At 43.9% G+C, this 72,089-nt stretch overlaps 2 long non-coding RNA genes across 3 annotated transcripts; one reads left to right on the forward strand and one right to left on the reverse strand.

The window, feature by feature from the left end:
- Positions 1 to 13,354: 13,354 nt before the first annotated feature.
- LOC138830208 (uncharacterized) lies at positions 13,355 to 23,705 on the reverse strand. The gene is made up of 3 exons (XR_011372923.1): positions 23,575 to 23,705; positions 13,980 to 14,098; positions 13,355 to 13,456 (listed from the first exon to the last, which is right to left on the reverse strand). It is a non-coding gene; the product is annotated as an uncharacterized lncRNA (long non-coding RNA).
- A 356-nt stretch (positions 23,706 to 24,061) lies between these two features.
- Positions 24,062 to 30,371, forward strand: LOC138830209 (uncharacterized). 2 transcript variants are annotated; one of them, XR_011372924.1, is made up of 3 exons: positions 24,062 to 24,276; positions 28,306 to 28,541; positions 30,086 to 30,371. It is a non-coding gene; the product is annotated as an uncharacterized lncRNA (long non-coding RNA). The 2 variants fall into 2 exon arrangements; XR_011372925.1 differs by having other exon boundaries at positions 28,306 to 28,507.
- Positions 30,372 to 72,089: the final 41,718 nt, after the last annotated feature.

Genomic DNA, 72,089 nt, shown 5'->3' on the forward strand with positions numbered 1-72,089 from the left:
ACGTAGCAGGCGCAGGTCCTGGGGCAGCGTGTGGCAGGGGCTGGGTGGGGGCCACACAGGAGCAGCAGCAGCAGCGAGGCCCAGGGGCGGGGGCCCCCCATCCTGGGGCTGGGATGGAGGGGGGGAGGCTGGGGATGGAGGCCCAGGGGTGGAGGCCCAGGGAAATGGAGGCTGGAAGTTGGAGGCCCAGGGAAGGAGGCCTAGGGATTAGAGGCCAGGGTGGAGACTGGGGATGGAGGTCCAACAGGGTGGAGGATGGGGTGGAGGCTGAGGAAGGAGACTGGAAGTTGGAGGCCCAGGGGCTGGAGGCCCAGGGATGGAGGCCTAAGGAAAGTGGAGGTCCAGGGATGGGGGCCTCAGGGTTAGAGGCCAGGTATGGAGACTGGGGATGGAGGTCCAGGAAGGTGGAGGCCAGAGGTAGATGCTGAGGATGGAGACTGGAAGTTGGAGGCCAGAGAAGGAGGCCCAGAGGTATTGGAGGCTGGGGATGGAGGCCCAGGGATGGAGGCCTAATGGGGTGGAGGCTGGGGATGGAGACTGGAAGTTGGAGGCCCAGGGAAGGAGGCCCAGGAGGGTGGAGGCTAGGGATGGAGGCCCTGTGGATAGAGGAAAGTAGGCCAAATGGGGTGGAGGCTGGGGATGGAGGCCAGGAGTGGAGGCTGGAGATGGAGGTCCAAGGGGGTGGAGGCCCAAGGATGGAGGCCAGGGATGGAGGCTGGAAGTTGGAGGCCCGGGGATGGAGGTTCAAGGATGTGAGGCGACCTGTGGGGGTCAGGGAGACAACGGGGAGGAAGAGGAAGGAGAATGGGAAGAGGAAGGAGATGTATCAGAAGAACAGGAAGAGGAAGAAGGACATGGACACGAGGAAGAGGAAGGGGAAGAGGAAGAGGAGATGGAAGAGGAAGAGGAGATGAAAGAGGAGATGGAAGAGGAAGAGGAGACGGAAAAGGAGACAGAAGAGGAGATGGAAGAGGAAAAGGAGATGGAAGAGGAGACGGAAGAGGAGATGGAAAAGGAAGAGGAGACGGAAGAGGAAGAGGAGACGGGAGAGGAAGAGGAGACGGAAGAGGAGACGGAAGAGGAGACGCAAGAGGAGATGGAAGAGGAGATGGAAGAGGAGACGGAAGAGGAGATGGAAGAGGAGACAGGAGACGAAGAGGAGATGGAAGAGGAGACGGAAGAGATGGAAGAGGAGATGGAAGAGGAGATGGGAGAGGAAGAGGAGATGGAAGAGGAGAAGGAAGAGGAGATGGAAAAGGAGATGGAAGAGGAGAAGGAAGAGGAGATGGAAGAGTAAAAGGAGATGGAAGAGGAAGAGGAGATGGAAGAAGAAGAGGAGATGGAAGAGGAAAAGGAGATGGAAGAGGAGGCCGGAGAGGAGATAGAAGAGGAGATGGAAGAGGAAGAGAACATGGAAGAGGACACAGAAGAGGAGATGGAAGAGGAAAAGGAGATGGAAGAGGAGATGGAAGAGGAGACGGAAGAGGAGATGGAAGAGAAGATGGAAGAGGAGATGGAAGAGGAGACAGAAGAGGAAGAGGAGACAGAAGAGGAGATGGAAGAGGAAGAGGAGACGGAAGGGCAGATGGAAGAGGAGACGGAAGAGGAGATGGAAGAGGAAGAGGAGACAGAAGGGGAGACAGAAGAGGAAGAGGAGACGGAAGAGGAAGAGGAGATGGAAGAGGAGACGGAAGAGGAAGAGGAGAGGAAGAGGAGATGGAAGAGGAAGAGGAGATCGAAGAGGAGATGGAAGAGGAAGAGGAGAGGAAGAGGAGATGGAAGAGGAAGAGGAGAGGAAGAGGAGATGGAAGAGGAAGAGGAGAGGAAGAGGAGATGGAAGAGGAAGAGGAGATGGAAGAGGAGATGGAAGAGGAGACGGAAGAGGAGACGGAAGAGGAGACGGAAGAGGACATGGAAGAGGAGACAGAAGAGGAGACAGAAGAGGAGACGGAAGAGGAAGAGGAGATGGAAGAGAAAGAGGAGACAGAAGAGAAGATGGAAGAGGAGACGGAAGAGGAAGAGAAGAGGGAAGAGGAGACGGAAGAGGAGATGGAAGAGGAGATGGAAGAGGAGACGGAAGAGGAGATGGAAGAGGAAGAGGAAATGGAAGAAGAAGAGGAGATGGAAGAGAAGATGGAATAGGAAGAGGAGACAGAAGAGGAAGAAGGAAAACACCAACCAACAGGAATATGATCAGGAAGTCGAGAGACACAAGGAAAAAGAGACCGGGAAGACCTGCTCTGTCTGTCTGTCTCTGTCCATCTGTCTCTCCATGTCTATCTCTCTGTCTTTGTCTGTGTCTGTCTGTCTCTGTGTTGACATCTGTCTGTCTGTCTCTTATCTGTCTGTCTGTCTGCCTTTCTGTCTCTGTCTGTTATCTGTCCATTGGTCTCATGTCTGTCTGTCTGGTCTGTCACTCCCTGTCTGCCTCTGTGTCTGTCTGTCTGTGTCTGTCTCTTATGTCTGTCTCCCTCTGTCTGTCTCTTATCTCTGTCTGTCTGTATCTGTCTGTCTGTGTCCCTGTCTGTCTGTCTGTCTGTGTCTGTCTGTCTGTGTCTCTGTCTGTCTCTGTGTCTGTCTCTGTCTCTTATCTCTGTCTGTCTGTTCTGTCTGTGTTGACATCTGCCTGTCTCTGTCCATCTACCTCTGTCAGTCTCTCCCTGTCTCTGTGTCTCTGTCTGTCTGTCTGTCTCTGTCTGTGTCTCTCTGTCTCTGTCTGTTATCTGTCCATTGGTCTCATGTCTCTCTGTCTGTCTGTTCTGTCTTTCCCTGTCTATCTCTGTGTCTCCATCTGTCTGTACATCTCCGTCTGTCTGTCTGGGTTTCTCTATCTCTGTCTCTTGTCTGTCCATCGATCTTGTCTGTCTGTCTGTTCCATCACTGTCTGTGTTGACATCTGTCTGTCTCCACATCTCTGTTTGTCTCTGTCTTTTGTCTCTGTCTGTCTGTGTTGACGTCTGTCTGTCTGTTATCTCTGTCTCTCCCTGTGTCTGTCTACCAGTCTCATGTCTGTCTGTCTCTGTCCATCTGTCTCTTGTCTCTGTCTCTGTCCGACTCTCTTCCTGTCCGTCTGTGTTTGTACATCTGTCTGTCTGGATCTCTTCTGTCTCAGTCTGTCTCTGTGTGTCTTTTGTTTCTGTCTGTCCGTCTGTCTCTGTCTATCTGTCTTGGTGTCTCTTCTGTCTCAGTCTGTCTGTCCCAGTCTGTCTCTTGTCTCTGTCTGTCTGTCTCTCTGTGCCTGTGTCTATCTCTGTTGGTCTGTTCTGTCTGTCTGTCTGTCTTCCTGTCTCTGTCTATCTGTCTGTGTCTCTTCCTGTCTGTCTCTGTCTCTGTCTGTCTGTCTCTCCGTGTCTGTCCATCTCCCTTCCTGCCTGTCTCTGTGTCTGTCTGTCTGTCCATCTGTCTCCTCTGTCTGCCCATCTGTCTGTCTGTGCCTGCGTCTGTCTGTCTGAGTCTGTTTCTTCTCTGTCTCTGTGTCTACATGTCTGTCTCTTCTATCTGTCTGTCTGTCCCTGTCTCTGTCTGTCTGTCCCTGTGTCCGTCTGTCTCTTCCTGTCACTGTCTCTACATCTGTCTGTGTCCTCTGTCTGTCTGTCTTTGTCTTCCTGGCTCCATCTGTCTGTCTCGTCTGTCTCTCTCCATCTGTCACTTGTCTTTGTCTGTGTCTGTCTGTCTGTCTCTTGTCTTTGTCTATCTGTCTCTGTGCATCTGTCTCTCCCTGTCTGTCTCTGTGTGTACATCTGTCTGTCTGTCCCTGTCTGTCTCTTCTGTCTCTTCTCTTTGTCTGTCTGTCTCTCTGTGTCTGTGCCAGTTTCTCTCACATCCATCTCTGTCTGTCTGTCTGTCTGTCTGTCTGTTCTGTCTCTGTCTGTCTGTGCCTGTGTCCGTCCGTCTCTTCCTGTCTCTGTGTCTATGTCTGTCTATCTGTCCTGGCTGAGTTTGTCTGTCTGTGACTGTGCCTGTCTGTCTCTTTGTCTCTTCTGTCTCTGTCCATCTGTCTCTTGTCTCTATGTCTGTCTGTCTATGCCTGTGTCTGTCTCTATCCGTTTCTCTTCCTGTGTGTCTCTGTGTGTACATCTGTCTGTCTGTCTGTCTGGGTCTCTTCTGTCTCAATCTGTGTCTGTCTGTCTGTCTCTGTGTCTACATCTGTGTCCTCTGTCTGTCTGTCTGTCTGTCTGTCTGTCTGTCTGTCTGTCTGTCTGTCTGTCTGTCTGTTTCTGTCTTCCTGGCTCGTCTGTCTGTCTCTTCTGCCTCTCTCCATCTGTCACTTGTGTCTGTCTGTCTCTGTCTCATGTCTGTCTCTGTGTTGACGTCTGTCTGTCTGTCTGTCTGTATCTGACTCTTCTCTCTGTCGGTCTGTCTGCCCCTGCGTCTATCTGTTCTGTGTCTGTCCATCTGTCTCTCTGTCTCTGTGTCTGCCTGTGTCTGTCTGTCTCCCTGTCTGTCTGTCTCTTATCTCTGTCTGTTTCTGTTCTGTCTCTGTCTGTCTCTTGTGTCTGTCTGTCTATTCTATCTCTGTCTCTTCCTGTCTGTCTCAGTCTGTCTGTCTGTCCGTCTACCTCTGTCGGTCTCTCCCTGTCTACATCTGTCTGTCTGTCTGTTCTGTCTGTCCATCTATCTCTCCCTGTCTGTGTCTGTGTCTCCGTCTGGCTCTGTCTCTCATCTCTGTGTCTGTCTCTTGTCTGTCCATCAGTCTCATGTCTGTCAGTCTGTGTCTGTTCCCTCTGTCCGTCTGTCTCTGTGTCTCCATCTGTCTGCCTGTCTCATGTCTTTGTCTCTGTGTATATGTCTGTCTGTCTGTGTCTCTTCTGTCTCTTGTCTGTCCATTGGCTCTCATGCCTCTGTCTCTCTGTGTCTGTCTGTCTCTTCTCAGTCTGTCTTTCTGTACCTGTGTCGGTTTCTTCTGTCTCAATCTGTCTGTCTGTCCCCGTCTGTCTTCCTGTCTGTGTCTGTTTGTCTCTTTTCTCTTCTGTCTGTACTTGTCTGTCTTTTGTCTCTGTCTGTCTGTGTGACTCTTGTCTCTGTCCATCTGTCACTTGTCTCTATCTGTGTCTGTTTGTCCATCTGTCTCCTCTGTGTCTGCCCATCTGTCTGTCTGTGCCTGCGTCTGTCTGTTTCTTCTCTATCTCTGTGTCTACATGTCTGTCTCTGACTGTCTGTCTTTTCTTGTCTGTCTCTGTGTCTACATCTGTGTCCTCTGTCTGTCTGTCTGTCTGTCTGAGTCTGTTTCTTCTCTCTGTGTCTACATGTCTGTCTCTCTCTGTCTGTCTCTTCCTGTCTGTCTCTGTGTCTACATCTGTCTGTGTTCTCTGTCTGTCTGTCTGTCTCATCTGTCTCTCTCCATCTGTCACTTGTCTCTCTCTGTCTGTCCGTCTCTCTGTGCCTGTGTCTGTCTGTTCTCTTTGTCTGTCTGTCTCGGTGCATCTGTCTCTCCCTGTATGTCTCTTTGTGTACATCTGTTTGTCTGTCTGTCTGTCTTTTGTCTCTTCTCTTTGTCTGTCTCTCTGTCTGTCTGTACCTGTGTCTGTCTGTCTCTTCCTGTCTCTGTGTCTATGTCTGTCTATCTGTCCTGGCTCAGTTTGTCTGTCTGTGCCTGTCTGTCTCTTCTGATTCTGTCTAACTGTCTCCGTCTGTCTGTCAGTCATGTCTGTGTCTCTGGCTCATGTCTGTCTGTGTCTCTCTGTCTGTGTCTCTTCTGTCTCTGTCCATCTGTCTGTCTCTGTGTCTCTGTGTGTGTGTGTTCTGTGTGTCTCTGTCTGTCTGTACATCTTCGTCTGTCTGTGTGTCTCTCTCTGTCTCATGTCTGTGTCTGTCTTTCCGTCTCTGTAACTACATCTGTCTGCTCTTCTGTTGTCTGTCTGTCTGTTCTATCTCTATCTCTTCCTGTATGTCTCTGTATTCATATGTCTGTCTCTTGTGTCTTTCTGTCCGTCTGTGCCTGTTTCTGTCACATCCGCCTCTGTCTGTCTGTCTGTTCTGTCTGTGTCTGTCTTCCTGTCTCTGTCCATCTGTCTTTTCTCTGTCTCTGTCTCTCTGTCTCTGTCTGTGTCTGTCTGTCTCTATCCATCTGTCTCTCCCTATCTGTCTGTCTGTCCGTCTATCTCTGTTGGTCTCCCCCTGTCTCCATGTCTCTCTCTGTCTGTCTCTGTCTGTCTGCCTCTCTGTCTCTGTCTGTTATCTGTCCATTGGTCTCTCTGTCTGTCTGTCTCTGTCTTCTTGGTTCTGTCTCTTCTGTCTCTCTCCATCTGTCACTTGTCTCTGTCTCTGTCTGTCTGTCTGTCTCTGTCTCATGTCTGTCTGTATGTTGATGTCTGTCTGTCTCAGTCTGTGTCTGACTCTTCTGTCAGTCAGTCTGCCCCTGTGTCTATCTGTTCTGTCTGTCCATCTGTCTCTCTCTGTCTGTCTCTGAGTCTGTCTGTCTCTTATCTCTGTCTGTCTGTCTGTCTGTCTGTGTCTGTTCTGTCTCTTGTGTCTGTCCTGTCTCTGTCTCTTCCTGTCAGTCTCTGTGTTCACATCTGTGTCTCAGTCTGTCTGTCTGTCTACCTCTGTCGGTCTCTCCCTGTCTCCATCTGTCTGTCTGTCAGTCTGTTCTGTCTCTGTCTGTTTGTCTCTGTCTGTGTCCGTCTCTGTGTCTGTCTCTTGTCTCTGTCTGTCTCTCTGTGCTTGTGTCTATCTCTGTCTGTTGCTGTCTCTCCATGTCTGTTCATCTCCCTTCCTGTCTCTGTGTCTACAGCTGTCTGTCTGTTTCTTGTCTCTGTCTGTCTGTCTCTTCTACCTCTCTCCATCTGTCACTTCTCTCTGTCTTTTCTGTCTGTCTGTCTCTCTGTGTCTGTCTGTGCCGGTTTCTCTCATGTCCATCTCTGTCTGTCTGTTCTGTCTCTGTCTGTGCCTGTGTCTGTCTGTCTCTTCCTGTCTCTGTGTCTCTGTCTATCTGTCCTGGCTCAGTTTGTCTGTCTGTGCCTGTCTGTCTCTTCTGTTTCTGCCATCTGTCTTTCCCTGTCTGTCTGTCTGTGTCTCTGTCTGTCTGTGTCTCTGTCTGTGTGTCTCTGTCTGTCTGTCCTGTCTCTGTCTGTCTCTCCCTGTCTGTCTGCACATCTTCGTCTGTCTGTGTGTGTCTCTCTCTGTCTGTCCGTCTCTGTGTCTACATCTGTCTGTGTGTCTCTTCTGTCTGTCTGTTCTGTCTCTGTGTCTTCCTGTCTGTCTCTGTTAACATCTGTCTGTCTCTTGTGTCTGTCCATTTACCTCTGTCGGTCTCTCCCTGTCTCCATGTCTACATCTGTCTGTCTCATATTAGTCTGTCTGTGTCTGTCTGTCTGTCTGTCTCTATCTTCCTGTCTCTGTCTGTCTCTTTTGCCTCTCTCCATCTGTCACTTGTCTGTCTGTCTGTGTCTGTCTGCCCGTCTCTCTGTGCCTCTGTATGTCTGTCTCTATGTCTATCTGTCTCGGTGCATCTGTCTCTCCCTGTCTGTCTCTCTTCTGTCTCTTTGTCTGTCTGTCTGTCTGTCTCTCTGTGTCTGTCTGTGCCAGTTTCTCTCACGTCCATCTCTGTCTCTCTGTCTCTGTCTCTGTCTGTGCCTGTGTCCATCTGTCACTTCCTGTCTCTGTGTCTCTGTCTATCTGTCCTGGCTCAGTTTGACTGTCTGTGCCTGTCTGTCTCTTCTGTCTCTGTCTCTCTCTCAGTCTCTGTGTCTCTGTATGTCTGTATGGTTGTCTGTGTGTCTGTCTGTCCTGTCTCTGTCTCTCCCTGTCTGTCTGCACATCTTGGTCTGTCTGTTTGTCTGTGTCTCTCTCTCTCTCTGTGTCATGTCTGTGTCTGTCTGTCTGTCTGTGTGTCTACATCTGTCTGTGTGTCTCTTCTGTCTGTCTGTCTGTTTCTGTCATTGTCCATCCCCCCTCCCCCCTCCCCAGGACTAAGTACTAAGTACTCAGCACCCCATTTCCCCCTGGCTTCCTATCACCCATCACCCTCCTCCTCCTCCTCCTCCTCTTCCTCCCACCTCCATCAGCCCCCCCTCCCCGGGACGCGAACGCGGGGCCGGAGCTCCTCACCTACCTTTCCAGGTTGGGGGGTTCACTGGAGATCCGGGTCTCTCGGTTGGTCCTGGGGGGGGTGGGGAGAGGGGGTGGAGGTGGCTTTGAACCACGATCCTCCAGATCTCAGCCTCCTGAGCAACAAGGAAGGCTTGGCGAAGAATATGCCAACGACCGTCACCACCACAGTAACAAGAACAACAATAACAATAACCATTGTGACAATAATAATAACTATAATAACAATAGCAATGACAATAATAACCATGACAACAATAACAACTATAATAACAATAACAATGACAATAATAACAACGATAACAATAATAACCATAATACCCATAATAGTAATAACCATGGCAACAATAATAACTATAATAATAACAATGACAACAACAATAACAATAATAACCATCATGACAACAATAGCAGTAACCATAATAATAACCATCACCATAGTAACAATAACAACAATAACAATCATAACAATAACCCAAACATCATGACAACAATAACAATAATAACCACAACACCCATAATAGTAATAACCATGACAATAATGATGATCATAACCATCATATTAACAATAACAGTAACAACAATGATAGTAAAAACAACAATGTCAATAACAGTAATAATAATAACTATGATGAGAATAATAGTAATAACAATGAGGAGGAAGAAAAGGAGGAGGAGGAGGAAGAAGAGGAGGAAAAGGAGGAGGAAGAGAATGGGTTGGACCAGCCACAGGGGGCGTGGCTTCATGGATGGATGAATGGGTGGATGGATGGGTGGGTGGGTGGATGGATGGATGGGTGGATGGATGGGTGGATGGATGGATGGGTGGATGGATGGGTGGAGGGGCAGATGGATGGATGGATGGATGGGGGGTGGATGGATGGATGGGTGGATGGATGGGTGGATGGGTGGATGGGTGGGTGGATGGATGGATGGATGGGTGGATGGGTGGGTGGATGGATGGATGGGTGGATGGATGGATGGATGGATGGGAGGATGGGTGGATGGATGGGTAGATGGATGGATGGGTGGATGGATGGATGGATGGGGAGGAAGAGGAGGAGGAAGAGGAGGAGGAAGAGAGGAAGAGGAGAAGGAAGAAGAGAAAGAGGAGGAGGACAGGAGAAAGAGGAGGAGGAGGAAGAGGAGGACCATGACACCCTGCACCCCTAAGGTGGGTTTTCCATTACCTCTGGGACCTGGGACCCTGGTACCCCAGATTCCTGTGACCTGTGACCCCTGCACCCCCTGAACTCTGCACCCCAGGACCTTTGCTCCCTGGGCTTTTCCCCTCTGAACTTGGGGGAACCTAGGACCCAGGACCCCCGTGACAGATGCCCTCCCTCACCCCCCAGATTGGTGACCTCTGATCCCTGCACCCCTGAACTTCCCATTCCCCCTCTTCCTGACTCCCTCACCCCTGAACTTTGCACCCCAGGACCTTGGCTCCCTGATCTTGCCCATGTCCCAGGTGTCCGCCCTCCCCTGACCTGTCTCCCCCCTCCTTGACCTTTGAACTCCTTTGCTGGCTGCACCCCAGGACCTTTGCTCTCTGGGCCTTTGACCCCCTCTTCCCAGGAATCCTTGTGCTTTCCCCCCAATGAACTTTGGGGTCCTGGGAACCCCAGGATTGACCATGTTTCCCCCTGCATCTCCCTGACCCCTAACCTCTCCTCCTTGACCCCCAGAACCCCCAAATCCCTACACCTCTCCCTTTCCCCCCTCCCAGGATCCCCTGTACCCCAAGATCCCCTCACCCCCCTCCACCCCTCGTCCAGGCCCCCTCACCTGGTCTGTCTGTCTGTCTGTCTCTCTGTCCTGTATCTCCAGACAGCACAGCACAGCTTGCGGGCTCCTCTTTTATCCGCCCAGGCCCAGATGTCCCCACCCCGCCATGCTGCGGCCTGAGCCTCAGCTCCGCCCCACACAGCCTGGGCTGAGGGGGGGGTGTCAGTGGGAAAAGGAGGGAGGGGAATCAGGGAAGAAAAAGAGGGGGTGGGGGTCGATGAGAGGGGGATGGGGAGACCATGAATCCCCCCACCAGGCCAGGCGGGGAAGGGGGGGATGCTGGGGAGGGGGAGGGAGAAATGGCCGAAGAGAAAGTTCTGGAAGGAAAGAGAGAGGAGGAGGAGGAAGAGGAGAAGGAGGAGGAAGAGGAGGAGGAGGAGGAGGAGGAGGAGGAGGAGGAGGGGAGAGGAAGGGGAAAAGGCCGGACCTGTGGGCTGGGGGGCACAGAGCTGAGAAAGAGGGGGTGTGGGGGGGTGGGGGAGGAGGGGGGATAGACAGACAGACAGACAGAGAGGAAACGCAGCCAGAAAGACAGAGGAATGGAGTCAGAGACAGACACACAGACAGACACACAGATAGACAGAGAGAGACAGAGAGACAGAGACAGACAGACACACAGACAGGCAGATAAACAGGGACAGACACACAGACAGACAGAGAGGGAAAAATAGACAGACACAGAAAGACAGACAGAGAGATACAGACATACAAATATAGACAGACAGACAGAGACAGAGACAGACAGACAGACACAGAGAGAGATGAACAGACAGACAGACTCAGAGAGACAGAGACAGACAGAGAGAATGACAGATGGACAGACAGAGACAGAGAGACAAAACACAGACAGAAACAGATAAACAGAGAGAGACAGAGACACAGAGAGACACACAGACAGAGATGGAGAGACAGACACAAATACAGAGAAACACAAGAGACAGACAGACACACAGGGAGGCAGATGAACAGGGACAGACACAGACAGAGAGAGAAAAATAGACAGACAGACACAGACAGACAGACAGAGAGATACAGACAAATATAGAGACAGACAGACAGAGACACACAGAGATACAGACAGATAAATATAGAGACAGACAGACAGAGACAGAGAGAGAGACAGACAGACACAGAGACAGAGAGAGAGAGATGAACAGAGACAGACATGGACAGAGAGACAGACACAGAGACAGACAGACACAGATAGAGACAAACAGATACAGAGACAGACGGACACAGAGAATGACAGATGGACAGACAGAGACAGAGACAAACAGACAGAGAGACAGATGAACACAGACAGACAGACTCACAGACATAGACAGACAGATGGACACAGAGAGACAGAGACAAATACAGAGAAACACAAGAGACAGACAGACACACAGAGAGGTAGATGAACACGGACAGACACACAGACAGAAACAGAAAAATAGACACAGAGCGATAGGCAGAGAGATACAGACAGACAGACACAGAGAGACAGATGAACAGAGACAGACATACAGAGACAGACATGGACATAGAGATAGACAAAGAGACAAATAGAGACCGAGAGACACACAGACAGGGACAGACAGATAGACAAAGAGACAGAGACAAATATATAGAGAGAAACACAGAGAGACAGATGAACAGAGACAGTCAGACACAGAGAGAGAATGACACACAGATAGAGAAAGACAGAGACAGACAGACAAACACACAGATACAGGGACAAACAGACAGAGACACAGACACAAACACAGAAAAATGGAGTCAGAGACAGACAGACAGACCCAGAAAGAGACAGAGAGACAGACAGACAGACACAGACAGAGACAGACAAATGGACAGAGAGACAGACAGACACAGACAGATAACCAGAGACAGACAGACACAGACAAAGACACAAATGGACATAGAGACAGACAGACAGACACAGAGATAAACAGACCGACGGAGAAACAGACAGACAGAAAGTCACAAAGAGAAATAGAGACAGACAGAAATAGAGATAGACAGACAGACAGACACAGAGAGACAGATGAACAGAGACAGACAGACAGACAGACAGACAGAGAAATAGACAGAGAAACAGACAGAGACAGATGGACAGACAAATTGACAGACAGAGGCAGACAGAGAGACAGACAAATGGACAGACACAGAGAGACACAGAGTCAGACAGGGACAGACAGACGTACAGACAGAACCATAGAGACAGAGAAACGGTAAAAGAGAAAAAAGGAGTCAGAGACAGACAGACGGATGGACAGACAGACAGAGACAAATACAGAGTGAGACATAGACAGAGAGACAAACGGACAGAGACAGATAGAGATTGAGACACACAGAGACAGACAGATGAAGACAGACAGACACACAGAGAGACCGACAGACGAACAGACAGAGACAGACACAGAAAAATACAGAGAAACACAGAGACAGACAGACAGACACACAGAGACAGATGAACAGACACAAACAGAAACAGACAGAAAAATGGAATCAGAGACAGACAGACAGACAGACAGAGACAGAAAGAGACAGAGACAGACATAGCTAGCCAGACAGACAGATGAACAGAGGCAGAGACAGACAGACAGAGACAGACAGACAGATACAGAGACAGACACACAGAGACATAGAGACAAATGGACAGAGACAGAGTGACAGACAAACAGACTGCAAAACAGAAAGAGACACAGAGACAGACAGAGACAGAAATACAGAGACTCACAGAGACAGACAGAAAGACATAAGAAGGAAGGAGAGAAGGAGGGAAGGAAGGAAGGAAGGAGGGAAGAAGTGGAGGGAATAAAGGAAGGAGGGAAGGAAGGAAGGAAGGAGTGGAGGGAACGAAGGAAGGAAGGAAGGAAGGAGGGAAGGAATGAAGAAAGGAAGGAGGGAAGGAGGGAAGGAAGGAAGGAAGGAAGGAGGGAAGGAAGGAAGGAAGAAGGGAAGGAAGGAGGAAGGAAGGAGGAAGGAAGGAAGGAAGGAAGGAAGGAAGGGGGGAAGGAAGGAAGGAAGGAAGGAAGGAAGGAAGGAAGGAAGGAAGGAAGGAGGGAAGGAAGGAAGAAAGGATGGAGGGAAGGAAGAATTGGAAGGAGGGAAGGAAGGAGGGAATTCATTCATTCATTATTCATTTCCTCCATTCCCCCTCCCCCTCCCCCCTTCCAGGAAGTGTTGGGCAGATTTCCAGGCGTTGAGAAGAGGAAGCCATTGGCTGGGTTCTGGTTGAGTCTGACACACACACAGGAAATCCATCAGCAATTTGTTCCAGAAGCTTCTAGAAGCTTGGTTGGGGCGGGGGGAAGGGAAAGACAAGACCATGCACATGAGCTAATCATCATAATAAATCAACAACAACAACAACAACAACAAGAATAGTCAAGGGACCCTGGACCAGTCACCGCAAAGGATCATGGGAAGGGGTGATGTCATCATCCATCCTCAACTTCTCCCATGGAGGAGAATCCCAAGGGATGAACGCAACTGGGTCCCAGATGTTGGGGAGAATGGGGGGGGTGGGGAGGAAATAGAAACCAGCCCCAGCCCTGGCTTCTTTCTAGAACCTTCCATGGGTTGTCCTGGAAGCGTCTCAAGTCCTTAGATCAAACAGATCCCCTGGGAAAACCTATCATCAATAGACCATGAGAGGATCAGTATCAATACCAACACCAATACCAATATCATCAATACCCTCCTTCCCTCCCCCCCTCCCCCCCAAAATCATTCCTGGGCCAAGGAAGGGGGGTGGGAGGGTTGGGGTGTGTCTGGGTGGAGGGATCACCTGCCTGGGGAATGTGCTGAGTTATTCTGAAACCTGGAGCTTTCTGGGACCTTCTGGAACCTTGGGAGAACTTTCTGGAACTTTCTGGATGGATGGATGGTGGATGGATGGGTGGATGGATGGGTGGGTGGATGGATGGATGGATGGATGGGTGGATGGATGGATGGGTGGATGAGTGGATGGATGGGTGGATGGATGGATAGGTGGATGGGTGGCTGGATGAGTGGATGGGTGGATGGGTGGATGGATGGATGAGTGGATGGATGGATGGGTGGGTGGATGGATGAAGGATCGATGGGTGGATGGATGGGTGGATGGATGGATGGATGGATGGATGGGCGGCCCCCATCATTGCTGGTCCGCTCACCTGCAGGTAGGCCAGTGCGCACAGGATCTTGGCGGGCGCGCAGGTAGCTGAGGAGTTGGCCACCAGGCACATAGTCCATCATCCTGTACAACCAGCGGTCATCGCGCCACGTGGAGAACCTGGGATGGGGTCAGGGGGAGGGAAAGGACACACACGTGAGGTGCTAGGTGCTTGCTGATTATCCAGAGTCCCTGTGGGGAAGTGCTGGGTGCTTGGTATCTGTCCTGAGTTAGTAATAGGCAGGTGCTGGGTGCTTGGTACCTGACTCATGTAAACAGTAGGGAGGTGCTGGGTGTGAAGTCCCGTTCCTGGGTCACCATGGGGAGGTGCTGGGTGCTTAGTTCCTATCCTCGGTCTCCATGGAGAGGTGCTGAATGCTTAGGCTCAGTCCTTGTTCCCCAGGTGGTGGTGCTGGGTGCTTAGTTCCAGTTCTGGGTTACTCTGAGGAGGTGCTGGTTGCTTTGTCCCTGTCCTGGGTCATCATGGGATGGTGCTAGGTTCTCAGTATCTCCCCTGGGTCACCATGGGGAGGTGCTGGGTGCTTAGTCCCAGCCCTGGGTCATCATAGGATGGTGCTGGGTGCTTAGTCCTGGTCCTGGGTTACTCTGAGGAGGTGCTGGTTGCTTAGTCCCAGCCCTGGGTTGTCATGGGATGGTGCTGGGTGCTTGGGAATCATCCTAGGTCACTATGATGAGGTGTTGGGTGCTTAGTCCCAGCCCTGGGTTACTATGGGGTGGTGCTGGGTGCTTGGGGATCATCCTGGGGAGGTGCTGGGTGCTTAGTTCCTGTCTTGGGTCATTATGGGATGGTGCTGGGTGCTTGGGGGATATTGTGAGTCACTATGGGAAGGTGCTGGATGCTTAGTCCCCACTCTGGGTCACCATGGGGAGGTGCTGGGTGCTTAGTCCTGGCCCCGGGTCACCCTGGGATAGTGCTAGGTGCTTAGTCCCAGCCCTGGGTCATCATGGGATAATGCTGGGTGCTTAGTCCTGGCCCTGGGTCACCATGGGGAGGTGATGGGTGCTTAGTCCTGGTCCTGGGTCACCATGGGGAGGTGCTGGGTGCTTAGTCCCTGCCCTTGGTCACCATGGGGAAGTGCTGGGTACTTACTCCTGGATCTGGGGCACCATAGGGAGGTGCTAGGCGCTCAGTCCCCATCCTGAATCACTATGGGGAGGTGCTGGGTGCTCAGTCCCCATCCTGAGTCACTATGGGAAGGTGCTGGGTGCTTAGTCCTCACATTGGGTCACCATGGGGAGGTGCTGGGTGCTCAGTCCCTGGGTAATCATGGGGAGGTGCTGGGTGCTCAGTCCCTCCCCTGAGTCATCATGGGGAGGTGCTGGGTACTTAGTCCTGGCCCTGGGTCACCATGGGGAGGTGCTGGGTGCTTAGACCTGGCCCTGGGTCACCATGGGGAGTTGCTGGGTGCTTATTCCCCATCCTGGGTTACCATGGGGAGGTGCTGGGTGCTTAGTCCTGGCCCTAGGTCACCATGGGGAGGTGCTGGGTGCTTAGTCTTGGTCCTGGGTCACCATGGGCAGGTAGTGGGGGCTTATTGCCCATCCTGGGTCACCATGGGGAGGTGCTGGGTGCTCAGTCCCCATTCTGGGTCACCATGGGGAGGTGCTGGGTGCTTACTGCTGGATCTGGCGCACCTTAGGGAGGTGCTGGGTGCTCAGTCCCCATCCTGAGTCACTATGGTGAGGTGCTGGGTGCTGAGTCCCCACTTTGGGTCACCATGGGGAGGTGATGGGTGCTCAGTCCCTGCCCTGGGTCACCATTGTTAGGTTTTTAAAAAGAGGTGACCGAGTAAGAACTGAAACTGCACCACGCACGTGGTATTCAGGTAAGGGGTTTATTCAGTAGGCCTGCTGGGACCAGGCAAGGTTGGCACTCCACGCGGCTGGCAAAGGAAAAAAAGAGGGCGGTCTGGCGGCGGTTTAGGCCTTATATAGGGTAGGGGGCGGGGAAGGGTGTGTCCAGGTAAAGGGAAGTGGGATCAGGTGGGAGAAAGGTGTGGCCACATCAGGTTAGGATGTGACCTCAGCAGATGCGGACGTGACCTCTTCCAGGTATCCCAGTTGCCTAGGTAACGCAGGTACTGGGCGAGGTCTGTTCGTCGTCCAGGAATGGACCTTACATTCCAGCCTTTTGATAATTATGAAAAAGGGCGAAGACTCTCTCTGGCTACTTCCTGCTGGCAAGGGGCGTCGTAGGGGTAAAAGGCTGGGATGTGGTCCATGCTGGGAGAAGGCAGCAGGCTGCAGCTGTCACTTGGGTGTTGATTCCTCGATGAAGTCTGGAGGAGGCGAGTCTGTTGGACGGAGTCTGGAGAAGTTTCATGAGGCATTGACGGAAACCTGAACAAATGGAAACTCTGACAATTTTTAAACCTAGAATGGCTAGCCTTTGAGAGGGAACCTAGAGGGGAGGGTCCCCGGGACCCAGCCTGCGTCACACTCTTCAGGGCACAAGCCAAAAAGTAGAGTCAGTCTGGTGAGTGAATAAGAGCTGACCAGGCAGAAGCGGCGTCCCGACTTCCCCCAGAGCCCTCTAGAGAGAAATGGCCAAGCCCCCAAAGCCAAGCGTCCTCGGCTTCAGAGGTGACCGGCCTTTCAGCTAAAGGCCGTAGGAGCTCTCTGGCGTGGCGCCACGTCTGGACAGAGACTGAGTGACAGAGAGCCGTAGAGTAGTTTCACTCACCAGAGTAGAGAAGTGGTGTGGACGTGGATGTGAAGGCCAGAAATGGTATTGGTGAAAAATCTCGCATGGTGTCAAGGCACTTTGGTTCACACAAAAGGGGTAGTTATTGGGTAGATGAAAAGAACACCATGCGCTATTCAGGCAGGAAAAGAAGTTACTGAACTGTAGTCCCACCCAGCATGGTGGAGAAGCATGGCTGAAAAAGGAAAGGGGGGGGAAGAGAGGTGACCTAGTAGGAGGTGACTGCTTCCTGGTCTGCCAGTTCCATGATGTCTGCAAGAAGTGAGTCTCTTCGATGAAGTCTGGAGGAAGTCTTCTCAGGCAGGGGGCTGAACAAAGATGAAAAGCAAATATATTACTGGAAAGAAAAGATTGGATGTCCATGGCTTGGAGGTGACCTAAGGGATGAGGTAGTGAGGTCTTTGGGGAGGAGAGCAATTAGCTCAGTGTTACTCACCCGGATCTTCAGGGATGCGAGATAGCCTTACCTTGGTAGGCCCAAGGGGGGAACAGGTGTACCTCGAAGTCAGTGTTGGCATAGAAGGGGCAGGAGCAGGAGACCTTTTTATTCTTGACAGGTGAATCCACTGTGGCTGTCCCTTGAGCTTGACTGCTGTGGGGGTGGTCAGCAGAACCTGGTGAGGGCCTGTCCACTTAGGGTGTAAACCAGATGGATTAAGGGTCTTGAGAAACACTTGATCACCAGGCAAAATTGGGGGAGTGGGAAAGGGGCCTTGATGAGGCTGAGGGAGACACTGGTCAGCATGTTGGCGCAGCATGTGCCTAAGAAAGGTTAGGACGGGAAGGTAGTCTATTAGTGGAGTTTTGGTATTGTCAGTAGGGAAATTACCTAGGAGAAAAGGTCTTCCATACATTAACTCAAAGGGGCTGAGGAAAGTAGGGCTGCGGGGAGAAACACGTAAGCGGGTGAGCGCCAGGGGTAACAGTTCTGGCCAGGATTGTTGGAGCTCTAGAGAAAGTTTAGTAAGTTGTGTCTTAAGGAGCGCATTAGCTCTTTCAACCTTTCCAGAAGACTGAGGCCTATAAGGAATGTGAAGATTCCACTGGATGTTTAGAGAGGATGCCACCTGTTGGGTCACTTTGGAGATGAAAGCAGGTCCATTGTCAGATTGAAGTGACCTGGGTAAGCCAAACCTAGGAATAATTTCTTTAATAAGGACAGAGGCAACTGTGTCAGCTGTCTCCGACGTTGTGGGATAGGCTTCAATCCATCCTGAAAAGGTATCAACCATAGTTAGAAGGTATTTGAGCCGCTTACATCTGGGCATGTGAGTGAAGTCTATCTGCCAGTCTTCCCCTGGGGTGTGTCCCCGTGCTTGGTGTGTGGGGAATGCAGCTGGTCGGAGACCACCCTGTGAGGAAGTAAGAGAACACGTGGGGCAGGCTTGGGTAACAGCCTTTAGTCGAGTAGTTAGGCTAGGGCAATGGATTAAAGGTTTAAGAAGGTGGGAGAGAGGCTTGTATCCAATATGCAGCGCCTGGTGAACCTGGGAAAGAAAGCTGTCTGCTTGTGTCTCAGGAAGAACAACTCGTCCTTCCAGAGACCACCATCCCTGTGCTTCCTGGGAGGCTCCCTGGTGCATAAGTTCCTCGATCTCCTGTGGGGTATAAGAGGGTTGAATTGAAGGCAATACCAGAAGCAAGGGAGCTGGAAGTTGTCCCTGGAGTTGTCTCTGGGCTGCTAGCTTTGCCTCCCGGTCTGCTTTTGAATTGCCGACTGTAATGGCATCCAATCCTGTCTGGTGTCCTCTGCAGTGGATGACCGCAACCTGTTGGGGAAGGGAAGCAGCTTCTAATAGTTTAAGAATAAGTGAGGCATTAGTTATGGGAGTCCCTTTGGTGGTCAGGAAGCCACGTTCCTTCCAAATTGCTGCATGAGAATGGAGAATATGATAGGCATATTTTGAGTCTGTATAAATATTGATCTTCCGGCCCTTGGCTAGAATTAAGGCCCTAGTTAAAGCTATAAGTTCTGCCTTTTGTGAGGTAGTGCTAGGGGGCAGAGGGCTGCTTTCAAGAATGGTAGAGTTATTAACGATGGCATAGCCCGCAACTCGGCTTCCTGAAGAGGTAGATGTGGAACTGCCATCGATGTACCAGGTGTCTTCTGGGTCAGGAAGAGGAGTTTCCGAGATACCTGTAAAATGGGGTGTGAATTCCTCCAAGGTCTCTGTACAGGAATGGGAAAGAGGGTTAGAATTGGATGGAAGCAAGGTGGCTGGATTGAGCGGGGAGCAGCTTTCCAGTGAAAAGTCAGGGTTTTGAATAAAAGTAACATGAAACAGCTGTAGGCGGGAAGGGGAAAGGGAAGACAGGGATTTATGAGACAAAAGGTCCTTTAGTCTGTGGGGAGAGCGAATGGTAGTGGGTTGGCCAAAAGTGAGTTTTGTGCTCTCCTGTGCCAAGGTGGCTGCTGCGGCCAAAGCTCGGAGACATGCTGGCCAGCCTTTTACCGTTGGGTCTAGCTGCTTTGAGAGGTAGGCCACAGGTCTAAATGAGGGGCCTGACATTTGTCCAAGAACCCCAAGGCCAATTCCCCACTTCTCAGTGACATAGAGTATAAAGGGTTCCTTGAGGTTAGGTAGAGCCAGTGCTGGAGCCCGAAGAAGCGCTTGCTTCAGAACTTTAAATGGGGTGTCAATGGGCTTTGTGGGGTCTGGCGGCTCCAGTAGGGAACCTGTGGATGCCTCATAAAGAGGTTTGGCCAATGTAGCAAAACCGGGTATCCAAATACGAAGGAAGCCTGCAAGTCCCAGGAAAGACAGAATGTCCTCCTTGGTCTGTGGGACAGAGAGAGACTCAATGTAGGCTTTTCTATCAAGGGTAATTCTTCTCTCTGTAGGAGTTATGGACAAACCCAAGTATGTTACCTCTGACTTTGCTATCTGGGCCTTTGAAGGAGAGACTCTATATCCTTTTGTCAACAGGAAGTTGAGGAGGTCAGCTGTATGTTGGCGAGCCAACTCAAAGGAAGGGCTGCAAAGCAAAAGATCATCCACATACTGGAGAACAATGCTAGGAGACACCTGAAGAGAGAGGAGATCCTTTGATAAAGCCTGTCCAAAGAAATGGGGACTGTCTCGAAACCCTTGAGGGAGGACCGTCCAGGTCAGCTGTTGTGCCCTTGAAGTGTCTGGGTCCACCCAAGTAAAAGCAAAGAAATCTTGGCAGTCAGGATGCAGGGGGATTGTGAAGAATGCATCCTTGAGGTCCAGCACCGAGAAGTGGGTGGTACCAGGAGGTATCTGTGAAAGGAGAGTATATGGGTTAGGCACAACAGGATGAATGGGAAGGACTGCAGCATTAATAGTGCGCAGGTCCTGGACTAGGCGATAGGTCCCATCAGGTTTAACTACTGGCAGGATAGGGGTGTTAAAGGGGGAGTTAGTGGGTCTGAGAAGTCCTTGTTTAAGAAGGCGAAGGATGATGGGTTTTAAACCTTGCCTGTGCCTAAGGGAAATGGGGTATTGGGAAGTACCAGGGAAATGGGTAGGGTCTTTAAGTTTAATGAGGACAGGAGTATGGTGTCTAGCCATAGTAGGAGTGGAAGTATCCCAGATAAGAGGGTTGACAAGATCTGGAGGTAAAGGGAAAGGATTTAGTTGGGAAGTTACAGGTGGAGGTTCATCTAAAGACAAAAGTAGAACAGGTGTGGGCTGTTTGGGGATATGGAATGAAAGGGAGACCTGAAATTTAGAGAGCAAGTCCCTTCCTAGGAGTGGGGTAGGACAGTGAGGTAGGATTAGGAAGGAGTGTGAAAAAGGAAAGTCTTCTATTTTACATGATACTGGTCCCGTAGTTGGGGGACAGGTAGGTAGGCCATCTACACCCACCACCGAGATCTGGGAGGGAAAAGTCTTGCCTGTATATTGACATAGCACCGAGTAAGTCGCTCCCGTATCCAAGAGAAAAGATATTAACTTACCGGCTACATAGAAACACACCCTGGGCTCCGTCATTGTGATGGTCTGGTTGTTGGGAGCAGGTGGCCCTGGGCACCTTCATTCTGTAGCCAAGCAGAAAATCTCCGACCGGTCTGGCTCCGCCTGCCTGGGTGGGCGGGGTGGGGGAGGGGCTGGCCTACCTTGTGGAGGTGAGGAGGGGCAATCGACTCCCCAATGTCCTTGTTGTCCACACCTTGGGCAGGGTCCAGGTGGAGGTCGTGGTGAGGGACAGAATTTCGCCCAGTGGCCCTCTTGCCCACACTTGAAGCATGCTCCAGGTGGTGTTTGTTGGGTGCGTCTCCTCAGAGGAGGCCGGATGGCAGCAGCCAGGATTTGATAGTTTTCCCTCTCACGGGCTGTCTTATCGGCAATCTCCTGTTCCTCTCGATTATTGAAAACTTTAAATGCCATACTCACCAGATCTCGTTGAGGGGTCTGAGGACCGTTCTCAGCCTTTTTTAACTTTTTTCTAATATCGGGGGCTGATTGGGCAATAAAATGAGTATTGAGAACCACCTTAGCCTCTGGTGACTCTGGGTCCAGCCTTGTATAGCGCTGGAGCGCTACTGTAAGGCGTTCAAGAAATTCCGCCGGGTTTTCATTGGGCCTTTGAGTAATGTGGTTTAATTTGTCGTAATTAACAGGAAGATAGGCTGCCTTTTGAAGGCCAGCCACTAAGCAAGTTATCATCCTATTTCTGCTTTCCCGCCCAGGAGCATTATGTTGATAATTCCAATTGGGCTCTTCCCTAGGCACAGCTGTTGCTCCCACTGGAAAGTTAATATCTAGGCGGTGAGCTTCATCGGCATGTGCCTGGGCTGCAGTCCACACCCTTTCTTTTTCCTCAGCAGTAAGGGTAGAGGATAGCATTAGATATATGTCCTGCCAAGTAAGGTCATAGGTCTGAGCCAGGTTCTTAAACTGCTTGACATAATTATTAGAATCTTGGGCATAAGATCCCAGCCGCTTCTCAATCTGAGCAATATCAAACATTGAGAATGGCGCATGCACCCTAATTACACCTTCAGCCCCTGCCACCTCTCGCAAAGGGCACAGGGGGTCTGGTGGAGGTTGTGTGCCACCAGTGCGAGACCGGGTGTGAGCTGCAGGGGGGGAGGAGATAGAGGGTGAAGGAGAGGAGAGTGAAGAAGGTGGGGAAGGCACCAGATGCTCAGCAGGAAGAGGGGCAGAGTCAAAAAGAGGGTCAGGCACCTCAGGCTCCGGAGGGAGCCCTGCGCTAGGGTTGGGTTCTCCACGTGCCAGGAGGAGTGGAAAGGCCGGGCATGATTGGCATAGGGCCGGGTTGTCCCGGAGAGCAAAGAATGGCTGAATATGAATGACCTCAGACCATTTACCATTACGACGGCAAAAATCGTCTAAATCTCTGAGAATGACATAGTCCAAAGTCCCATCTCTGGGCCATCGAGAACGATTATCCAGTTGGTACTGTGGCCAAACTTGAGTGCAATAATAAATCAGGCGTTTCTTGTCGATGCAGTCAATAGACAAGACGTCCAGGGAACGCAGGAGGCATTTCAATGGAGTTTCCTCCTTTGGGCGTGACTTACAACAACCCATTAGAAATGCAAAAGAGAAAAACGTAGGGGGAAAAATTTAGTGAGTGAAGGAGGGCTTACTGAATGGAAGCGGTGTCCCAATTTACCACCGAGCCCTCTAGAGAGAAGTGACAAACAACCGGAGTCAAGTAAAGGCCTAGTAGGTTCTCCGGTGTGGTATCTGTAAAGAGACTGAACGACAGAGGCCCCTTAGGGAGCAGGTCACTCACCAAAATGTAGAAGTGTCGAGGAAGATGCAGAGGCCAGCAATAGAATTGATGCACTGTGTCCGCAGCAGATAGACGGGTTCATAAAAGGCCGTCAGAACTGTGGGTATTCCTCAGAGCAAAAAGGGAAAAACAAAAATGAAAAAAAGAAAAAAAACAGAGAGGAATCTCGGCTGTCCTGACTTTAAGCCCTTTATCCGAGTCACGGCACCATTTATGTTAGGTTTTTAAAAAGAGGTGACCGAGTAAGAACTGAAACTGCACCACGCACGTGGTATTCAGGTAAGGGGTTTATTCAGTAGACCTGCTGGGACCAGGCAAGGTTGGCACTCCACGCGGCTGGCAAAGGAAAAAAAGAGGGCGGTCTGGCGGCGGTTTAGGCCTTATATAGGGTAGGGGGCGGGGAAGGGTGTGTCCAGGTAAAGGGAAGTGGGATCAGGTGGGAGAAAGGTGTGGCCACATCAGGTTAGGATGTGACCTCAGCAGATGCGGACGTGACCTCTTCCAGGTATCCCAGTTGCCTAGGTAACGCAGGTACTGGGCGAGGTCTGTTCGTCGTCCAGGAATGGACCTTACAACCATGGAGAGGTGCTGGGTGCTCAGTCCCTGAGTCACCATGGGGAGGTGGTGGGTGCTAAGTCCCCAAAGCCAGGGCACCCAACGGCCTGGTTCCTGCCAGGCCACGCCCCCCAGGCCAGCCATCCAATGGCAGCACACCCAGGCCACGCCCTCAAAGCCAGACTACACAATAGCATCACTGTTGCCAGGCCACGCCCCTCCAGGACCAGCTGCCCAATGGCCTTACTTCCAAGCCATACCCCCAAAGCCAGGACCCTCAATAGCCTAGTTCCTGCCAGGCCATGCCCCCTAGGCCCAGCGGCCCAATGGCCTTACTTCCAAGCCACGCCCCCCAGCCCAGCCGACCAATGGCATTACGTCCAGCCGCCCAATGGCGTCTTTCCAGGCCACGCCCCCAAACCCCAGCGGCCCAATGGCCTCTGTTCCAGGCCACGCCCCCACTGACTCTCCTGTCAGCTCCACGCCCTGCAGGCCACGCCCACCGCGACGCCACGCCCATCAGAAAGCCACGCCCTCCAGCGTCCCCGCCTCTTAAAGGCGCCTCGTCCTGGAGGCCTCCACGCACCGACGGTGACCCGGGGGCCGCCCGGGTCGGCGTCCTCGGGGTTCCTGCGCGCTTCCGCTTCCGCTTCCGGATCCGGACGGCATAGTGGTGGCCATGGTGGCGGCGGCGGCGACGCTCCGCGGCCCCGCCACGGCTGCATTTCCGGGCGCGGCCGCCGGCGCCGTCGCATTGATGTCATCAGCCGGCGCCAAGACGCGGGCGCGCATGCTCGCGCTCTCGGCGGAGCGCCACTGCGCATGCACATAGGGTTAGCGGGGAAGGGGCCGAACGCTCCCAGCGGAGAGCCATTGCGCATGCGCAGAGTGTTCTTCAGCGGGGACAGGCTGAGCCGGCCTGGCGGAGCGCCATTGCGCTTACGCACAGGGTTAGGCAGCTGGGAGGGGCTGAGCCAGCCTGCGCCAATGCGCATGCGCACAGGGTTCGTCAGCAGGGAGGGGCCTAGCGCTCCCGGCGGAGCGCCGCTGCGCATGCGCGTCCCTTGGCTGCTTGTTCCCACTGCCCTCCCGCGTGTGGACCCACGGCGCATGCGCACAGGTTGAATCGGCAGGGAGGCGCAGAGCGGACCCTGGAGGGTCGAGTTGCGCATGCGCACAGCGTGAGTCCGCCGGGAGGTGCCTAGGGGACTCCGGAGGATCGAGGTTCCGTCCGCATTGCGCATGCGCACTGGTTGAGTCGTCCGGCACCGTCCGGGCCGAGCGTGTGGTGCGTGCATGCGTGGGATTCCCTCGGTTGGTCTGGTTGGTACTGCGCATGCGTGCCACCTGGGGGGGGAGGTCCTCCGCGCTGTACCGCGCATGCATGAGCCAGCACGCCCCGTCCCTCCCCCCCCCCCCCCGCCGAGCAGGAACACGCATGCGTGTGCTCCCCGGGCTCTGCGAGGTACGGATCTGCGCATGCGCGGGATTGGGCTGCGCTGCCCTGCAACAAGCATGCGCGGTTCCCAGAGACAGACTGACAGACACAGGGACAGTGAAACAGAGTCAGACAGACACTGGGACAGAGACAGACACACAGATGGACACAGAGAGACACAGACAGATAGATGGACACAGACAGACACAGAGAAGACAGAGACATGGGCAGGCATAGACAGACAGACACAGAATGACAGACAGAGAGACAGACAGACAGAGGCAGAGCCAGACAGGGAATGACAGAGAGAGACAGACACAGGCCGACAGACAGAGACGGACAGACATAGAGCAAGACAGACAGACACTGGGACAAAGACAGACAGAGACAGACACACAGATGGACACAGAGAGAGACACAGACAGATGGACAGACAGACATAGGCAGAGACAGACACAGACACAGAGAAAGACAGACAGACACAGAGAATGACAGACAGACACGAAAGACAGAGAATAACAGAGAGACACAGACAGACAGACACACAGACAGACAGATACTGACACAGGCAGACAAAGAAAGACAGAACGAGACCCAGACAAACACAGGAGACAGAAACAGAGAGACAAAGAGACAGACAGACACAGAAGTCAGAAGTAGACTGATGACAGACAGACAGACCGAGACAGACAAAGACAGAATGAGACAGAGACAGACAGACAGTGAGACAGACATGGACAGGCAGACCAACAGGCAGACACAGACGAGACAGACAGACAGAAAGACAGAGACAGAAGTAGACTGACAGACACAGACAGACAGACAAAGAAAGAGAGAACGAGACACAGACAGACTGACAGAGGAGACAGACAGAGACAGAGAGACAAAGACAGACAGACACAGACATGGACAGGTAGAGACACGCAGACCAACAGACAGACTGACAGAGGAGACAAAGACAGACACAGACAGAAGAAGACACAGACAGACAGACAGAGACAGAGACAGAGCTTGACCTACTCCATTGAGGTCAGGACTTGGTTCCAAGTCACTCAAGTGTGAAAATGTTAATCCCACCCATATTTAGTCAACATCCATCCACCCATCCATCCACCCACCCATCCACCTATCCATCCACCCATCTATTCACCCATCCATCCATCCATCCATCCATCCACCCATCCACCCTCTGATCCACCCATCCATCCATCCACCCATCCGTCCACCTATCCATCCATCCACCCATCCATCTATCCACCCATCCATCCATCCACCCATCCACCCATCTATCCATCCATCCATCCATCCACCCATCCACCCATCTATCCACCCATCCATCCATCCACCCATCCATCCATCCATCCACCCTCCCATCCATCCACTCATCCATCCACCCACCCATCCATCCATCCATCCACCCATCCATCCATCCTCCATTGAGATGAACACTTGGGTCCAAGTCACTCAACTGTGCAAATGTTAATCCCTTCCATATTCCATCAACAGCAGGACTTGGGTCCAACTCATTCAAGTGTGCAAATGTTAATCCCTTCCCTCCTTCCTCCATGGAGATGAGTTGGGTCCGTCACTCAATTGTGCAAATGTTAATCCCTTCCGTCTCTCCTCCATCCAGATGAGGACTTGGGTCCAACTCACTGAAGTGTGCAAACGTTAATCCCACCCATATTGTATCAGGACTTGGGTCCAAGTCACTCAAGTGTGTAAATGTTAATCCCATCCATATTCAATCAACATCCATCCACCCACCCATCCATCCACCCATCCACCCACCCATCCCCCATCCATCCATCCACCCTTCTATCCACCCATCTATCCACCCATCCACCCATCCGTCTATCTGTCTGTCTGTCCATCTATGCATCCATCCCTCTGTCTATCCAGGTGTCTGTCTATCTACTTACTCTCTGTCTGTCTGTCCATTCATGGATCCATCCATCCATCTGTCTATCCACATGTCTATCTGTCTATCTATCTACTATATCTATCCACCTATCTGTCTGTCTGTGTGTCTATCTATACATCTCTCTGTCTGTCCAACCATCCATCCATCTATCCATCTATTCATGTATCTTATCTGTGTATCTATCTATCATCTATCCATCCGTCTGTCTGTCTATCCACCTACCAGCCTGTCTGTCCATCCTTCTGTCCATCTGTCTATCCATCCGTCTGTCCATCTGTCAATCTGTCTGTCTGTCCATCCATCCATCTATCCATCTATTATCCATCTATCCATCTGTCTGTCTGTCCATCCATCCACCCATTTGTCTATCCATCTATCCATCTGTCAGTCTGCCTGTCTATCCATCTATCTGTCTGTCCATCCATCTGCCCATCTGTCTATCCATCTATCCATCTGTCAGTCTGTCCATCCATCCATCTACCCATCTATCAGTCTGTCTGTCTGTCCATCCATCCACCCATCTGTCTATCCGTCTTATCTATCCATCTTTCAGTCTGTCTGTCCATCCATCCATCCATCTATCTAGGTATCAGTCTGTCTGTCTGTCCATCAATCCATCCATCTAGCTAGCTATCAGTCTGTCTGTCTGTCCATCCATCCACCCATCTGTCTATCCGTCTATCCATGTATCAGTCTGTCTGTCTGTCCATCCTTCCGCCCATCTGTCCATCCATCTCTCTGTCTGTCTGTCCATCCATCCACCCATCTGTCTATCCATCCATCTATCCATCTGTCAGTCTGTCTGTCTGGGTGAAGAACTCTGAAAAGGGACAAACTTTCTAGAACCATCTCCTTTCCCCGGGCCGTTGTGTGTGTGTGTGTGTGTGTGTGTGTGTGTGTGTGTGTGTGTGTGTGTATGTGTGTGTGTGTGTGTGTGTGTCTGTCTGTCTGTCTGTCTGTCTGTGTGTACATCCTAGACTTCACCGGTCCATCTGCCATGACCGTTGGATTCAGAACCTTCTAGAACGCGGTGCCGTCTCCACCACCCTATCTAGGACTCGCTGCCCAGTGCTCGGGACAAGATGTCATCTGCTCATACACGTGTGTGCGTGCGTGTGCGTGCATGTGGCCCGGCCGGTCGCCCTGGGAAATGCCCTGGGTCACCATGATGATGATGATGATGATGCCCGGAGTTCACATCCTTCCAGGGTCACCATGATGATGATGATGATGATGATGATGATGATGATGATGATGATGATGATGATGATGATGATGATGGATGGATGGATGGATGGGTGGATGAATGGATGGATGGATGGATGGGTGGGTGGATGGATGGATGGGTGGATGGATGGATGGATGGATGGTGGATGGATGGGTGGATGGATGAATTGATGGATGGATGGGTGGGTGGATGGGTGGATGGATGGGTTGATGGATGGGTCAATGGATGGATGGATGGATGGATGGATGGATGGATAGATGAGTGGATGGGTGGGTGGATGGATGAATGGATGAATGGATGGATGGGTGGATGGATGAATGGATGGATGGGTGGCTTGCTGGATAGATGGATGGATGATGGGTGGGTGGGTGGATGGATGAGTAGATGGATGGATGGATGGATGGATGGATGGGTAGCTGGATGGATGAGTGGATGGATGGGTGGCTGGCTGGGTAGATGGATTGATTGATGGATTGATGGATTGATGGATGGGTGGATGGATCGGTGGATGGGTGGATGGATGGATGGATGGATGAATGGATGGATAGATAGATGGATGGGTGGATGGATGGGTGGGTGGATGGATGGATGGGTAGCTGGATGGATGGGTGGATGGATGGGTGGATGGGTAGATGGATGGATGGATGGGTGGATGGATGGATTTGTGGATTTCCCCCCTAGGCCACCAAAGACCTAAGTTCTTCTCCTCCTGTCTCTCTATCTCCAGGTGCAGAGAAGTTGATCCTCCACATACAGAAGCACAGCATCCTCTTTGCCCTGGCCACCAGCTCAGGGACTGAGTCCTACCAGGCCAAGACCAGCGCACACCGGGAGCTGTTCGGTGCCTTTCACCACGTGGTGCTGGGTGATGACCCCGAGGTCAAGGCCAGCAAGCCCGCCCCGGACATCTTCCTGGCCTGCGCCCACAGGTTCTCCGGACATCTTCCTGGCCTGCACCCACAGGTTCTCTCCTCATCCCCCCCCCCCCCCCCCGTCAACCAGGTAAACCGAGGCCTCGGGCCTCGGGTCCACTGCATGGACCACACACAGAGAGACACACACCACACACAGAGAGACACACATACAGACAGACATGGACGGATACACAGATACACAGACCAGACAGACAGACAGCCAGACACAGAAACACACAGATAGATGCAGAGACGGACACAGAGACACAGATAGACACATGGACAAACCAGACAGACATGCAGACAGACAGACAGGCAGATAGACACACAGACCGACAGGCAGACAAACCAGATAGAGACACAGACACAGAGACAGACTCATAGACAGACAGACAGACAGACCACAGAGACACGGACAGACAGTCACACTCCAATAGACAGACAGACACACTGACAGAGAGATAGACACACAGACACACAGACACAGAGACCAGACAGATAGACAGACAGACAGACACAAGAGACGGGACAGACACACAGATTCACAGACCTACCAGACAGACCACAGAGACACAGACAGACACACTGATAGACACACAGACAGACAGATAGACACAGACAGACGCACAGATACACAGACCAGGCAGACAGACAGACAGACAGAGCACAGAGACACGGACAGACAGACACACACCGATAGACAGACAGAGAGATAGACATACATACACAGACAGACACACAGACAGACAGACTACAGAGACACACAAATAGGCATATAGACAGACAGACGGATACAGAGACAGACACACACAGATAGACAGACACAGAGACACTTGGCCAGACACAGACAGACACACATACAGAGACAGACAGACAGACATAAGAGTCCAGACAGACAGATACACAGAACAGACCAGACAGACCGACCACAGAGACACAGACAGACAGATATAGGGACAGACAGACACACAGAGACAGACAGAGAGACACGGACAGACACACAATCACACAGACGGATGGACGGATGGAGAGACGGATGGACAGACAGCCCCAGGGGAACAGGGAGGGAGACTCCTTGGCACAGTGCTCACCTGGCCCACACCAGGCCCTGGGTGGGGGAGGCCTCGAAATCACACACAGAACATGCCAGTAGGCACGCCGTGGCTCGACGGTCACCTTCCCTCCTTCCTTCCCTCCTTCCTTCCCTCCTTCCTTCCTTCCTTCACTCCTTCCTTCCTTCCCTCCCTCCTTCTTTCCCTCCCTCCTTCCTTCCCTCCTTCCTTCCCTCCCTCCTTCCCTCCTTCTTTCCCTCCTTCCCTCCTTCTTTCCCTCCTTCCCTCCCTCCTTCCTTCTTTCCCTCCATCCTTCTTTCCTTCCCTCCTTCCTTCCTTCCTTCCCTCCTTCCTTCTTGTTCCTTCCCTCCATCCTTCCTTTTCATCCTTCCTTCCTTCCCTCCTTCCTTCCTTCCCTCCTTCCCTCCTTCCTTCTTTCCTTCCTTCCTTCCCCCCTTCCTTCCCTCCAACACTGGGCACCCGGCCCACCCCCCGGCCGACCTCTCACTCCGCGTGTCTCTCTCGCCCTCTGACCCTGCAGTGCCTGGTGCTGGAGGACACGCCCCACGGCATGGCGGTCGCCCAGGCAGAGGGGATGCAGGTGGTCATGGTGCCCAGCGTCCAGCTCGACCCCGAACTCAACGGCCGGGGCCACCCTGCTGCTGCCCTCCTTGGGTGACATACAACCCGAGCTCTTCAGCCTGCCCGCCTTCAACTGACCTGCGGACGGACAGACAGACAGACAGAAGGACACTGGACACAAGGCCAAGACCTGACCCATCCCAGGGCCTCCCTGACCTCTGGAAATAAAGGGAATGAACACAGGAAGTGCCTCACTGAGTCACGAGTGGATGGATGGATGGATGGATGGGTAAATGCATGGGTGGATGGATGGGGATGGATGGGTGGATGGGTGGATGGATGGGTGGATGGATGGATGGGTGGATGGATGGATGGATGGGTGGATGGGTGGGTGGATGGATGGATGGGTGGATGGATGGGTGGATGGGTGGACTGGTGGATGGGTGGACGGATGGATAGATGGATGGGTGGATGGGTGGGTGGATGGATGGATGGGTGGATGGATGGGTGGATGGGTGGACCGGTGGATGGGTGGACGGATGGATACATGGATGGGTGGATGGGTGGGTGGATGGATGGATGGGTGGATGGATGGGTGGATGGGTGGACGGTGGATGGGGGACCGATAGGTGGGTGATGGGTAGATGGGTGGATGGATTGATGGATGGGTGGATGGGTTGATGGATGGATGGATGAATGGATGGATGGAGGGGTGGGTGGATGGGTGGATGGATGCATGGGTGAATGGATGGATGGGTGATGGATGGGTGGATGGGTGGATTAATGAGTTGATGGATGGGTGGATGGATGGGTGGATGGATGGATGGATGGATGGGTGGGTGGATGGATGGGTGGATGATTGGATGGATGGGTGGATGATTGGATGGATGGGTGGATGGATGGGTGGATGGGTGGGTGGATGGGTGGATGGATGGGTGGGTGGATGGGTGGATGGATGGATGGGTGGGTGGATGGGTGATGGATGGGTGGGTGGATGGATGGCTGTTATATCCTGCCCAGGCCCCTCCTCTCCCCCTCTGCCTGTGGGATTTGTTCCATTTGGTTTTGTGTCCTCTGGTGCTGCAGATGGTGGGTGATCAGCCTTGGGTCTAAAAATATCAGGCTGTGCTGAGAATAGCTTAGTCTCTTGCTCTTCAAGGCCAGGGTGGGGCTGAAGGCTGGGAATCAACTGGGTCAAGGTGAGAATAAGAGCAATAACAGTATTAACAACAACAATGACATGAATAACAATAGCAATAATAACAACAATCATAGTATGAGTAACAATAACAGCGATCATAACTGTAAGAATAACAATCACACATCATCCATAACAAGAACAGTAACAATGGGAGCAACAACAATCACAGCAATCATAGCAATAACAATAACAATAATAGCCATTATAACAACCAAATAACAATAACAATGACATTAATAAGAGTAACAATAACAATAGAAGCAATAATAGCAATAACCAGAGTAATAGTAGCCATAATAACAATAACTATAACAATAACAATAATAAGTTCAATAACATCGATAATGATAACAGTAACAATAACTGTAACAATAGCAATAATAACAATAACAGTAACAATAATAACAATTACAGCAAGAATCACAATAACAGCAAAACAATAGTGATAAGAACAAAGACAACATCAATCACCATGACAGTAACAATAGTAACAATAATAATAACCATAACAGTAATCATAAAAGTAAGAGCAATAACAGCAATAATAATAATAGCAGTAATAACAGCAATCACAGTAATAATAGTCATAATAACAATAACATTAACAACAAACAATAAGAACAATAACAATAAGTATTAACAATTACAATTCCAACAACAGCAATAACCATAATAGTAATAACAATAGTAACAAGAACAATAACAGTAACAACAAAAATAATACCATTCCATCCATCCATCCATGCGCCCATCCATCCACCCACCCATCCATCCATCCATCCACCCATCCACCCACCCATCCATCCATCCACCCATCCATCCACCCAACCACCCATCCATCCACACATCCATCCACCCATCCATCTACCCATCCATCCATGCATCCATCCACACATCCATCCACCCATCCACCCATCCGTCTAACCAGCCATCCATCCACCCATCCATGCATCCATCCACTCATCCATCCATGCATGCATCCATCCACCCATCCATCCATCCACCCACCCATCCATCCTTCCATCCACCCATCCATCCATCCATGCATGCATCCATCCATCCATCTATCCATCCATCCATCCACCCATCCATGCACCCTTCTATCTACACATCCATCCATCCACCAATCCATCCATCCATCCATCCATCCATCCATCCTTACATCTGCCCACGCATCAATCCATCCATCCATCCACCCACCCATCCATCCACCAATCCATCCATCCGTCCATCCATCCATCCATCCATCCATCCATCCATCCTTCCATTCGCCCACGCATCCATTCATCCATCCACCCACCCATCCACCCATCCATCCATGCATCCACCCACCCATCCATCCACCCATCCATCCATCCATCCACCCACCCATCCACCCATCCATCCATGCATCCATCCACCAATCCATGCATCCATACACCCATCCATCCATCCATCTGTCCACCCATCCATCCATCCATCCACCCTCCCATCCATCCTTCCATCCACCCATCCATCCATCCACCCATCCATCAATGCATGCATCCACCCACCCATCCATCCATCCATCCACCCATCCATCCACCCATGCACCCATCCATCCATCCATCCATCCACCCATCCATCCATGCATCCATCTACCCATCCATCCATCCATCTGTCTGTCAATCCATCCATCCATCCATCCACCCACCCATCCATCCTTCCATCCATCCATCCATCTACCCATCCACCCGTCCATCCACCCACCCATCCACCCATCCACCCATCCACCCATCCATCCACCCATCCATCCATCCATCCATCCATCCATCCATCCATCCATCCATCCATCCATCCATCCATCTCCCCAGCCAGCCACCGATCCATCCACTCATCCATCCACCCATCCATCCATTCATCCATCCATCCACCCATCCATCTACCCATCCATCCATCCATCCACCCATCCACCCATCCATCCATGCATCCATCCACCCATCCATCCATGCATCCATCCACCCATCCATCCATGCATGCATGCATCCATCCATCCACCCATCCATCCATCCATCCATCCATCCACCCATCAATCCATCACTCCATCAACCCATCCATCAACCCAATCCATCCATCCATCCATCCACTCTTGTTTGTTATTGGGGTGGGGGTAGGGAAGGGGGGCAGGCTCTCTTGGTTCTTGAATTCAGCACCCTGGGTTCTCTGGACCCCTGAGTGACCCTGAGCCCCAGAGACCAAGATGGCCCCACTTCCGGTTTGCTGGTGGAGCTCAGAGTTTCCTCATGGAGTTTCCTGTCCCTGGGGTGGGGCCTTGGGCCCCTGGGAGCCATAGAGATACCAAGATGGTGCCACTTCTGGTTTCCTGGTGGTTTCCTTGGATACCAGGCACCTGACTTCCTATTCCTCTTCCTATTTCTCCTATGATGCTTATTGGTATTATTACTATTGTTGTTGTTGTTACTGTTATTGCTGTTGTTACTATTGTTATTAATATTGTTATTACTGTTACTGTTATTGTCGTTGCTATTGTTTTTACTATTATTACTATTATTATTATTGTTACTATTGTTACTATTTTTATTACTCTTACTGTTATTGTTGTTACTATTGTTATTACTCCTATTGTTTTGGTTATGAACATAGTTCCTACTCCTGTTACGATTATTGCCATTATTGTTATTATTACTCTCAGTTTTACTATTATTACTCTTGGTACTGTTATTACTGTTATTATTACTATTATTACTTCTATTATTGTTGTTGGCATTGCTATAGTTATTGCTGTTATTAGTATTGCTATTGTTGTTTTTGATACTATTGTTACTATTATTATTACTATTGTTATTAGTATTATCATTACTGTTGTTATTACTGTTATTTCATTATTACCATTGTTCTTTTTGCTATAACTGTTGTCACTATTGTTATTGTTACTGTTATTGTTGTTAAGATTATTATTGTTATAGTTATTATTGTTATAGTTATTATTGTTATAGTTGTTATTGTTACCACTATTAGTAGTATTATTACTATTGTTATTACTGTTGTTAGTACTATTATTTGTATGATTGATATTATTGATATTATTGATATTATTGTTACTATTATTACTACTGTGGTCGTTGCTATTGTTATTGCTATTATTACTCTTAACATTGCTATTGATATTACTGTTATTTCTATTATTGCTATTGTTGTTCTTGTTACTATTACTGTTATTGTTGTTGTTTTTATTACTGTTATTACTGTTGTTGTTGTTGTTGTTACTGTTATTGTTACTATTGTTGTTGTCACTATTGTTCTTACTATTATTATTGCTATTGTTATTACTTTTGTTATTACTGTTATTTCTATTATTACTATTCTTGTTGTTATTGTTACTATTATTCCTATTGTTCTTGCTATTATTTCTGTTATTGTTGTTAATACTATTTTTATTTACTATTATTACTGTTGTTATTACTATTATTTCTATTATCACTATTGTTATTGTTACTGTTGCTATTATTGTTATTACTGTTATTGCTATTATTATTACTCTTATTTCTATTATGATTGTTGTTATTACTACTGTTACTACTGTGGTTGTTCCTATTGTTACTGTTATTACTATTGTTAATACTATTATTAGTGTTGTTATTACCATTAATTCTATTATTACTATTGTTGTTGTTACTGTTATTGTTGTTGTTGCTATTATTAATACTATTATTAATGCTGTTGTTATTACTGTTATTATCACTGTTAGTTCTATTATTACTATTGTTGCTATTGTTACTATTATTAGTATTATTGTTATTACTGTTATTATTACTCTTGTTGTTACTATTGTTACTGTTGTTATTACTGTTATTACTATTAGTTACTATTATTATTGCTGTTGTTATTACTGTTGTTATTTCTGTTGTTATTACTATTATTTCTATTATTACTGTTATTATTACTGTTGTTACCGTTATTGTTACTGTTATTGTTACGATTATTACTATTGTTGTTACTGTTGTTATTACTATTATTGATACTATTGTTATTACTATTGTTACTGTTATTATTACTGTTGTCATTACTATTGTTTTTACTGTTGTTATTACTATTATTATTACTGTTATTGTTACTGTTATTATTACTGTTATTGTTACTGTTGTTATTACTATTACTATTATTGTTATTGTTGTTATTGTTACTGTTATTACTACTGGGGTAGTTGCTATTGTTATTACTATTATTAAAACTATTGTTATTACAGTTGTTACTGTTATCATTAGTATTGTTTTTACTGTTGTTTTTACTGTTATTATTGTTGTTGTTATTGTTACTGGTGTTACTATTGTTATTGCTCTTGTTAGTATTATTATTACTGTTGTTATTGTTACTATCACTGTTGTCACTATTGTTATTACTGTTGTTATTACTGTTATTGTTACTGTTGTTACGGTTATTGTTACTATTATTATGCCTGTGGTTGTTACTATTGTTATTACTATATTAGTACTAGTATTACTGTTATTGTTTTACTATTGTTATTATTACTGTTGTTATTACTATTGTTATTACTGTTATTATTACTATTGCTATTACTGTTATTGTTGTTGTTGCTATTATTTCTATTGTTCTTGCTATTATTACTGTTATTGTTGTTGTTATTGTTACTCTTATTACTACTGTTATTACTTTTATCGTTGTTATTATTATTATTATTACTCTTGTTGTGACTATTATTCTTGTTGTTGCTATTATTAACACTATTATTACTGCTGTTATTATTACTGTTATTGCTATTATTACTGTTGTTGTTATTGTTGCTATTATTGCTATTGTTGTTATTATTGTTATTGTTACTGTTGTTATTGTTACTGTCATTGCTGTTATTGTTACTATTATTACTACTGTGGTTGTTGCTATTGTTATTACTATTGTTATTCCTGTTATTATTACTGTTGTTGTTGTTATTCAGTTTATATTATTTTTTGGGTCTAGTCGTGGGGCCTGAATTCTGGGTCTGGGTGCTGTCCCTCAGCTCTTCAGCTCAAGGCTAGCACTCTACCACAGCACCACTTCTGGCTTTTTTCTTTTTACTTATGTGGTGCTGAGCAATCGAACCCAGGGCCTCAGGCATGCAAGGCAAGCGCTCTACCACTAGCCACCTTCCCAGTCCCCAGAGGGTTTTAATAAAGCAAGCCTTAAGGAAGAAAGATAACATGAAGTGACAACTACAGAAATTCTACAGAGATGACACCTTTCACATTTCTGTCTTCCTTCTCTTCTCATACTTCAGAAAGCATTGACTAACATTATAAATATACTGCAATTATAAGTTAAGGATCAGTGTTTTTTTTTTTTCAACCTGAAGCCTTTTTTCCATGATTCTTGACATAAACTTTTTGGGAGATTTTTTGGATTGTGATGGGATTCCACCCAAAACAAAGCCATGTATATCAAGAAAGTCAATATTTTCAACTCAGAGTACTAAACAAAAGAGGGAGAAAATTAAATTAAGGTTAGCAATATATGTCAAGCACAAATATACACAATATCAAGATATCTTGAAATTGTATACTTTTACTGGATAAAGTGGCTCAAACCTGCAATATTATCTACTTAGAAAACAGAGATTAGAGTATTGCAGTTCCAGGCAAGCCCAGACAAAAAAAAGAAGTTTCAGAAACTCTAACCATTTGCTGGGTGCAATGTGTTTTGCTTGTGTTAGGAGGACCGCAGTCCAAGCAGGCCCAGGCATAGTGATACTACCTCAAAATAAGCAACCAAATTACAATCTGCTGGTATGGCAATAAAAGAGATGCTGTTTCACAAGTATAGGATTTTGGGTTCAATCATCCAGTATTCCTAGGCATTTAAGTGTTTGTCAGGGTAAGAATTTGGCATGTCTGAGGTCAAGACTTCATACTCATTTTACAAGCTCTAATAAAACCTTTGCCTCTTTTGTTATTTTTTTTAAATATAGAATAACTTCCATGCCCAAACCAAATAATTTCCTATTAGAGATTTTCTCCTATCCATTAAGTAATATATTATGTGTTGGATACTGTCCTACTGAAATCACACTAAAGATCAAAAACCCATTGCCTTAGAAAGTGACTGCATTGGGAAAGAGAATCTCAAAGGTAGCATTTAAGTTGAACTCTCCTCCAAGAGAAGCAGAAGGCCTTGAATATTCCAAGGAAAGAGGACTCAGAAGGAGCCAACTCTGATCTTGGAGTTTTAGTTCCACCAGCTCAGAGGGAATGTATTTACAGTGTTAATGCTACCCAATCTGTGGTAGTTTATTATTACAATTACTAGCAAACATGTGGAATCTATAAGACATGAAAAGTCATTGACTCTTGGGGTCCATGACTCAAATTTATAATCCTAATGATTAAGAAGGATGAGACTTGGGGGATAATGGTTTTCAGAATGGTAGGAAAATTCATGAGGTTCTATCTCCAATTAACTTCAAAAATTTCTGGGCTGGAGACATGGTTCAAATGGTAGACTGACTACTGTTAGCAAACTGAGCATGAGTTATATTCAAGCCCCAAATTGGGATAAAGAACTTGTCCTTAGAATAATACTATGAGAAACAGAATTATGAATAGGAAAGCAGAAACAAAAGAAATAAACTTATTCATACAGACAAGGCTTCCCAAAATGAAATATGGCTTAAACTGTAATATTTAGGGTTTTCCTCCTATACAGTAGAAATAAATGGTATTTTGATTTGACAAAACTAAAGTGTAAAACTGTATGCAATAAATAATCACATTACTTTTATGTTTCCATAATTTAAATTTCCTACAAAGTTATAGAATAGTGTAGCTTTTGAAAATAAACCAATGTTGCACTTTCAAATATGATTATATATCCTTGCAAGTGTTGTCTAAAACTGATCTACACTGAAATGATTGCCATTGGTATCTTTCTCAAGATTCCAAATGTTTATACTTTCAGCTGACCTTCCACAAAACTCATACACCAAAATAACTTTTTAGTTTGTTCATGCAATCATAGGAATATAAATATATGTGTCAAAATGTTAATTACCTTAATCTGCTGTCATTAATTTAATATAACTAATACAATTAAGTATATACCTTGAGGAAAATAAGATTCTTCCTTCTAAATACATGCTTGCAGGCACACACACACACACACACACACACACACACACACACACACACACACATATATTTACCACTCTGACTCAGGTTAGATTCCTGACATTGGGTATCAGACACTTATCTAATAATCAACCTTTCCTGCACAGATATAAAATACATTCATGTCCCGACCCGCAGGACGTCAACGAGGGCAGTGAACCTAAGCGAGAAGGAATGAAGGGACAAGAGACACGAAGAAGGACAGCAAGACAAGGATTCTGATCAAGCTGCCAAATTTTATTTTTTCACACTGGGGTATTTATATGTTTAGAATAAGGAAGCTTTTTCATTGGGCATAGCAGCTGCAGGATGCTTGTTTAGGGCAGTGAAAAGGTGGTTGTTAGCAACAACTGGATGTTTGTATGGGGGGTGAAAAGGTGGTCTTTAGCAGCTACTAGGGGGTGAAAAGGTGGTTGTTAGCAGCTACTGGTATTTGTATGGGGCAGGATGAAAAGACCGGATTCTGTGAACAGCCTCCTGATGTTCCAGTGAGATAGTCAAGCCTATCATGCAGATAGACTCCCTGCAGGGCTCTCGACACATTCATACTTCCACAATACAAAATACCAGATCATTCAAAATAATGAAAATAATTAAAGAATCACCCAGCTCCTGTACCATCTACGCCCTGATTTCATTCATTTATGTCAATACATTTTTCATATCATAATTAAAATATTTTTGAGTCTCTCATTAGCAGACAAAAATGTTATCATACAATAGGAAATGTAAGTAAAATTACTTTTCCCTGGGTAATCTTTTATATATATTATCAAAGACTTCGGTTTCCTTGTAGAGTCTGCTTCTGGCATTTTGCCCTAATGTCTAATATTAAATTACAAAGGACATGCCATATTCCTCCGTTCATTTTTCCTAAAGGTTATGCTATGGAGTTGAATCTGATTTGCTTGCTTATTCTAAATTAAATTTTCTCAACAACTTGAATTATTGTTTATGTTACTCCTAAACCATTTGAAATATCAAAAAGAACTGGAAATTCACTTTGACAATGATTTGTGAATGGCAACAATGCTTGTGGATGGAATGAAGGACTTGAATGATCTAGAGTTCCTTAAAAACGGCACTGTTCTTTAAAGGGCTGATCATTTAGTAAGCTTTAAAGTGTGGTCTTATTATTTCATCTAAGAAGATAAAAGTATGCTTTTCATCACATTTTTGCCTTCAAAGCACTAAAATTATTTCCTTTGTACAGTTCAGGCCCAGCTACTACTGCAGTGAAACCCACAAACAACTGCACAGCTGTGTTAGCTGCTCTAGAATTTGAAATTTTCTTCCAGTAGCCCTAGTGATTTGAGCCCAGATTCATGGGATAGTCACATAATCTACAGTTACAAATCACCACAATATACAAAGACTACATGCAAAATGAGGTTCAATTTTTTTCTTTGTTGTTTTCTTTTTGTCTTATTGATTGTCTTTTAAGGAGCTAGGAGCTGTGTATTTCTCATTATTGTTGATGTGACTTAAATAAATTACCAGATTTTTCAAATAAAATAAAGAGATAAAAAATACATATTTAGTCACAAAATAAAGCTAAACATTTGAGTGATTTTTTTTTTATTCTAGTCCTGTTCTCAGTTATCTTCATATAATGTCGAGGTGAGTCAAGCATATGTATAAATTGACATGTATAAGCACACAGAACTCTGGAATCTTTAGATTTTGATTTCTATATCAACTTCACCTAGAAAAGAAAATTATCACTCGGTTCATGTCTTAAGTAATCTACTTAATACGAGTTTTAATCATTTTTTTCTTTTAAAATAAATTTTTGCCAATCCTGGGTTTTATTTATTTTTCTTTCTTTATTTATTATTTTTTAAATTGTGAAAATACCATACAGAGGGGTTACAATTACATGGGCAAGGTAATGACTACATTTCATATCAAGCATTGTTGCCTGCTCCTTTGTTTCCCCTTCCCATTCCTTCCAATCTCCTCGTTGGTATAATTTGTGGAGGGGAAGGGAAAAATAAATTGTTTAAATAGGGATACAGGTGGACCCATTGCAACAATGAGATGTACAAGATGTTATGTCGAAAAACCAACTTTACAAGTTTTATTAATTTTATCAATAGATCTCATAATCTATGGAATTGATGCATTGCATAAGTATTTGATATATTATTTCCACTGAATTAATATTACATTTATTTTATTTTTTTGCACATGAAATAATTACATTCTTGAGGATAAAACATCCCTGTTTTTCATTTTGGTTGCCAAAGTGGAAGTATTAGACATTTTGAAATTTTAAATTTAAATTTGAACCTTCAAATTTCACTAGGACGCCGGGCACTGGTGGCTCACGCTTGTAATCCTAGCTACTCAGGAAGCTGAGATCTGAGGATCGCGGTTCAAAGCCAGCCCAGGCAGGAAAGACCGTGAGACTCCTATCTCCAATAAACCACTAGAAAACCGGAAGTGGTGCTGTAGCTCACATGGTAGAGCGCTTGCCTTGAGCTGAAGAGCTGAGGGACAGCGCCCAGGCCCAGAGTTCAAGCCCCATGACCGACAAAAAAAAAACAAAAACAAAAACAAAAAAACAAATTTCACTAGGACTTGAATTGTGTTACTTACAACTTTAATGTTAAAATAAAGAGCATTATTAAATAGAAAGCAACATTATAAGTTATCACACCTTAATCCCTGAATTGACTTAATGATAAAAAACAATTATATTTATATGACATATATGCTTTTATTAATCGCTATTTACAAGTATGTATGTATGTATGTATACATACATATATACACATAAATATTCAAATTCCATTCATCCATCAGAGACAATAATATTGTACCATTCTTAAGGAAAATGAAACACGCAGAAATAATAATGTTAAGTGAAATTAACTGCACCCAGAGAAACTTAGGTTTCCTCACTTGTGGTAGATAGCAGCTGCTTCTAAATGTAAATTTATAAACATTTATTAAACATACTGGATGGTATGCAAACAGATACAAATGAATTATCTGAAGTGTCAGAGTCTATGTAGTGTGAAAATATCATTCTCTTAAAAGATTAAGTCAAAGCCCAACAAAATAAATGCCAGTAAATGTGTAGTGCAAGAGAGGACAGTGGGGGGCAATGTGAGAGGGGTAGGAAATTGAAGGGGAAAAGGAGAGGCAAGAAACCATTGCATACTTCCCAGAATTGAAATATACAAAGCAAGGGGTAGTGTGAAATTGGGGTGAAGATGTTCTAGTGGTAACACATTTCCAGGTGCATTGTACACATAAACTGCTTTGTTAAATGGCAAGTAATTCCATACATAACATAATATTGAGATACGTAAAGACTGGGCTTGATTGGGAGGGATGGATGAGAATGTTGAAATGGGTGAAATTGATCAAGATGCTCTGTATCCATAAACTGTTTCAGTGAATGGCAACTCCTTTGTACAAGTAGTTAAAGATATTAAAATATTCAAAAATTTAATTATGATTGTTGAATAGAGAGTTTAACCTCAAGTCAATTCCCATTTAAAAATATTTTTAACCTGGAGGTTTGGAGAATCAAATTCCAATAATAAAACATTATGAATCTTTTTTCTGAAAATTTGAAATTTAAATAAAAATTCCTTTGCTTTTTGTCAGCTATTGGGCTGCTATAAGAGAATACTTCAATGTAAGTGGCTTAAAAACATCAGGAGTATATTACCCATACTCTAGAAGCTTGAACATTGGTTATAAAAATGGTTATTCAAAGCAATTCCTTGTCTTATGGGGGGTCTACTTTCTGGTTCATTATAATTTATTTGCTGGACGTTCACATGGCAGAGTAGTTATATTGGGCTTCTTTTATCAGGATCATTATTTCAGGGTCATCTCTGAAAAGTTGATTCTAATGTCACCAGACAGGGAATACAATTTCAAAATGTGTATCTGGAAGTAGTTACATCGTCCAATATATTTTGCAACTTTTGCTTTAACTCTTAGTGTAGTGTATCATTTGGATATTATTTCATAAGAAATAATAACTTAAGGACAAACCTATATCGTGTAAATTATGTGAATGATTCTTCTTAACAATGGGAATAATTATAGTAATGGCAAAGTGAAGTACGATTGTTTAGTGGCTCTTGAATCACATCATAGGTAATCATGTAAACATGGTGCAATATTTCTAAGGCCCTTCTGATGTATTTGAACAATCTCCAATGAGTTAATTGCTTTCAGAAATACAGATCTCCTTTGCTTTTAATTACCGTCTGCTATTAGGACTCCCACAGACACCAAAATTAGAGGATGCTAATTTCTCTGAAAAAATACATAATGTAATTGTTATAATTAATATAACATGAAGAATGTAATATTATTAGCATTATAAATACCAGAGTTCACATTATATAATACATTGACATCCTTTGGTTACATCAATTTTTAGAATATTTATAACTAAATGTAAATTGTTTGCAAATAGTTATTTAATGATGTATAAAAAATGAGAAAAAGATTTGTGTACATATTTACTACAGATGCAAACAGATTCAGGTGGTTATTTATGATCCCTCATTTGTTGGTTTCATTCATGCATAGAGAACATGCAGAAAAGTGGCAATTGAAACCTTGCATTTACTAAAGAGTTAACATACATGAAATTTATGTTCTGCTAAATATCAGATTTTATAAATTAAATTGTTTTTGTCCCTTCCTTCCTTCCTTCCTTCTTTTCTTCTTTCCTTCCTCCCTCCTTCCCTCCATCCCTACGTCTCTCTTTCTCTCTTCTTTCTTTCTCTTTCTTGTTTCTTTCTTTCTTTCTTTCTTTTTTCTTCCATTCTTCATTTCTTTTTTTTACTCAGAATACTTCTTAACACTATAGAAAAAATACCAAATGTTTTACTCCAATGTGTTATGAGGAATTATAACTATTAAATAGATTAATATTAATTTTAATAACCTAAGCTATATCTTAAAACAAAAAAACTAAAAACCACTAAAAAGCACTTCACAAAAATGCAGGATATGTAACAAATATTACTTTTCATGTCATTGTTTATTTCTTCAAACTAAAATAAGAATTTAGACATAATATTGTACATGTCTGTGTGTGTGTGTGTGAGAGAGAGAGAGAGAGTGTGTGTGTGTGTGTGTGTGTGTGTGTGAGTGTTTTGTTCTTGTGATTTGAACTCAAGGCCTATCCTTTACTTTTATTCACTCAAGGATAGTGCCCTAACATTTGATCCACAACTCCACTTCTGGCTTTCTGTGTGTGTGTGTGTGTGTGTGTGTGTGTGTGTGTGTGATTAATTGAGATGTGTCTCACAAACTTTCTTGCCAAGGCTGGCTTTGAAGTCCAGCTTCCAGAATAGCAAGGATTAGAAGCTTGAGACACTCATATTCAGCACAGATATAATATATCTAAGAATAAAATAAATTTCTTATTATTTGAATTCCAGAGGTCAATTTAACAAATTAACATTTAGATATTTATTTAGTTATTAAATCTGAACCTGTACTGTGGAAAAATACTTTTCATTTTTATGAAAAAATATGCACTAAAGGTTTCAATGACAGAATCTTTGGACAAATTGAATACTCTATTATTCAAAAGCGACAAAAGGATCATTAATCAAATTTCTCATGTAAGCTAAAATCAATAGGATCTATCAGGCTGACTGAAGCAATTTGTCATTAACTTTAAATTTTATCTATTGCAGCTACATGATTTTCTATTCTTTTTACCCTAAACTTTTTTGACATAAAAATTTAGATTCATACATTTTTTTGAATATGCAGAAATCTTAGTTACTGGTCATGTATTTCTGAGATTTGAGTACCAAGTCATTTCAGAGAAACACTGAATTTCATATGTTTTATGTCAACACTGATTTTTAGAAATTGAATCAATCTCAATATAAGCTAACTAAAGCAAAATATTCTATGACTTATCCAATTATTCCTATATATTTGAATATAACATTATTGAATGGCAGGAAATTCATATTATACCTACTCTCTATAGAAGTTATAGTATTCATTTTTCCTTCAACTAGAAAGAATGAACCTCACTATAAATGACAAAAAACTTGAATATAATGCCATAAAATTATGAAAAATTCAAGTCATTATGAGTTAGATGAAATAGTCATTTTTGAAGATCAAAAATGAAATCTCTTGAAGCTTCCTTATCTGTTAAATAAAATGTATTTGCAGTCTAAATATTTCATTCATCTCTCCAGCAATTGTATAACCAAACCAACTCCATGCCAAATAGCTCCTCTGATTAATTGAAGTAAATACTTAGGAACAGAAGTTATCACAATTGTACAGAAATATCTACCCACCATTCTAGAAATTAAATCTGAAATCATAAAGGATTGGGATTAATAATTAGTTTTCACTATGTTGCCATAAAGAGGTGGTGAACCTTTTCAAGTGGGCACAGCTGTAGAGATTTGGTCACTGAGAACTTGTGATCAGAGGACGTTAAGATCAAAGTCCTTTCCTATTCTTCCTTCTTTTTCTTCTCTGTCTCCTTCTCATTTTCCTTCTCCCTCTCTCTCTACCCCTCTTTCTCCCTCTCCCACTCCTATTCCTCCTCTTCTTTTCTTCCTGGCTTCCACGAATATACATACTCCATCACATGTTCCTGACATGGGTACTGTGTCAACCCAAAGCAATGAGGATAAGAAACATAAACTGAAATGTATAAAATCAGAAGCCAAGACTAATCTTTCCACCTTTTAAGTTGATTTCATAAACGATTTTGTCATATTAATAGGAGACTGACACAGCATGTTCTCATTTATTATAAGGGATAAGATTTACTGGAAAAAATCTGACCAACATTGCCCTAATGAAATGATTGATTAAATTAATATTATAGTAGGGCAAATCTACTTTAAAATATCAGTTATACTTCAAAAAGAGGCAAAAAATTTACCACTATGGTTTGCTATGACAAGACATCAGAATTCACCCTTTTCCTCAAGGAAATAAATCTGTAATTGGCACTATTGTCAATTTCACAAATGATTTAATAAGACTGAAGAACAAATTTCAACTCAAACTGCGTGATATAAAATTTACTTTGTCCCTGTAAACAACCTTTGTATTCTATCTATGTTTGGTCCCTAAAATGACTTGCATTTTATTCTAATCATATTTTTAATTAACTTTAAGTATGTGATTGGGGGTTGCTGTTTGAACAGGCAGTTTATAAATAGTGTTTAGTGAGTTATTTTGTTTTCCTTTTTTCTCTCCTGAGGTTTGAACTCTTTGCCTGGGAGCTGACCCTGAGCTCCTTTGGATGAACACTAGAAATCTATCACTGGAGGAACAGCAGCACTTTCAGATTTTTCTCAGATTTCACTGGAGATAAGAATTTCATGGACTTTCCTGCCTGGGCTGGCTTCAAACCTCAATCCTCAGCCTCCTGAGTATCTAGGATTACAGGCATGAGCTGCTAGTGCCTGTCTTAATACAATGCTTCCTTTTTTTTTTTTTTTTTTGCCAGTCCTGGGTCTTGAACTTAGGGCCTTGACAATGGGCACTGTCCTTGAGCTTCTTTTCCTCATGCTAGCACTCTGCAACTTGTGTCACAGTACCAATTCCAGCTTGTTTTGTTTATGTAGTACTGAGGAATCAAACCCAGGGCTTCTCACTACCACTAAGTAAGTCTACCACTAAGCCACATTCCTAGCCCAGTACAATGCATCTTGATGATCATTGTCTCTCATCCTTCTCAATCCTATCTCATCTCTCAATTTACATAATTTTGTAGAAGATTCACTGACTCACAATGTCATATATAGTCACTTAGAGGATATGTCACAATTCGTATTTTATTGATAGTCTCATTCATCAACATACTAAACTTATGCATTACAGAATTCTGTGATTTTAAATGCTAAATTAACACTCAGATTCACCCACTACTATTCTAAAATTTTTCCTAAGGTTAATGCAAATGCAATCTGTAATTCTTCGATAAAGTACAATGATTCATAGAAAGTTAAGAGTTGGACTATGAATATCACCTTCAGTTCTAGAACATTTTATCATTACTACCCCCTCAAAATACTCCAATATTTATTAGTAGTCACTTCCTGTCATCATTTCAACCTACCCTCCACTTGACCAAACATTACTTCATAGTCTACCACTACAGATGTACCAATTTTAAAAAGCTCATTTAATTAGAAAATGCAGTCTATTTTATCCATTTCTCCCATGTAATATTAGTGTTTCCCAAGTAAGTTCATGTAAATTTTTCTGACAGATAGGCCATATTGTTTTGTATACATGTATAGAATTATATAATGTCCTCAATGGGCATTTCAATATTTTATTATATATTATTGTAAAAGGTTTTGCTATCTATATTCTTGTACATGTGTCTCATTGGTCATGTGTTGAAATCTATTTTGTATATAAAACTATGACTTAAAATGCTGGATAATAGAGCAACTAGATGTGTAGTATCTTAAAGATTGCCAGTATGTTTAATAAACTGACTATATCATTTTAAGTGCTAAGCAACAATGTATAAGGATTCCAGTTTCTACATAGTGGTTGTACAGTGCTATCTTATTGTTGTTTCTATTTCCACTAATCTCTATATGTATGCAATGTCTAGGTATGCTATGATCTTTTAATATGTTCTTTGGTTGTTGGTATATTATTACAGAGATATGTATTTGGATTTTTGGATAACATATTCAGGATGGTTAAAGTTTTTCATTGGCATTAATATGCTCTTAATATATTTCTGATTCAAATCTCTTTAAATAAGTGTATATCTATACATACTATGTGTACCTATGCATATTTCATATTTATATGTGTATATATACAAATAACTATATATGTATATTATTATTTTCATTTGTCCATAAGCGATCATTTTACTTTATTTGCCAAACATGTCCTTTATTGATTTTACTTTAGCATTAAGCAGTCTTAAAGATAGGCTCAAGTCTAACATTTTAGTATTATCTTAGACACCAATGGCCTTCTAGTCTAATGAACCATGAGCCCTCAGAATGTTGACCAAATTTCTTAGTTCGTTTACACAATTACTATAATTATGTATTTTCGCGTCTATCTTTGTTTCATTTCACCAGAGAATCTGTATTTATCCTTTATGTCATACATGAATACCAATGCCTTTGGAAGATATTTATTAATTGGTGCATATTAATTGTACGAAGAAATCTTATTGAAATATTTTGCACATGCACATATTGATCAAAGGCCTGATTAACCTGTTTCTGTCTTTCTCCATTCCCGTTGCCCCTTATTTTTCAACTGTTTTCTGTTAATGTCTTTGTGCAATCTCCACACATCGTCAAAATGTATTTCAGTGTTGTTCACCCAGTATCATTGAAAATTATGAAATGCTGAATATAAAGGCAAAAATCTAAGTAAATACAGACATATAATTTTTGTGGATTGGAGGATACATTTGAGCAAAGTTATTTAATTGTCTCCTGCTTCATCCCCCTCCTTTTATTTGGTCATTCTTGGGGCTTGAAATCTGGGCCTGGGTACTGTCCCTCAGCTCTTCAGCTCAAAGTGAGTGCTCTACCACTTGAGCAACTGTGCCACTTCTGGATTTCTGGTGATTAATTGGAGATAAGAGTCTCACAGACATTCCTGTTCCAGCTGGCTTTGAACCGCAATCCTCAGATCTCAGTCTCCTATGCAGCTAGGATTATAAGCATGAGCTGACAGTGCCCAGCTTCACAATTTTATTTATAAGTTTATGACAATTTCTTGAAACACCTGACCAGCACTCTTGACTCATTGACAAAAGAAAATAAACTGGAATATATTTCTCTGTCTAATATTAAAGGTGTTAGTGTAAAATTGTTATATTTGTAGAGGAAAGATTATAAAGCTCAATGGGTCTGGACGGCACCAGATTAGAGCCACATACATATTATCAAGGAATATTTAATAAGAGTTTAAAACCAAACACTTGTGGAATGACATTCTCTTTAATAAGTGGTGATAGATTAGACAGTATTGGGGAGAATTAAAAAGTGAACGTTGACTTAAATATAACAATTTATTCAAATATTATCTTCAAGCAGGTTTTGAAAGTGGCATATAAAACAAAAGAGTGATGTAAATATAAAGCAAAGGAAGATGTCTTGACAATTTAAGAATACTTAAATATGGCATTAAAATTATTGGAAAGGAAAACTTGATATAGTATAACTCAATAAAACTCAATAAAAGTCTAAAATAATTTAGTCTCGTATACAAATAGTGAATAGAATTTAGAAGCAGGGTGCTCATGTATCTCATCACAGCTAGGCTGTGATTTGAGTATTACTGTTTGAAGGCAGCCCACAAAATAAAGTCCCTGAGAATCTTATCTCTGCTTAATCAGCAAAAAAGCCAGAAGTGAGGCATGACTCAAATGGTAAATTGTTTTTTTTATTTTTTATTTTTTGGGTCCAGTCGTGGGGCCTGAACTCTGGGCCTAGGTGCTGTCCCTCAGCTCTTCAGCTCAAGGCTAGCACTCTACCACTTGAGCCTCAGTGCCACTTCTGGCTTTTTTCTTTTTTGCTTGTGTGGTGCTGAGGAATAGAACCCAGGGCCTCATGCATGCAAGGCAAGCGCTCTACATTGAGCCACCTTCCCAGCCCCTCAAATGGCAAATTGTTAACAAAATGCAACAAATCTCAGGGGCCCTGATTTCAATCCCCAGGACCATACATACATGTACAAAATTAATAATAGTAATACTAATAGTGATGATGATGATGGTGGTGGTAATGATGATGAAGGGTACCCATAGTCAAGGATAACATATTTGCAAATCCTGTACCTGAAGAATGCCTCAAATGTAGACTCTACATAAAATGCTCAAAACCTAATGTTAAAAAAAAAATCGATTAGAAACCAGCAAAATACATGTTGTGAAAAATAAGCACAAGAAAAGCATCATCAGTCATCAAATGAATGCACATTAAAACTAAAATGACATTATAAAACATATATGAGAATTACTTCACATAATAAAACAATGTCCGTACTAAATGCTATCAAGAAACAGAGAAACTGGATGCTCGCAGGAATTCAAATGGGAAAGCCACTTCTGAAAACATTTTGACAGGTTCCTAGAATATGAAATATGCAACAGGAATTGAGTTCTTTAGGCTTTGTCTCATAGAAATAAAATGTAACATTCACCCAAAGGCCAAAACACATAGGTTTATACCAGCATTATTTCCTCTAGTCAGTTCAGGCTTTCTTCAGGTAAATGGGAAACGAATTGTGCTACTTTCTATAATGACAGAACCAAAGGCAACGTCTGGGAATACAATACATTATTAAGGCATACAACAACTGACAATAATCTACCATAGATTTGAAGGAAATTCTAAAAGCTTATTTATTGCATGAGCTAGAAGTCGGAGAAAAAAAAATGTGCTGGTTGCCAGGATGAAACAGGTTTGGGATGGGACAAAGAGAAGTAGTGGATTTAATTATAAAAGGGAAGCATGAGACAAGACTCATTTTTGGTAAAGAAACATTATCTGTAAATATGATATATTAATATAGAATTGATAAAATTATATTGGACTTAATATGTGCACAAAATAATTAAAGTAACTGAAGTCTGCATAAGGCACTTGTGAAATATTAATGTCCTACTTGTGATGTCATTCTATAAATATTTAAAGAAACTGGGAAAATATTCAAGGGATTTCTCTGTGTTCTTCTTATAACATCATAAAGATCCATACTAAGCTCAATAGAATTTAATGATATCTAGAAAATAGAAGTCAATATCGAATGTTTACATTGGAAAATAGTCTGAGTCCAAGCTTGCTAATTAGAAGGCAGAACTTTAGAACACCAACATCCAGGGCCAGTTCTGACAAAAAAAAAAGTGAGAAACTATAAAAACACAGAAAGCTAGGTATAGTGTAATTTCCCTGTTATCTCATGTTTGTGGAAGCCATAGGTAAGAGATTATTGCTCAAAGGAGGCTTGGCCAAGAAGTAAGACCTCATCTGAAAAATAGTGGTCAGAGCCTTAGCAACTTCAAGCACCAGTAGTGCCAAAGGAAAAAAGAAAAGAAGAAAACAGAAAACTAAATGAAAGGATAGAAAAGGAAAACTATTTCCTCTTCATTCTTGTGGTTTTATGTCATTGGATACAAGAATTGAGAGTAATTTGTATACTGTTTTAAGAATCAGGCCTCTCTAACATGAAAGCATTTATTTCAAGTAATTATTTTATTATTACTATTTATTACCTTATTATGCCTTCTTGGAGATTGAACCCATGGCTTTGTATATATTAGTCTAGTCCTACAACTGAGCTGTACCCCAGCTCTCTTGTATAGTTTTGGAAATTTTTTATGAATTCTTCAATAGATAGCTACTCTACTTTTCATCTTATCTTTTCTCTCCCACTTTTTCCTCTATATATTTTAGTTTTTGTTTTGAAAACATTCCTCAATTTTATCTTCTAAACCTACAATTTTGCTTTGAGATTACAGGGAAGTCGGTTATTTTATGACATCTATTAAATTATATACAGATATATGTATTTCATATGCATGATTGATTCTTAGAGTTCATTGCAATATGGTCATATGTACATAGGTATTGAGCCATTGTGATCCTCTCCTAAAAATAGCTGCCCTTGTTTTCACCATGTGAATGCTTAGATTGCTGTTAGTTATTCATGCCCAAGTATAATTATTTGTCTTTTACTACATACTGGATTAACTTTAGATTTATGGGCATATTCTAGTTATTATAAATGAGGAAAATCATGCAGTATATATTTAATTGGATCTGGCTTATTTCACTTAATATCATTTTTTCCAGTTTTTCCAATTCCTCAGGAATGGGGTAGTGCCATTCTTTCCGATAGAAGCACAGAATTCCATCAATACAACAGAATTGAAGATCCAGAAATGAATCCACTCCTACAGGCACATAATCTTTGATAAGGGAGCCAGAAACAGGATGGAAGAAAGACAGTGTAAAACCGAATTTGGAAATCCTTACCCAAAAGACCACCAGAGACCATCAACAATGTAAAAGCAAAGGAGTCTTTATTGCAAGCTAGAACTTGGTCCCACCACATACATGGCAGCAGCCCATGACGCTAAGAGGCCCCAAGACCAGGGTTATAGTACTTTTTATACATTTTTTAGGGAAGGCAGGGACTTTGTATACATCATAGCATCTTACAACAAATTATAACACATCGCAGGGAAACTCTTAATACAATTCTATAGTATGACTGGCGCACTACAAAGCAGAAACAGGTTGTTGGTTAGATCAGAGGGTTGAAGTACTTTAAACTGGTTGGCTTGCACCACAGGGAGTCTCAAGGACACACTTGCTAAACTGCAGGGCTCCTTTTATAAACAAACACCACCTGTGGCCTGACTGCGGGGGTCACCATGCCCTCCAGCACCTGCCTGCCTGCGGTTTCCCCAAGGATAGTTTATGTTCCCAGTTGCCAGGGAATTGCTTCTTCTGTTCATTCCCAGGCTGGGCTCATGGTCATCTGCATAACTCATACTTCAGAAGATGACATCTAGCTCAAGATGGAGTCACTCAGGCCTCAGGCTCCTCATTTCCCCCTTTCTGATAGGCCTTAAGGGCCAATCATGGTCCTTATGGGCACACATCATGTTCTCCATTGGGTACCAGATGATATTGAGCCTTTAAGATCATCAGCTGTACAGTGTTAATGCGTTTTCTAACAAACATCCCTAGCCGGTTTACAACACTGGACCCGACTGTGAGTAACAAAATTAACAGTACCAAAGGCCCTTACATTTTTTTCCACCAGTCCTGACTCTGTATATCAGTTAACTTAATTTTATACCAGCAGTACTCATGAAGCTCCAATATTAAGACATATTCATACCATTTACTACATACTTAAACTGTCTGAGGTTTGTCTTCTTTACTCCAATGACTTAATGTTTTAAGACAATCCTTACTTTTCAAATCCTTTTTTATCCAAAGAGGATACTAATTTTTTCCCAATTCCTTTCCCAAGGCTTTCTTTACTACCCTCCTCTTGTTTGCAATTCCTTGAACTTCTTTGTGGCTAGAGTTTTAAAATGCCCATTTTTCCTTTGGCTTGCAGAACCAAGTTATCTCAGAGCAGCCTCAAGTCACCACTGGGATGCAGAAACTTGCTAGATTTTAAGTCTAAGAGCAGGGCTGGGTCTCATTACTACCTGTATTGAAAACAAACTCAGGTTATTACCATACCAGAGCCAAACTTGGCTGTGACTATAGAGTGGATTTTCAGTCACTATGCACTGAAGTGCCTAAGGCAAGCAAGCCAGTGATATCCTTGCCCCCAATATCCACTGTGGGAATAGAGAAGGTTTCTGGATATCACCCAAAAGAATGTCCCACAAGATCTTAGTTTTAGCAGCTTTCAACCAGGATGCAGTCTCAGGTGATGGAATCAGGCAGTTCACTCTACTTTTTTCACAGTGGAGGTGGTCAGGGTAACAATGTAGATTTCTTCCAGGGGACTGTCAAGCTGTAGCAGCAGCAGCAGGGTCTTTCAGTGGCTTCAAGGGACTGTCACACCTCCTGCTGGGCTGCAAATTCCTACACAGACTGGTTAAGGATACATTGCATAGGCTAGGCAGGCTGTGACCCCACTAGTTTTTAAGACTATTTAGACAATAGCCCACGACAATTTACCAAGATGACAACTTTTTAAACTAGATAGTTCTTTTAATAAGGCTGATTTTCTAGGCAGATATAGAGGGCTCAGGCCTGAACTATTTCCCATGCCTTTTCCTTCTGTCTATTTGGACACAACTTTTTAAAGTGACTCTGGTCCCTTGTTCTTAAAAGCAGAAGATGGGTGAATATTCATCTTCTGTAACTTCTTTAAGCTGACTCAGGGGTGTTGATCCTACCTAGCCAGGAACCTATAACCTTAGCCTATTTTACAAAGAACAATATTTTAACTTTTGGCAAATGCACAAACCTTTTCTCTGGCTACAGCAGTGTAGCTTGTAAACAAGCCTTCTGGTTTGCAAAAGCATCTTTCTGGATGGCTTAGGAATGTGGTCTCTAATGATGCCCCAGTTACTTATGCAGACCTTCAGAGAGATATCAATAGAAACACACTTACAGGTTTACAAACTTTTTCCTGAGGAGATGAATTTCATGTAGCTGGTGTCAGCTCAAAAATTATTGCCAATTAGAATTTTTGGCACATACAAGGGTTGGGATTTAAACTATCCCCCACATTTTATAACTTTAGCTTTTTACTACTGTCACAGGATGGCAAGTTCCTGTCCCTTACGAGGTAAATAGTCATGGACATTAGGCATGCTTACAAACTGTCTTCGCATGACCTCCTGGCTCTGATCAATTCTTGAAGGGCCATGCACAAATGACTCTAGGATCTGACATTTCTGCCATCCAAGCAGTGGCTTACTACCTCTGGATGCTCCACCATTGCTTTCGTTCCAGGAGTGTCTTCTCCACACTGGAAAAAATGCCTCATTGGCATTTCCCTTAGTTGGTCCTGAACTTGAACTCAGGGCCTGAGTGCTGTCCCTCAGCTCTACAGCTCAAGGTTAGCACTCTGCCACTTTGAGTCCCAAAGCAACTCTGCTTGCTCGTTCAGCACTCTGCTGGATGATTAGAGGTGACAGTCTCACAGGGACCTTTTTCTTCCCTGGGCTGACTTCGAACTAGTTTGCAGATCAATGAGTCTTATAGAAGGCCACTTTATTCCAATTAAAAGCAACAAGGTGGTCAACATAGAAGTAGCTTTTAAGCATGCTCTTACCTGGAACTTATAAAAGCCAAAATTACATCTAACAAACTTGTAAGAATCCTTTGTACTTTGCTCTGGGCTTGCTGGAAACTGTTTAAAAAAACCTATAAGAGCAAACTAGAATAGCAATTATTTTGGTAATCCTAATTTTTCCTTTGTGCACTTTGAGGCAAATATTAACAATTTTACTCTTAAACTTTATATCCAAAAATCCATTCCTAATTTTTAAGCCTCCTATTAATCTCCTTTTTAATATTCTATACATTAGTTTTTAGTTGCATTTTAAAAAATCTCTTAAAATCTTGAGGCAAAGTGTCATTCATTGTCTCTTGGCTGCTTGTTTTAAAACAGATACACACTAAAACTTTTAAACTTAAATGTCAATTTTTCCTTAATGCAAGAATTACAATCACCATCACTGTACCAAGAAGCTAGACATAACACCCTTATGACTTTTAGAAACATATACTACTTGTAGAACATCATTGAAAGCAAATCACATTATACAAATAAACTTTTTAATCCTTTTTTTAAGTCCAAGGGGCAGTTTTAGCAATACTAATCAGATCATCACATCACTCATTTTAACAATCATGTTTCCAGTGTCAATCTGTAGGGAAAAGGGACAGAACAAAGATGGGCCACTTGGCCCCTCCTATGGAATGGGCACGTACCTAAGCCAACTCTTTAGTGTTAGGTGAACTGCCTTTGTGCCAGTTTGCCCCCTTTCACCATGCATGGACTCCTCCCAGGGCCTGTCCCATTATCTGTGGACTTCCTCAGGGCCTGTCCCACCATACATGACCAGCTGAACTGCGCTTCTGCCTGTTCACTCCTCACCCCTAAAGACAGGTCTTCTGTTGGTTTCTAAGTTTTCCCTTTTCTTATCTCTTGGTTCTCGAATGAAAGACACAGTTTTAGACAGACAGAACAGGTAACATCTTTGACAGTGTTAAACTAACCTTTACACTTAAATTTCTAATATTTATCCCCAAATTTTAGCCAAGGAACTAAATTCCAAACAGCCAATGTATTTGTGTTAAGCCAGATATCTTGATTACAGTATAAACAGCCTTATGCATTTTAAAATATTAGATTTTAAAATACCAGATTTCTAATTTTTTAATTTTTATTTATTTTTATTGTGAAAATACTGTACAGAGGGGTTACAATTAGATGGGCAAGATAATGAGTACATTTCTTATCAAGCATTGTAGCCTCCTCTTTGTTTCCCCTTTCCATCCCTTCCCAGCCTCCCCCCACCCCCCCACCCAATCCTTCCCGCCCCTCCCCCCGCAACAAAGTTGTAAAGTTGGTTTTCCACATGAAAACTTGTACTTTTCATTGTTGCAAAGGGTCCACCTGTATCCTTATTTAAACGACTTGTTTTTCCCCTTCCCCTCCACAAATTATACCGACATCAAATACAGTGAAAGCAGGGGTTATACTGTGGGGGAGGGACATACAAAGTAACAAAGAAATAATCTTATAAACGCATTAGAAACAAATGCATGAAAGAAAAAAACACATTTGAATACATATCTTAGAGTTCATTTTCCTAACATCACCTGATCTGACCTTTTCTGCTTGACTCAGACATATACTAGATATTGCAAATAAGGGAAACCATGGGACCTATGTTTCTTTTTGGGCTTCGCTTACTTCACTTAATATAATTTTTTCCAAGTCTTTCAACTTCCTAACAAATGGGGCAATGTCATTCTTTCTGATGGAGTCATAGAATTCCATTGTGTATATATACCACATTTTCTTGACCCATTCATCTACTGAGGGGCATCTGGGTTGGTTCCATAACTTAGCTATAGTAAATAGTGCTCCAATAAACATAGTCGTGCTGGTGGTCTTGTTTGTATACTTTTGGGTAAATGCCCAAAAGTGTGATTGCTGGGTCATATGGGAGCTCTATGTGGAGTCTTTTGACGAACCTCCATACTACTTTCCAAAGTGGTTGAACAACTTTACATGACCACCAACAATGCAGTAAGGTTCCCTTCTGTCCACATCCCCTCCAGCATCTGTTGTTTTTAGAGTTCTTGATTTCAGCCATTCTAACTGGAGTGAGGTGGTATCTCAATGTTGTTGTGATTTGCATTTCTTTTATGGCAAGAGAGGTTGAGCATTTCTTCAAGTGTTGATTGGCCATCCTTCTTTCCTCTTCAGAGAAGTTTCTCTTTAAGTCTTTAGCCCACTTAGTTATTGGGCAGTTGTTTCTTTGAGGATTTGTTGTCGGGGGATTTAATTTTTTGAGTTCTAAGTATATATTAGATATGAGACCCTTGTCCATTGTATGGGTAATGAAGATCTCCCAATCCGTAGGCTTTCTATTGATCTTGCTAGCTATGTCTTTGCCATGCAGAAGCTCTCTAACTTCATGCAATCTCATTTGTCCAACCTTTCTTTGATTTGTTGTGTTTCTGGGTCTCTATTAAAAAATTTTCAGCCTCATGATCTTGTATTTAAAGAATCCCATAGACTCCACTCCCAAATTACTCAAGCTGATTCAAAACTTTGGCAAAGTAGCAGGTTATAAAATTAACCCCCAAAAATCAATGGCTTTTCTATATGCCAACAATGAGAAAAGTGTGGCTGAAATTAGGAAAGCAACTCCATTTGTAATAGCCCCACAAAAAATAAAATACCTAGGAATTAACTTAACCAAAGAAGTGAAGGACCTCTATGATGAAAACTTTAAAATCTTGAAAAAGGAAATCAACACAGAACTTAAAAAATGGCAAAACCTCCCATGCTCCTGGATTGGCAAGATTAACATCGTGAAAATGGCAATACTTCCCAAGGCTATCTACAAATTCAACGCGATACCTATCAAAATTCCACCCTCATTCTTCAAGGAAATAGTAGAGGCAATCCAAAAATTCATATGGAACAATAAAAGACCCCGAATAGCAAAAACGCTCCTCAACGGAAAGAACACTGCTGGAGGAATATCAATACCAAATTTCAAACTCTACTATAAAGCCATAGTAATCAAAACAGCTTGGTATTGGCATAAGAACAGACCTCAGGACCAATGGAATAGAATTGAAAACCCAGAAATGAACCTACAGACCTATAGCCATCTAATCTTCGATAATGAAGCTAAAACAATAGAATGGAAGAAAGACAGCCTCTTCAGTAAATGGTGCTGGCAAAATTGGTGAACTACATGTAGAAAACAAAAGCTAGATCCTTATATATTACCCTGCACCAGAATCAACTCCAAATGGATCAAAGACCTTGAACTCAAAGCAGACACTCTGAAAACATTACAGGATGGAATAGGAGAAACCCTAGGTCTCCTTGGCTCAGGCCGAAATTTTCTGAATAGAGATCCGGAAGCACAACAAATCAAAGAAAGGTTAGACAAATGGGATTGCATAAGATTGCCGAGCTTCTGCAGGGCAAATGACATAGCTGGCAAGATCAATAGAAAGCCCACCGATTGGGAGAAGATCTTTACTAGCCATACAACGGACAAGGGTCTCATATCTAAAATATACTTGGAACTCAAAAAATTAAACCACCCAACAACAAATCCTCAAAGAAACAACTGCCCAATAAATAAGTGGGCGAAAGACTTAAAGAGAAGCTTCTCTGAAGAAGAAAGAAGGATAGCCAATAGACACATGAAGAAATGTTCAACATCCCTAGCAATAAAAGAAATGCAAATCAAAACAACATTGAGATATCACCTCACTCCAGTTAGAACAGCAAAAATCAAGAACTCTTACAACAACAGATGCTGGAGGGGATGTGGACAGAAAGGAACCTTACTTCATTGTTGGTGGGAATGTAAACTTGTTCAACCACTTTGGAAAGCAGTATGGAGGTTCCTCAAAAGACTTCACATAGATCTCCCCTATGATCCAGCAATCCCACTTTTGGGCATTTACCCAAATGTTTACAAACAAGACCACACTAAAGCTACCAGCACAACTATGTTTATTGCAGCATTATTTACCATAGCTAAGATATGGAACCAACCCAGATGCCCCTCAGTAGATGAATGGATCAAGAAAATGTGGTATATATACACAATGGAATTCTATGCCTCCATCAGAAAGAATGACATTTCCCCATTTGTTAGGAAATGGAAAGGTTTGGAAAAAATTATATTAAGTGAAGTAAGCCAGGCCCAAAGAAGCATAGTTCCCATGGTTTCCCTTATTTGCAATATATAGTATAGGTATGAGTCAAGCGGAAAAGGTCAGATAATGTGATGTTAGGAAAATGAACCCTTAAATATGTATTTTAATGTTTTCGTTTCTTTCATGCATGTGTTTCTAACGCATTTATAAGATTATTTCTTTGTTGCTTTGTATGTCCCTCCCCCACAGTGTAATCCCTGCTTTCACTATATTTGATGTCAGTATAACATGTTGAGGAGATGGGGACAAACAAGTTGTTTAAGGATTCAGGTGGACCTGTTGCAACAATGAGAAGTACAAAATGTCATGTCAAAACCAGCTTTACAATGTCGGTGTGGGGGGGGAGGGGGTATAATTGGGTGGGGGGAGGGGGGAGGCGGGGAAGGGAGGTGAAGGGTAAACAAAGGAGGAGGCTGCAATGCTTGGTAAGAAATGTATGCATCATCCTGCCCATGTAATTGTAGCCCCTCTGTACAGTATGTTCTCAAATAAAATAAAATTAAATTAAAAAAAAAATTTTCAGCCTGTGCCAAGGAGACCTAGCGTTTCTCCTATTGCATCCTGTAATGTTTTCAGAGTGTCTGCTTTGAATCGAGGTCTTTGATCCATTTGGAGTTGATTCTGGTGCAAGGTGATATGGCCCCCATAAACAGGCAGGAATTGCAATCCTAATATCAGATAAAATAGACTTCAAATTAAAATTCGTGAGAAGAGGCAAAGAATGTCACTACATACTAATTGAGGGATCTCTCCTTCAGGAGGATATTACAATTCTAAATATCTATTCACCAAACAACGGAGCACCCAAATTTATCCAAGAAACACTACTTTCCTTCAAATCCTACATAGATCCAAAGACATTAATTGTTGGGGATTTTAACACACCACTTTCCCAACTAGATAGATCAACTCAGCAAAAACTCAACAAAGAAACCGCAGATCTAAACAACTGCAAAGATGAACTAGATTTAACAGACATCTGCCGAAAATTTCACCCAGCAGCATAAGAATATGTCGCGACCACCTGGACCAGCAAGGAAGACGCGACCCGGGATTCTTCTCAATGTGGTTTATTCAGGACCTTTTACAACATCTTCTCTCCTGCTTCTTCTGCCCGCTTCTTCCTGCTTCTCTGTCCCCCCCCCCCCGCCCCCGCGCTCTGGTTATAAGTCTCCTGGATGGCCAATCCTGAAGCACCACTTGGCATATACCGATAGGGTCGCAAACACGGAAGCAAACTAGGAACCAAGTCATAGCCATATAAGGAGTTGTTTTTACAGAGAGCACTTGTCACCGGGAAGACAGAAGGCGGGAGCCAGCGCCATCTTACCAAGGAGCTACAATGTTGCTTTTGTGGCCACGCCTTACTGCCTGGCTGTCTTTGGTCGTGGCTCCCGCAGCTCTCCACAAGAATACACGTTTTTCTCAACAGCACATGGAACATTTTCTAAAATAGACCACATTTTAGGCCACAAAGCAAACTTGTCCAAATTCAGAAACCTTGCATTCTTTCTGACCACAAGGGAATAAAATTAGAACTCAACACCAGATTTTCTAATTTTTAAGTTAAAGAATCTTTAAAAAACCGTTAAAAACAATGTGAAGATTCCTTAAAATTTTTGGTTATGTCCAAACCTCATAACCTTTTGAATTTTAAACTTAAACTCTCCCATTGTTACAGCATGCTGACAACTCTTACCTTGAACATGTTCATAAACACATACAAAACACTCACACAGATCTTAAAGCACACAAAAAATCAAAATCAGTTGTACGTACATTTTCTAAAGTTTTTAAAAAAATTTTAAGACAATATTTCTTTTAAACGAAGTACCTTTGTTGAGCTTCATTTTTCCAGGGCTTGCTTGTTTAGCAAGGTATTTCACTAATCAGTCTTTTGAATCCCTTCTGTTGGAGGAGGGCTGGGTGAGGGGTTCACCTGAAACTGAACGGGCCTGATTTTTACCCAATTTTGACAAAAGCACTTTACAAATTGTTAAGCTGTCTGGAGCAGCTGAAAGTCCAGACCAGGCTCACTGCTATCTACACCCTAACCTCTCCAGCAGCCTCCACCAGGAGAAGGTGCACCTGAGGCTTGTCCATGCCCCTCCTCTTGGCTGCTGTAACAAAAGAAGGGGGGAGGGAGACTTAGCAGGTCTGTGACCAAGCCCAGCCAGAGGCTGAGACTTTTATTCCCCCAGAGATGTTCAAATAAATATCAAAAACACTGATAAACACAAAAACCAAGGATTCACATTTAAAACTGGTACCAATTCTAAAACGGAACTAGACAAAACAACAACCAAAGGCTGAGTTGGGGACTAATGGGCCCCCAGAAATCTGTGCTGTTCTCAAGCTGAATCCAGAGTTTGCTGAGTGAGCCTGCCACTCTCACCCAGAACTTCCCTACCTCAGAAAACATAGAACAGAAAACACACCAAAGTAAACAAGACAGACAAGTGGCCACAAAGACGAAATCAGGTCTCAGTGAATGGGGCAACATCTCAACACCACTCACTTACCAGGGGACTCGGACCCCCTCTACTCACCTCGGGAGGATTTTTCTTTTAGATTCCTGCAAACATTGACCCAGGAGCCTTCCAAGGCAGAGGAGAATTCCCAGTCATCTTGGGGCAAGGGAAAGAAGTTCCTAGTGGCTGTCCCCTCAGACTGACAGGTTCTCCCCCGTACTCAGACCCCCTGGGCTAAGGCCCGAGGCTAAGATCTTGCTGGTGCCACTTGCAGGTGGTCAGTGGCAGTTTCATATAAAAAGAAGGAGCTACAGAGAAACAGATATTAAGGGGGTGTTAGCCAGTCTCCTCTGAGCCCTTGCATCAGGATGAATCTGGGAGGAGAAACATTCCAAGAATTCCAAAAGACACACAGACAAAACACTGAACCCTGAGACAAGACATGTTCACAGCATGTGCATTGTAGACTGTCAGTCAGAATGTGCTGGACTACAAATGGGCCCAAATGTCCACACTAGTGGACAGTCTACCCTGTAAACTATCAGTCAGAAAGTGCCAGACTCAAGCTTCTGCACTAGTGGATAGTTTACCCCCCAGGAGATCTGAGGGACAACTCCCACCGGCCCCGTTGGCTGTCTTATAGCACGTCCGCCAAGACTTCTTGCCAACCCCAATACAGAACCTGCAGGGAACTCAAATACCAGATGATTTCAGAATGGCAATGCCTCTACTTACTTGCCGGGCTTCTCATGACTCCTTGGTTAAGGCGTCTGGGTGGGCTTTGGGGGGATTCCCGGCCAATGCACCAAATGTAAAACTGAATTTGGAAATCCTTACCCAAAAGACCACCAGAGACCATCAACAATGTAAAAGCAAAGGAGTCTTTATTGCAAGCTGGAACTTGGTCCCCCCACAGCCCATGACGCTAAGAGGCCCCAAGACCAGGGTTATAGTACTTTTTATACAATTTTTAGGGAAGGCAGGGACTTTGTATACATCATAGCATCTTACAACAAATTATAAGACATCGCGGGGAAACTCTTAATACAATTTTATAGTATGATTGGCGCACTACAAAGCAGAAACAGGTTGTTGGTTAGATCAGAGGGTTGAAGTACTTTAAACTGGTTGGCTTGCACCACAGGGAGTCTCAAGGACACACTTGCTAAACTGCAGGGTTCCTTTTTTAAACAAACACCATCTGTGGCCTAACTGTGGGGGTCACCATGCCCTCCAGCACCTGCCTGCCTGCGGTTTCCCCAAGGATAGTTTATGTTCCTAGTTGCCAAGGAATTGCTTCTTCTGTTCATTCCCAGGCTGGGCTCATGGTCAGCTGCATAACTCATACTTCAGAAGATGACATCTAGCTCAAGATGGAGTCACTCAGGCCTCAAGCTCCTCAACAGCCTCTTCAAAAAATTGTGCTGGTAGAATTGGCTGTACACAGAAAACTGTAGTTATATCCTTATATATCCCCCTGCACCAGAATCAATTCCAAATGGATCGAAGACCTCATTGTAAGTCCAGATTCCTTGAAAATGTTATAGGAAGCGTTAGGGGAAACACGAGGGCCCCTTGGCATAGGTCAAAACTTCCAAAGATCGCGAAGCACAACAAATCAAAGTAAGTCTGGATAAATGGGATTACATCAAACCAAACCAATCAGTTGTCAGACTCAAAAGCCATGGAGAAGAGATAGTGTAGCACAGATTTATTAAGGAGCAAATCTACAGATGAGAGCCTCAGCCAATGCTAAACACTTACTACCTTTTCTACCTAGGTTATTTATAGTAGATTTACATGTATATAAGAGTTTTCTGGTGGGGATTAGAAAGACATAGATAGCATGTGAAATGAGTTTTAGCTGGAGAAAGGGAGGGATTAAAGCAGTGGGGTCTATAGCTCAAAGTCTTGGCTTGGTGCCAGCTAAGAAGGGCGTAAAGCAGGAGTTGTTATAAACAAAAGCACTGGTCTGAAGCCTCAAAATAAGGACCCTTGTCTATGTGAACCAAACAGTCTCTAACATGAGGTTTTATTTAAATTAACAAGCACAAGTTTAGATTTTTGCAGAGTGGGAAGGTGTATAGTCACAGGCAATGTCTGCTATGTCAGGTAATCCAATCTACACTTTCACATGTTACCCAATAGCCAGGTTTCAACACAAATAGATACAATGAGATTGTACAAATGAGACTTTGATTTTTCCCTCTCATGAAACAAAATTCTGTCAAATGCTTTCTGTCCTCCAGATGTTAACACAACATTTCTCATTATCTTTTCTACTATTTTGTTTTCATTATTGATGTTCACAGTACTTTTTATTGTTGTCTTCTGTGTATATGCAATTTTTAGGGCTTGAACTCTATGTTTAATGGTCTCCATTGTATTTTTTGCTCATGGGTGATGACACTATTCCTTGAGCCACATCTTTACCTTCTCCTTCTTGCTGGATAATTGGAGATAAGTTTTCACATTTTTTTGTATTTTTTATTTTTTTATTGTGAAAATATTGTACAGAGGGGTTAAAATTACATGGGCAAGATAATGAGTGCGTTTATAATCAAGAATTCTAATGACAACAAATGCTGGAGGGGATGTGGACAGAAGAGAACTATACTGCATTGTTGGTGGGAGTGTAAACTTGTTCAACCACTTTGGAAAACAGTATGGAGGTTCCTCAAAAGACTCCACATGGAGCTCCCCTGTTTCCCAGCAATCCCACTTTTGGGCATTTACCGAAATGATCACAAACAAGACCACACTAAAGCTACCAGCACGACTATGTTTATTGCAGCATTATTCACCATAGCTAAGATATGGAACCAACCCAGATGCCCCTCAGTAGATGAATGGATCAAGAAAATTGGTATATATACACAATGGAATTCTATGCCTCCATCAGAAAAAATGACATTGCCCCATTTTTTAGGAAATAGAAAGACTTGGAAAAATTATATTAAGTGAAGTAAGCCAGGCCCAAAGATGCATAGGTCCCATGGTTTCCCTTATATCTAGTATATGTCTGAGTCAAGTTTTCAAATTTTGTCTGGTTAGACTGACATTGAAACAAAATCTTCAGTTCTTAGCCTCCTGAGTTTCTAGGATTCTACACATGAGCCTCTAACACCAAGCTTTGCTATACTGTTATTTTAATTATGTGGTAGAAGAAAGTGGAAGTATATTTTTGTTGTGTGCAATCTTCAAATACAAGTTTGAATCAACTGTTATCAATTTTAACTGTTAAATCAATGAATATTACACATTCCCACAGAAATATAATTGAAAAAGGGCATAATTGTTTTGATAAAACAAGTAATGGAACCATTTTTTTCACTTTACAATTCATGTTTTATATAACCTTAATTAGCGGACTTCCATGACTAAAAGTAAATATATTAATTGTATACCACAAGAAGCAAAGTGATTATAGTTAAGAATATATATTTCATCACAGTGAAAAGATAAGGGTTGAGCAGTCTCATTAAAAAGAAATGTTACACACAGAAACTAATGGATATGATATAGCTTGATAATTGCACAAGATATAAATGAATGGGATTACCACACCATACCTCATAAATGTGCAAAATATAATTATGTAGGTAGGTGCCAGTGGTTCATATTTGTAATCCTAGCTAGTAAGGAGTCTGAGAGCTGAGAATCATGATTCAAAGCCAGCCTACGCAGGAAAGTCCGTGAGACTCTTATCTCCAATGAGTCACCAGAAAACTGGCAGTGGTTCAAATGGTAGAGGACTAGTCTTGAGGTGAAGAGCTGAAGGACAGCGTCCAGGCCCAGATTTCAAACCCCACAACTGACAAAAATTAAAAATAAACAAATATTTTGACATAAAATTTAAAATATATATGCTAAAACTTTTTAAATCCTCACTAGATATAATAGTTTATATAAATGTAAAGAACTGTTTTCTGGTTTTAGTTGAACCATGCCTGTAAAAGCAAAATGTCTTCTGAGCTTTTCAGTCTTTCTTTTTTTTTTTAATTGTGAGAATACCATACAGAGGAGTTACAATTACATGGGCAAGAAAACTGGTACATTTCTTTTTTTTTTTTTTTTTTTGATCCGGTCATGGGGCCTGAACTCTGGGCCTGGGCGCTGTCCCTCAGCTCTTCAGCTCAAGGTTAGCGCTCTACCACCTGAGCCGTAGCACCACTTCCGGCTTTTTTATTTTATTTTATTTTTTTAAATTTTTTTTATTGTAAAGATACTATACAGAGGGTTACAGTTACATGAGTGAGGTAATGAGTATACTTCCACTTCCTCTTGAACATTGTTACCCCCTCCATTGTTTTCCCCCTACCATCCCCTCCCGCCCTCCCTTCCCCAAGGTTCTTTTTTTTTTTTTTATTGTGATTAAGTGATTACTTAATTTCCGGAAATTCACAGTATTGTGGAATAATGATGCTCATTTAAAGTCACAAGTTCATTCTAACTTTCCTGGAGCAAATTGTCTATCACAGTCTATAATATATAACGGTGCTCATATGTTATATACCATATATGTGATCAGCAGCATTGGGATATTTAGTAGTGGTTCAACCAGATGAGTGGGAGTTCTTTGTTTCTTAAGTCCTGTTAGTTTTGTCATATCACCTAACATTTTGGATTCATCATCCACTTATCAGGGAGACCATGTACTGTTTGTCTCTTCGTTCTTGGCTTACCTCGCTCAACATGATTCCTTCTAGCTCCATCCATTTCCCTGAAAATGCCATTATTTTGTCATTTCTAATGGCTGCATAATATTCCATTGTGTATAGATACCACAATTTTTGGATCCATTCATCTGTGGTGGGGCATCTAGGTTGTTTCCATATCCTAGCTATTGTGAACAGTGCTGCAATAAACATGGAGGTGCACGTGTCCTTGTATATTGGTTCCTGTTGTTCAGGGTAGATGCCTAGAAGTGGTATGACTGGGTCTTAAGGGAGGTCAATATTTAGCTTTCTAAGGACCCTCCAGACTGCTTTCCAAAGTGGTTGTATGAGTGTACATTCCCACCAGCAGTGTAATAGCGTTCCTCGTTCTCCACATCCCCTCCAGCATTTGTCATTGGCTGATTTGTGGATGTGGGACATTCTGACTGGGGTAAGGTGGTATCTCAGGGTTGTCTTTATTTGCATTTCCTTCACCACCAGGGATGATGAACATTTCCTCATGTGTTTCTTTGCCATTTTTATTTCTTCATTTGAGAAGTCCCTCTTTAGTTCCCTTGCCCATTTAGTAATTGGTTTGTTGGGTTTGGGAGGGATTAGTTTCTTGAGTTCCCTGTATATACAGGTTGTTAACCCCTTGTCTGATATATTGCTGGTAAATATTTTTTCCCAATTAGTTGGTTGTCTTTCTAGCTTGGTTGCGATAGCTTTATCTGTGCAGAAGCTTTTTATTTTAAGGTAGTCCCATTTGTCGAGTCTCTCTCCAATTTGTTGTGACCCTGGGACTCTGTTCAGGAAGTTCCTTCCTGTGCCTATTAGTTCAAGTGTCTCTCCTACTCTGTCCTGCAGTAGTTTCAGAGATTCAGGTTTAATGTTAAGGTCTTTAATCCATTTTGAGTTGATGTTGGTGCATGGTGATAGGCTGGGGTCCACTTTTAGTTTTCTGCTTGTGGCTGCCCAGTTTTCCCAGCACCAGCGGTTGAAGAGGCTGTGTTTCTTCCATTGTATGTCTTTGGCTCCTTTGTCGAATATCAGCTGGCTGCAGGCCTGTGGATTTATTTCTGGATCTTCTATTCTGTTCCATTGGTCTTCGGGTCTGTTTTTGTGCCAGTACCATGCTGTCTTTGTTATTATAGCTCTGTAGTAGTGTTTGAAGTTCGGCATGGATAGCCCTCCCATATTGTCTTTATCCCCTAGAATTGTTTTGGCTATTCTAGGTCTTTTGTTGTTCCATATGAATTTTTGGACTGTTTTCTGTATTTCAGTGATGTACGTCATTGGGATTTTAATAGGAATTGCGTTGAATTTGTATATTAGTTTTGGAAGTATTACCATCTTTACTATATTAAGTCGGCCTATCCAGGAGCATGGGAGGTCTTTCCATTTCCTAGTGTCTTCTGCAATTTCTTTAACTTTTTATAGTTCTCATTAAATAGTTCTTTTACATCTTTGGTTAGGTTAATTCCTAAATATTTTATTTTTCGGGAGGTTATTGTGAATGGGGTTGCTCCCTTTATTTCCCTCTCTTCCTGTACATTATCAGTGTATAGGAAGGCAACTGATTTTTGTGGGTTTATTTTGTATCCTGCTATTTTGCCGAAGTGATTTATGATTTCTAAGAGTTTGGGGATGGAGTTTTTGGGATCGTGGAGGTATAGTATCATGTCGTCTGCAAAAAGGGATAGTTTAACTTCTTCTTTCCCTATGCGGATCCCTTTAATGTCTTTTTCTTGCCTTATTGCCCTGGCTAAGGGTTCTAGGACTATATTGAAGAGGAGTGGAGACAGTGGGCATCCTTGCCTTGTTCCTGATTTTAGGAGAATTGGTTGTAGCTTTTCCCCATTAAGTATAATATTGGCTATTGGTCTGTCATAAATGGCTTTTATTGTTTTTAGAAATGTTCCTTCTATTCCTATTTTCTCCAGAGCTTTTTGCATGAATGAATGTTGAATTTTGTCAAAGGCCTTTTCTGCATCTGTGGCGATAATCATGTGATTCTTGACCTTGGCTCTGTTGATATGTTGGATTACATTTATTGACTTACGTATGTTAAACCATCCCTGTGTCTCTGGGATGAAGCCTACCTGGTCATAGTGAATTATTTTTTTTATGTGTTTCTGGATTCTGTTACCTAGAATCTTGTTAAGGATCTTTGCATCTGTGTTCATCAAGGAGATTGGCCTTTAATTCTCCTTTTTGGTTGGGTCTTTGCCTGATTTGGGGATGAGTGTGATATTGGCTTCGTAGAATGAGTTTGGGATAGCTCCTTCCTTCTCTGTTTCTCTGAAGAGCTTGAGGAGTATGGGTATTAGTTCTTGTTTAAAGGTCTTATAGAATTCTGCTGTGAATCCATCTGGTCCTGGGCTTGTTTTTGTTGGAAGACTTTTGATAGCTTCCTGTATCTCATTATAGGATATTGGCTTATTTAATTGGTTAACTTCTTCTTTGCTCAGTTTGGGCAACTTGTATTTCTCTAAAAATGCATCCATTTCTGCCCGATTTTCTTCCTTTAGAGAGTATAGCTTTTGAAAGTAGTCTGTTAGAATTGTTTGGATATCTTGGGTACGTGTGGTGATGTTTCCCGTGGCATCCCTAATCCTATTAATATGGGTTTCCTCTCTTCTTTGTTTAATTAATCTAGCCAATGGGCCATCAATTTTGTTTATTTTTTCAAAGAACCAGCTTTTTGTTTGGTTTATTTTGGTTATGGTTTTCTGATTTTCTAATTGGTTAATCTCTGCTTTTAATTTGGTTATCTGGCTTCTTCTAGTAGCTTTAGATCCCATTTTTTCCTGTTTTTCTAGCTGTTTTAATTGCAACATGAGATTAATTACTTGGTCTGTCTCCATTCTCTTGATGTGGGCACTGAGGGCAATAAATTTGCCCCTCAGGACTGCTTTTGCTGTGTCCCACAAGTTTCTTTGTGAGGTGTTTTCATTTTCACTGAGTTGTAGGAAATGCTTTATTTCTTCTCTGATCTCTTCTGTTATCCAGGCATTGTTAAGGAGTGTGCTGTTCAATTTCCATGTATTGGAGAAATTTCTGCGGTATGCTTTGTTATTGAGAGCTAGCTTGATTCCACTGTGGTCAGATAGGATACAGGGGATTATGTCGATCCCTTTGTATTTGATTAAGTTCCTTGCATGAACTATGATATGGTCTATTTTGGAGAAAGTTCCGTGAGCTGCTGAGAAGAATGTGTACTGTGTTGTTTTAGGGTGAAATACTCTGTAGATGTCACTTAATTCCGCTTGGAGTATGGCCTCTCTTAATTTGGTAGCTTCTTTGCCAATCCTCTGGTTGGTAGACCTGTCCTTTGGTGAGAATGGTGTGTTAAAGTCTCCTAGTATTATCGTATTGGGATCTATTTTATTCTGTAAGTTTGAGAGCATTTGTTTGACATATCTGGGTGCACCAATATTTGGGGCATATAAGTTGATGATGGTTATATCCTCCTCTTGGATTGTTCCCTTTATTAATATGTAGTGTCCGTCCTTGTCTTTCTGTACTGATTTTAATGAAAAGTTTATTTTGTCAGATATCAGGATAGCTACACCTGCTTTCTTACTGGGGGCGTTTGATTGGTAGATCCTTTTCCACCCCTTCACTCTGAGTTTGTTTGTATGTTTGGCTGAGAGGTGGGTCTCCTGAAGGCAACAGATGGATGGTTCTTGTTTTCTTATCCAGTCCTCAGTTCGTTTTCTTTTAATTGGCGAATTCAGCCCATTTATATTAAGAGAAAGTATAGAGAGATGCATTGTTGTCCCTGCCATTCCGTTTTCCTAAGTTTTTCTTCTTTCCTTTCCTCCTGTGCTTGCTCAGTTAGACTTTGAGTAACGCCTGTTTGGGGCAGGCCCCAATTCCTGGCTGCTTTCTTCAGGTTGTGCCCCCCCCTCTTAGAATTCTTTGTAATGCTGGCTTAATGTTTATGTATTCATTTAGTTTTTCTTTGCTATTAAAAGTTTTCAGTTCTCCATCAAATGTGAATGCTAGCTTTGCAGGGTAGATCAGTCTGGGTTGGCAGTTATGGGCTCTCAGGGCTCGTATGGTGCTTTCCCAGGCTTTTCTTGCATTCATTGTTTGTGTGGAGAGATCTGCAGTAATTCTTATTTTTTCCCATTGTAGTATAGCTCCTTCTTCATTTTTGCTGCATGCAGGATTGTTTCCTTATTATTCAGATCTATCATTTTTACTATAATGTGTCTAGAAGTGTTTCTCCTGGGGTCTTGCTTGTTGGGTGTTCGATAAGCTTTTGTGATGTAGTTAAGATGGTCGTTTTTGAGGTGGGGAAAATTTTCATTGATTATATTGTTAAACAGGTGTTGCATTCCCTAGCTCTGGAATTACTCACCTTCGTCCACTCCAATTATGCAAAGGTTAAATTTTTTAGCATTATCTGCTTGCTCTTGAATATCCCTTTGGTTTAATTTGAGTGATTTTTCCATATCTGTCACTTTTTGGTCCAGTTGGTGTATTCTGTCTTCTGTATCTGACACTCTACCTTCCATTTCATTCACTCTGTTGACAGTGGCTTCTATTGTGGTTTGCATGGAGGAAATGGATCCCTTTCTGGATTCAATGTTGGTTCTCAGAGTACTGATCTCACCTCTCAATGAGGTATGCATTACCTCTAATTTGGCGTTTATCTCACTTCTTACTGAGGTTTGTGCAGCTTCTATTTTTGCATGCATCTCTTGTTTGATACCCTGTATCTCTTTGGATAGTTCATCCTTGTGCTCTTTCAATTTCTGTTCAATTTCTCGCTTTATTTCTTGAGTCATTGCCTCCAGCAACCCTTGGAAGTAGCCTTTGTCTTCCATTTCTGCTTTGCTCCCACTGGGGCTCTCCCCTGTGTGGCTGCTGGCTTTTGAGGTGAGCTTGCTGTCCTGGGTGATAGTAAACCTTGTGATTTTTCTCTGTGATTTTCGCATGGAGGTTCAGGAGACTGCTCTTCAATTTTGTTTTGGTGTGTCTGTCTTTGCTTGGTTGCTGATTCTGTATTGGTAGAGAGAGTCTGTGCCTGATCTGGGTCCTGTTGGGAGCCTATTTCTAGCTGCTATTCTGACTTACTTAGGATTCTCAGCTCTCTGCTGTAGATTGCTGGCAGTTCCCGCCTTTGGAAGGGTTGAGCAGCCTAGACTGCTTGTGTTTGCTCCTACGGGTGCTCTTGTGAAGAACAGATGCTCTGGATGCATTCTCCCAAATGCTGGAGTCTGCTATGGGCTCCTGATGTGTTTTTGTTAATTTGTTTTGGGCTGGTTGTTTGCTTGAACTCTAGGTTTGGGTGCTGTCCCTCAGCTTTTCAGCTCAAGGCTGGCACCCTACCGTTTGAGTCACAGCACCACTTCTGACCCTTTTTGCTTTTGTGATGCTGAGGAATCAGATCCAGGGCCTCATACATCCAAGACTATCACTCTATTGCTGAGCTGCCTTAACAGTCTGAGCTCCTGCTTACTATCAGGTGCTGGCAGCCTGTGTTGCCCAATTCCCAGTCTAGGGTATATGGGTGGAGTTTTGGTGGGGTTTGGGCTTCTCTTGTCCTGGGCCTCCAGGTCTTTTGTTGTCACAGGCGTGCTTCCCGGGGGAGTGTTGTTTCCTGGTTTTCTCCCCTCTGTTGAGGCGTATGCTCAGCTTTTTACTTCAATTGGGAGGAGTTGGTTGTGTTGTTCAGGCGCCAGATCCCCGGGCCTGGTTCCGGCCCCAGCCTGAAGCACGCTTGTTAGGCCTGTGCTGATGTGTATACCACCTAGGTTATGCAGCCTGGAGTGCACTCGTTAGGCCTGTGCTGATGTGTATACCACCTAGGTTATACAGCCTGGGGGACACAGTTCAAATTTCTTCTACTGTTGGTAGTCTTGACCCAGGGGCGCTGTTCCTGGCTTGGGCATTTAAGCTCCCTTCCAGGGGTGCTCTTGCTCTAGCCTGGCCAGCTGAGTGTGCTCCACGGGCTGGTGGAGCTCTCAAACAGTTCCCAGTTTTAGTGGGTCCTGTGGTCCGGGTGCTGGGGTAGGGTGTCTAGGTCAGGTTCTGGGGATTCCCTCCAGCTCTGGTCTCCCTTGAGGGATACACTTCCCCTGTGGGGTACTCACCCTGGAGCAGGTTGTTTCTGTGTGGTGTAGGTCGTCAGTTGTTGCAATCCGGGCTGGGTTGGGCGGTGGTGGCTCTGTGTCATTCTTTTCTGTCTCTGCCTCTGTTGAAGCTGTCGGGTCAAGAGTGTCCATGCTCAGGCAGCTTCTTCTCCGTACCTCTGGGGCCCGAGTGACCCCGCCGGGTCGTTGCGATCGTGATCGGGTGGGCGGGTGGTCTGCAAACAGGACCCTTTGTCGCGCTGCTGGCGCTGAGCGGCTTTGGCGGGATGGAACCTCTCTGCTCGGGTGGAGAGTGCTGGATCGTTGCGATAGCGATCAGGCGGGCTGGGTGGTCTGCCGACAGGTCCTTTTGTCACTCTGCTGATGCCGAGCGGCTTTGGCGGGATGGAGCCTCTCTGCTCGGGTGGAGAGTGAGGGGTGGGGGTAGGATCCTCGTGGAGACTCCTGGCT

Source organism: Dipodomys merriami, unplaced genomic scaffold (assembly GCF_024711535.1).
Source record: "Dipodomys merriami isolate MVZ:Mamm:240054 unplaced genomic scaffold, mDipMer1.0.p SCAF_186, whole genome shotgun sequence".
Lineage (NCBI taxonomy): Eukaryota > Metazoa > Chordata > Mammalia > Rodentia > Heteromyidae > Dipodomys > Dipodomys merriami.